Here is a 56,308-nt window from a genome sequence, read left to right as displayed (position 1 = left end):
CATGGACACAGTAACACAGGGGGGAAGATGGTGGGATGGGGGTTAGTAGGGGTCACTGTGTCTCAGTTCTCCGCAGGCTACAGAACAAGCAGAGCCTGGGAGAGAGAGAGAGATTCTGTAGCACTACAGCGTAACCCCAGTGGTCACACACAGACCCAGGGGCTCAATAATAGTGCACACGCACAATTTAATAACACCAGAAAACACACACTGAGGTATAACATTCAATAGTCAATGGACCATATTTAAACTTGTTCAATTTAGGTCTTAGGCTATGTATTGTTAGTGCTTGACTTGGACTGAAATAGGTGCTGGTAATCATTTTGGGTGCCGGTACTGTTTATATTTAGGTGCAAGAGCTCCACAATACTTTTAAGAATAATATTCTATAAGAGGTGCAGGAGCTCAAGCAGTAGAACATTTGAGGTGCCAGTACTCAGCTCCGGTGAGCTCCTGTCTAAGTCAAGCACTGTGTATTGTCTAACTGTTGATGTAAAAGGTATAACGTTCAATAGTCAATGTATAACATGCAATAGTCAATGGACCATATTTAAACTTGGTCCATTGACTATTGCATGTTGCCCTAGGCCTAGGCTATGTATTGTCTAACTCTTGATAGCTTACCATGCATACATATGCATAATGTATATGCATAGCATCACTTTAATCATGCATTTTCCAGGGGTATTTTTCCAGAGACCCTTATAAAAACGCATGACTGATACTCACTTGTCTTGTTTGTTTTTACTCTTTTACTGGCCTATTGAAAACTATCAGGTCGACTATAGGCTACCATTTTCTCTGACACTCATCCACCAATGCACATTGCCACCTAATTATACCACCCTCACATTCTTCACTGTCATGTTACATCAAACGTTGATATGTTAAATGTTACGCCATGATGGAACAATGTTGGCAAATGTAGCCAATTCTTGGTAGGCCTAGTTGTCATATTTTTCAGAGCTCGCCATAGTTGTTTTGCTGCCCGCTGCCATTTCGACTGATTAACATATTGAGTAATTAAAACATCGAAATGCCCGTCCTTGACATAACTGAGACACCGGCAGACGGCAGTCATTATTAACGCAAAAATGTAGCCAATCAAACGCAATCGTGATTAACTTGAAAACAAAAGATCGATCACGTGACCAGAGGTACAGCTAGTAGTCATATGACCTGTAGTGCTTCTATATACAGGCCATAGACACAGCAATTGTTACGCACACAGGACTTCGACACAAGCGTTTGAGGCGAACATCGTTGGTGCATTAGGCTGGTTTCGTCCTCGACATGACTAGCATGTATTTTGTTAGTTTGGTGGTGTGTTTCCTTGCTGTTTCGTGTCTTACATGGGCAGACTACGCCCCTGACGAGGTAACCGAACTACCGGGAATGTCGTTTAAACCAAACTACCGGCAATGGTCGGGCTATTTGAAAGCCAGCCCTGGAAAGTTTCTCCATTACTGGTGAGTATCAGTAATGCCATACTAACTAACAACTTATAGTGTTTGTTCTGGTTGGGGATGCTTTCAGAAACTCCAGCTCGTGCACAACATCAGTTTGCTACAATATGCATCAGTGGGAATCGGTTTATTCCAAATGGGTGAAATAATAAATTAATCAACGCATGGCATAAATAACCGTATTATCTTTTTAAAAAGTCATCAAATAAACTTACAAGAGTGACTATTGCTCAATAGTACAGTAGTTATTACAGAAACAACTGAAGATTGTTTAACAAAAGAAGACTTCAGATAGAAAGTCAGACAGGCAGAAGAGGAAACACTTCTGAAGCTGGACTAGATTATTGTTTATACTTCCTCTTTTACTACTTCCTCCAGCATCGGTAAAGCATCGTGTTGTAGCTTGTACTTTCATTGAGACGTTTAAGAGCTAGAACACCCTTTGCCATAAGCTATGAGAAGTTAATGAATGACAAAATAACACATGACAAACTTTTATTCTAGTGTTCTACAGGCCACACACATACTGTACACACACGTCCACTTAAGCACACATTAAAATAATCAGCAGACACTGTTGTACCTGGGGTCTAGAATTAAGTGCGGAGTGCACCAAGTGTGTCTTCGGGTGCTCCCTATCTCCCGTTAACCTGGCCCTCTACCTCCCTGCTCCCCCAGGTTTGTGACCTCACAGAGGGACCCACTGAAGGACCCTGTTGTGCTGTGGCTGAACGGAGGGCCAGGCTGCAGCTCGCTGGACGGCTTTCTGTCAGAGAATGGCCCCTTCCATGTGAGTTCTCCCACACCTTACCTTTTCAGCATGAGCTTAGCAGGACCTGTGATTTCAGTTTGTTCCTGTGTGTCCCAGTGTAATCTTATTGTATGCAGTAATTCTGAGTCACACAGAATAACAACATAATTTTGTCTCCCTCAGGTGAATGATGATGGGGCCACTCTGTATGAGAATAAGTTCAGCTGGAACAGGATCGCCAACGTTCTATACCTAGAGTCCCCTGCAGGTGTGGGATACTCCTACTCTGACAACCAAAAGTACAAAACTGACGACGACCAGGTGAGCTCATCAAGGTCTCATTCAGGAGAGTGAAATGCATTGAATAAATCGGACATGATTATATACCTCTTGTCATAGGCATATCTGTTATACACACTGTATTTCTATCTGAACTTTCCAGTGTTGTGCTCCACTGACAGTGGCTCAGAAATAAATAATGCAGTTCACGCTTCCTTATTGAATACTAAAGTAATAGTAACTGATTTATCTCCCCCTTACTATTAGGTGGCTGATGACAACTACCTAGCTCTGCAGAGTTTCTTTGCCAAGTTTCCAAACTTCACACAGAATGAGTTCTTCATCATCGGTGAGAGTTATGGTGGGATCTATGCCCCGACACTCAGCCAGCGTGTAGCCACAGGGACCGCAAAGATTAACTTCAAGGTGAGTTGATTCACACACCGACTTAATTGTTTTGAGTGGATTCCCCTCTTACACTCTAAAAAATAAATGCATTGTTGGTTAAGGGCTGTAAGTAAGCATTTCACGGTAATGTCTACACCTGTTGTATTCGGCACATGTGGCAAATCAAATTTGATTTGAAAATCAGAAGACTGAGCATAAAAGTTGAAAGCAATGCGATGGAATTCAATCCTATCCAATCACCTGTCAATGATTATGAAGAAAAGGAGGCAAGGAGAGGATGCCATGAATCTAAAATGTATCTGACAGTTATAAAGAACTCCTTTAATGTGTTTGTCAGGGCTTTGCAGTGGGTAATGGCCTCAGTAGCTTTGCCCTGAATGACCAGTCTCTGATCTACTTTGGTTACTACCATGGCCTCTTTGGAGAACAGTAAGAAACACACAACACATTCACTCATGTGGGACTGTGTTGCTATGTTTACATTACTAGAGATAATTCCTTTCAAAAGCCCCACAACATATGTATAGGCTTGTCTGATGCTTCTGTTACAAGACATTGTAAGTAAGTAAACTATCCTCTTGCAGACTGTGGACAGATCTGAACACAAACTGCTGCGATAAGGGAACCTGTAACTTCTTCAACAACAGCAAGGAGGCCTGCAAGACACTGGTACACATGGACACACTTTTACAAACAGATAAGAAGTATTATACATCATACAGAAATTGGGCTACTATTACATGCGCAGGTTTAACATAGAAATGTGTACTTGTCCTTTCTTGCTCTCTCAGTTGAGCCAGGCCTTTAGTATTGTGTATGATTCTGGGCTGAATGAGTATGCACTTTACCTGGACTGTGAGGGTGGAGTTAGGGCCAGAGCCTATGAGAGGAGCATGAGCCACCTCTTCAGGAACTACAGGAAGCACTGGGACACCTTCCAGGTAAGTGCCCCCCCCCCCCCCATGGAGGAATACAGTGTTCAAGTCCATCCTGGCATTAGATATTGATAGTCTTGTGTTCAGAAGGGTTGTTCCAGTTATTCTCTAATTATGTTTGAAGTGGTTATGATGGAAGATATTGGTGTGTTATGTAAGTACTTTGTGTCGCTGTAGCTGCTGAAGGTGCCGTCCATCGCTGGCCAAACTCCTTCGGTGGGTGAGGTCCCTCCTTGCATTAACAGCACAGCTCAGATGAACTGGCTCAACCGGGGTGATGTGAGGAAAGCCCTACACATCCCTGATACACTTCCGCCCTGGGACATCTGCAGGTATATTACACAAGTACCCACACATCCCTAACACTCAGGAAGTCTAAATTCAGCAAAGGAACACCTAAAACCTGACAACAGTAAACTACCTACAAAAGGACCTCTTTACCATAACTCTCTATGTAGTGACGTGGTGGGGGGACAGTACACCAACATCTACCCGACAGTGAAGGATGTGTATCTGAAGCTGCTGTCTCTGGGGGTGCGGGCGCTGGTCTATAACGGAGACACTGACATGGCCTGCAACTTCCTGGGAGACAAGTGGTTCGTGGAGCAGCTCAACCAGAAGGTAAGGCTCTTGAAGACTGGTATTTGGGTCATGTGGCATAGAGATTTGTATGCTGGGTTGCAGGGTATTTGACATGTTTGTAACTCACAGGGCATGCATTGTGAAGACTTTGTTTTCTTTCATTTCCAGACAACCACCAAGTACCAGAGCTGGATATCTGATGACCAGATTGCCGGCTTCTACGAGCAGTATGGAAACATCACCTTCCTGACTGTGAAGGTAAGCACTACTTAGTTAGCATTTTGGCATTGATTCACTGTCTTCAGACTCATTAACACACCACAGACACATTGTATATGTTCATAAAGATTAGTGGATGCAACAGGGGAGGCTGCTGCGTTCTAATCCCACCCTCTGTTTCAGGGCGCTGGTCACATGGTGCCGCAGTGGGCTCCAGGCCCCGCCTTAGACATGTTCCAGTCCTTCCTGTCCAACAAACCCTACTGAGCATTCTCCTGGGGCTGCTTCCAGTGTCAGTAATGGAACTTATTAGTTGGTCAGGATGATGGCCCATTTTTCTCAGGGAGGGTTGGGTGGAAAAGGGGATCTGTTCAATGTTTTTGTATTGTGATCAAATGACATGTTTCTGTTGCACTCCAAGTAAGCTCAGTAGATCAAAGCAAGTGCACACACTTATCAGTGTTGGGGACTAAGCCATTTCTTAATTTCAGTAAATGTATCATTTTACTTTTCTTGAAGCAAACTACATATTAATAGCCTTACAGAAATGTTTTGATGTGATCCACCTTAATCTTCCTTTAGTGATGCTGTGCAATCACTCTGGTTGGCTTTAACTGATTAGCAGCTTATTAGTCTCATCAGAACTGTCATTTGCCTTTTGTGAATTTCCTCATGCAGTTTTTTAATCAGGGGTTTTCAGTTGTCACCACTTGGGGGAGCTGAAATGCTGTGGAACTCAAATAGCCAAAAGGCCAATCAGCACTTTAAAATAATCTAACATTCTTTGTCTTTCAAATAAATGCTTTTTATGAAACCGTTTGTATCTCATTAATTTAAGAGCATTTTTTTAAACATGGTTAATTAACAGAACGTGTAAACATCCAAGTAATCTTAAGTGACTGTTCCATAGACATGTAAAGATAATGGTGGTGAATTCCAGGGATGGTGATTGAGCACCAAAAATCCCATTCTCAGCCACCATCCAGAAGATGCAGTACACAACAGGCCAGTCAGTCAGCAAATTTAATTGGACAGGCGTTTTCAAACGGGTACTGCAGGGGTCCGCAATTACTTTTTTTGGGAGGAAAAATATTGGTATTTTAAATAGATGTAATACTGTTTGAGAACTAACAAATCAAAGCTAGACAGGGTTTTAAAGGCATTCGGGGCACATACCCATTGATTTGTTTGAGCAGAGGAACAAAGCATTAGTCATGGCAAAATTGTCTCGACTCCATGTCACTGTGTAGAATTGCTGGAAATTGGCTAGAAAAACGGTTTCTCCCAGCTCAATGGATTTTTTTTTTTTTTGAATTGCAGATTTTTTTTCACACCAATATACCTTTCTAGCTAATAGACTGGTCAAACTGTCTACCAAATCTATTCATTTTTAAATTATTTTTACTTGCCATAATCATTCACCTGATAAGACTAGATAGTTTTGTCCTAAACCCTCATGTTAGTAAAAACATGACAATCTGAATTCAATAACAAAACCATCGTTTATTAAAATGTAGATTGATAACAGGAGAAGTCAGGATAATGACTGCTTATTGTTCAACCAGATGACTAAATTGGTTCAGTTCAGAAAAAAACGATTTCCCTTGGCTCCAATTATGGAATACAAATCATAAAACAAAGTAATTGCATTTCCAATCTCATTCAAGTAATTCTAAAACAGTAATTTCTGCCCTGAGGGAACAATCCCTTTGAACATGATAGCTTTTTGTCCCTTAAAGCTAGGCCCAATACAATCGTTTAACTTCAGGAATCAGCTTAAGACCCCAGACTTCTGAAATCTCAAAGGCATTCAAAATCGCTTAAAATTATAATACACTTGCCACATTACAGGTTTAAGAACTACAATTTCAGGATACGTCTTCAAACCACTTGATCATTGGAATTGTAAAAGTAATACAAAAATGGATGGAAATGTTTGGCCACATTCTTAAAACAGTATGTTCATTACTCATCAGTAACAACACCTATCAGAGGGAGAGGTACCCTCTCCCACTGCCCAGTTTCTTGAGGGATGGGATGCCACCTGTAGTGCAGTGGTGCATGCTGGGCCAGCAGGGAAAAGCATAGGGAGGGGCTGAGAATGTCAAGACGGATTTGGTACTGCTGCCCACAACGGGGCAAAACACAGGACTACTCCCACAATAGAATTAAATAAAAACAGCAACATAAAATTGGCATAATCTTTTTAAAAGACAAGATAGGTCCCTTGTCAGTGGTTGCTCTCAGGACTCTCATCCAATCAAAGAGCATCGCTCCATGGGTGACACGAGTGCTATGGAGCGGTTTCATCGTCAGGGAGACAACGAGACGTGCGGCATGCAGGAGAGGTCACAGGAGGGAGTGTGTTTGCATGTGTGTTCGATCCTCCACATCCTGATATAAGTCAATAAAGTTCAGAATAGCAGCATAGACCTGCGTCCTCCTCATCCAGCAAAGAGTCTTGCTGGTCAGAATTCTATTGGCTGTCCGGATAGTGGATGATGTCTTGATAGATGGCATTGGCGGTGGTCTGGCCAAAGATGAAAGCGCCGATGGTTACCATGATGACACCGTAGACCACCATCCCATGCCAGCTATGGAGAGAGGAGATCAGCGTTCACTAACAGTCACATCAGGAGATTTCTTCATTTACATTTCTTCAATTACGTACAGGTAGTGAGTCTCGTCTTACCTAGCAGATCGGACCTCTGTTTCTGAGAGCTTTGCCTGAATCAGACACAGACCTGCAGGGGAGAGCAGACATTATATACAGGCATTATGCTTATTGCTGATATAAACACATTGTAAAACACACACACACTGGTCATACCTGGGAAGACAAAGATGAAGCAGGCTGCCAGTCCGCCGATGAGGGAGATGACTCGGCCAATGTCGGGGATGAAGAGCGCAAGGACGAGTGTGATCGTGAACCACACAAGCGTCTGCAACACCCTGCGTCTCCGCTCACGCCTCACACACAACTCCACCTGCTCGCCGCGGAAACGGAGCCATAGCCCCTCAAGCACCGCCCTGAAGAAACAAGTTACACAACAATGTAGCATTGAAATGGCATGGGTGGCACACTTTGTGCTTTGTAGGGTAAGGTTAAAGTGTCTCACCGGCCACAGAAGTGTAGAATGGGATAGGAGGTGATAACACAGATTACGATGAAGGCTCTTGCGATTGCCATGGCGATGTCGTTAGGAGGATATGACATCAGCACATCCTGACTGACGTTAGACCCAAATGACAGAAAGCCACAGACACCTGAGACAGGGAGTATGCACCATTAACACATCAACAAATCACACAAGAAATGAGCCATGCCATACAACAAAACCCAATGCATTCAGAACTGACTGTAGACCCACACACTTGACGAACACACACACCTGTGCCAGTGTAGACGAAGAGGCAGATGATCATGCCGACGGTGACCACACCTCCCCAGGGCTTGATCTCACTCCTTCTCATGCTATTAAACACTGGCACACTGCTCACATGACACTGAGAGATAGAGAAAGTGAGAGAGATTGTGTGAGGATATTAGTAATTTCAAGCATTTTTCTATCAAGTAATAGAAATAGCCATATGCACACACTCACAAACACAGACAGATACCTGGAAGCCAAAGCAAATGGTGGGCATGGCGTTCAACACTGCACTCCAGGAGGACGGGCTGTAACAGACATACTGGCTGATCAACACAAACAAAGCATGATGGGAACTGTAGTTTGATGTAGACTGTGCTTTAATGAAAGGCGAGTGGGCTGAAATGCGGTTTCTGAACTCTATGTCCCGTCTGGCACCATGGGTGTAGGGAACGGGTCTGAATGAGTGGGAATTGTATATGTAGTTCAGTTAGCTTACCTGGTTGGAATGTAGCCGGGGGTCATCTCTTTATCAGGCCAGATGTATTTCAGGATTACCACAATGGTGACATACCAGGTGCCAACAACACTCAGGGCACTAAAAACAGGAGAACAGCACTATCACCTGTATTCATATAGCCTACTGATAATAAGCAGGCTTCAAATTCTAATTCAATCATCAGTTGTAGACTAAAGGGTGGTGTGGGAAAGTGTACTTGGTAAATTTGTAAACGTGTATTTGTTGGATGCAGCAAGGCATACCTGGCGTATTTCTGGAAGCCAATCTCTTTGGGGATGGAGAGAGGCAGAATGACCAGGATGGCAGTCACACAAATGGTGAACTTACGGTCAATGTACCAGTGACCACCGACCACACCATCTGGCAAATGAGCTATTGCAGCTATCACTACAGAAAGAGAGAGATAGTGAGTAGAGGAAGTGAGAGAGATAGAGGAAAGGCAGAAGAGCAAACAGAACATTCCATTGACTAACGTCTTATTTAAAGTAGAATTGTTGTAGTGCAGACTATCTGATAGCAGGGTCATAGTCCATCTGAGGCTGACCTAAGGTGGCTTTCCAACCGGTCAGCACTTAAAGCCTTAATGGCCATTTCATTATGACGGCACATCTAAACAGCTGAGCTAGAGAGGATCTCATTCCAAACTCCCTTGGCTCTTATCCACAGTGATAATAACCCTTTCTGATGACACTAATACAACACATCAACAAACACACAGATAGTGTGATGGTGCAACAGATGAAGTTAACCTTTTTTGAAGGTACAAAGGAAATGGAAAACAACTGGTGAAAAAGGCTAGCCAATGCTACAATCTGCAACTTTGAGTGAAATGACCTTCTGTTTCGTCAACTGTGTGTGTGATGGAGACTGTTGCACATGTTGTTAATGTTTGCCGTTCATACAAGGACTTATACATAGCTAGACATGACTGCCTCATTGACCTGATAGCTAGTGAGGTGAGACAGACAGTACCACCATCAGTGCATATTCACAAACATTCTCTTGTCAGAGGAGGCTGATTTGATGTTGAGTTTTCTTATATACCGAATATGCCAGATATTGTTGTTGTGGGGGACGAGCTCATTTTGGAAGTGGGTTACTCTTTTGACTCCTATATGGAGCAGACCATTGCTGAAATACCAGCCCCTGAACAGCCTTGGTTATCAGTGCAAACTTGTAGTGCTGATATATAGGAGCCTCGGTCATGTACATAGGCTGACAGTACGTGGGCTTCAGATTGCAGACCTGCATAGGACAAAGGCAAAGCAGCGGGCGAGGCACTGCTCTGTGTCAGCTGTCATGGGCAGCTTAGCTGTTTGGAGAAGAAGGTGGGCAATTCTACAGTAACACAGTGAAAACCATTGTGCCGTCATTCTGTTACCAAACTTTGCATCTGCACTGCTCTTCAAGTAAATGCATCCATAAGTGTCCAGATATGTGTCCTTTTGAATTGTTTGAATTCTTCTCGACTTTAATTCGATTTGTGGATTCAAATAAAGTACTTTAAAATGTGTGTGTGTGTACACATGTTCATGATCTATGTGTGAGAAACACTCACAGCGGTCCAGCTGGTCTCCAATGACAATAAAGAAGGCAATGCAGGTGCCAAAGGTGTAGACGGCGATGGCCACCTCACAGATGACCCCTGTGACCTTCCCACACGATGCCCGCACCACCTCCTGATAGGTGCCCTCATTACTGACCTAGGCAAAGAGCACAGGGTCACTAGGAAGAGTACTGCTGGATAATAATGTCTTAAATTGTCAATTGTGTGTTCGTAAGAGGGGGGGGGGGGGGGGGGTAACTTACTAACCTGGGAGCAGTATGCCAGGATCACCAGACCACTGATTATGAAAATCAGCATGGCCTACAACACACAAACAGGACGTTTTAACAAATACATCCCTGTATAATATATATATGCAGTATTTCTCACTTCTGCTCCTGGAGTGCCACAGTGTGCAGGCTTCGGTCTCAAAAGTGTGTGTGTGTCTGTAGCACTCACCATCTGTAGCACCACCCCTGCAATCACGCCTCCAGCCATGTTGAAGGCGGCGGGAAAGTTGAGTAGTCCTGCCCCCAGCGCAGCATTCACCACAATGAAGACAGCGGCTGTGGCCGACACCCCTCCACTCCTCTCCCTGTCTGACACAGGGGGCCGAACGGACTCCACACTGGGGCTCTGCAGTAACCACGCTCTCTCACCAGCATCTTCACTCCCAGCCTCGGCCCAGTCCCTCGCCTCACTGTTAATCGCCATGGGACACCACCCGGCTGGCACAACCCCCAAAATCCTACCTAAAACACCCCCAAATTCACCCTACTCTGTTGAACACAGACTTCAACACTAAAGAGCTGAGTTGAGGGTATTCATAGTTTGGGTTGAGGGGTCAGTCTGAAGGTTGAAGGTTTGTTGAGGCTCTTGTGACATTCAGGACACAGATGACTGCTTGTCAGTTTATCCTCAAAGTGGATGTAGTGTTACCCAGCAGTCAACCCTTTCTTCAATCTGCAACAAGACAAACACACATTACAGCTTTGGCCTTCTGGACACCTTATCTCAGCTCTCTCTAAGTGCTTACTACCTAGGTATGAAATTGTTATTTTCAAATACAATCTCTTTTTGGGCCTAGTTGTGGTCAATTTGCGGTGTTCAAAATTATTATAATTATGTTCCGGCCCCCCGAACATTCGCTCCGACAAAAATCGCCCCTCGGCTGAATCTAGTTGCCTAACCCTGCTTTACAGCATCCCTCTGAAACACATTCTAAAGAGACATGTGATCATTAGTTTTAGATAGGTCTGATCCCAAGAGATTTTCACTTCATATCCCTGAGAAGCATTAAAGAGTAGGATCACAGTACAGTGGACTTCAGTGATCAGGGTCACTGTTCTCATGATGACACGGTGTCTCACAGTAGATAACTGTTGTAAACCTCCCTGTCAGGCGTGTGACCTACACACTAAACAGGCTAATTATTGTGCTTGTCAGAGGCTATGCATTTTTGTAGGCATTCAGGTAGGTAAGCTATGTCATGAACATGTTGATTGTAAGTCATAAATGATAATAGGCTATATTGAAATACAAGGTGGATAACAACTTAATATCACTTAATTTAGTCAAAGGGAAATAGACTACATACTTCTCTTACCTCAATTATTTTGTCGTCATTTTAGTAGTGTTCACAAGCTGCTAGGCAGAGGTGGTAAGACCATAAACATCTTACCTACGTACTAAAAGAGGTGGTAAGACCATAAACATCTTACCTACGTACTAAAAGAGGTGGTAAGACCATAAACATCTTACCTACGTACTAAAAGAGGTGGTAAGACCATAAACATCTTACCTACGTACTAAAAGAGGTGGTAAGACCATAAACATCTTACCTACGTACTAAAAGAGGTGGTAAGACCATAAACATCTTACCTACGTACTAAAAGAGGTGGTAAGACCATAAACATCTTACCTACGTACTAAAAGAGGTGGTAAGACCATAAACATCTTACCTACGTACTAAAAGATGTGGTAAGACCATAAACATCTTACCTACGTACTAAAAGATGTGGTAAGACCATAAACATCTTACCTACGTACTAAAAGAGGTGGTAAGACCATAAACATCTTACCTACGTACTAAAAGAGGTGGTAAGACCATAAACATCTTACCTACGTACTAAAAGAGGTGGTAAGACCATAAACATCTTACCTACGTACTAAAAGAGGTGGTAAGACCATAAACATCTTACCTACGTACTAAAAGAGGTGGTAAGACCATAAACATCTTACCTACGTACTAAAAGAGGTGGTAAGACCATAAACATCTTACCTACGTACTAAAAGAGGTGGTAAGACCATAAACATCTTACCTACGTACTAAAAGAGGTGGTAAGACCATAAACATCTTACCTACGTACTAAAAGAGGTGGTAAGACCATAAACATCTTACCTACGTACTAAAAGAGGTGGTAAGACCATAAACATCTTACCTACGTACTAAAAGAGGTGGTAAGACCATAAACATCTTACCTACGTACTAAAAGAGGTGGTAAGACCATAAACATCTTACCTACGTACTAAAAGAGGTGGTAAGACCATAAACATCTTACCTACGTACTATAGACCATAAACATCTTACCTACGTACTAAAAGAGGTGGTAAGACCATAAACATCTTACCTACGTACTAAAAGAGGTGGTAAGACCATAAACATCTTACCTACGTACTATAGACCATAAACATCTTACCTACGTACTAAAAGAGGTGGTAAGACCATAAACATCTTACCTACGTACTAAAAGAGGTGGTAAGACCATAAACATCTTACCTACGTACTAAAAGAGGTGGTAAGACCATAAACATCTTACCTACGTACTAAAAGAGGTGGTAAGACCATAAACATCTTACCTACGTACTAAAAGATGACAAGTGTCTGCAACTAGTCAGCCTCAACCCGCTTTAGATTTTTCTGGAAGTTGAGGTGATTTGGAGAAATTAATTGTCATATCTTGAACATTTTCAAAGCCCCTTAACGGAAAATATACCCCCTGCAGGACTTTCTTTCAGCCCTATTTTAAAAAGGGATACTTTACCTACATTTATTATGATTTTTTACCAAATCCTTAAAGGTGCAATATGCAGAAATCGCACCACCATTTTCTGGTTGCAAAAATTCTAATTGTTCGCCTAATTTCAGTTTATATGACAAAACAAGCCCTCAGTGTAGAGAATCATTGTACCATCTAAACTGCTGTGAAATATGTTTTAGGTTGTTTGAAGCTGGTGTACAAAACTGAAAGTAAAAGACGCAAAAACTATACTTAAGAACGGGAAGCATAGAAATATCGCACATATAACATATCCCGCTTCTAAGACTTGCTTTCAATGAGAATGACCGATCTATGACTCACATTTCTATGTGAATTTGGTCAGGTCACCCAAAAAGTTACATGTTGCAGCTTTAATAATTTTAATCTCTCAATGTTAATCTCAAAGTTCACCCGATTGATGCATTTAGCCATTGAAATTACATTTCTTCTTCCAGGGGAGGATGCCCACGGACCCCCCTACTAGTGTTCCCCTTCTGGATTTGGGCTAAGCCCCCAATGTCCTCAAATCATAGAAACGCCACTGGAGCTACCTAAACAATAACAAAGCCAAGAAACATTCATAAAATACAAAAATTTGGTAGCTTTACTAATACTCAACTTTGCATATAAAGCAGCTGAATCTTAGATTCAGATCTAGCTACAGGCCTAGAAAATCACAAATCACGACAATGATCCTGATTGGTGATGTTATTATAACAAACTGGACACCGGCACCGCATCATCGTCAGCTGTTGCTAGCTGGCTGATAGTTTTCGAAAGCTGCTACCGACCTCCCTATCTACATATTATTTAACCAACTCAGTTAAAAATATGAAAATACATATAATATACTCAAATACTCGATAAATACCTCTCTATTGTCTCTCCGATGCTTGTGTTTTTCTGCAACAACCGCACGCGCAGTGAAATTCCTGCTGAACAAGCAAGGATGGCATGTGACTTGATTGGGATGTGATCATGTGACGATGTAAAATGACATCATTAAAAACGAAGTGCATGGTGGGAATTATAGTTTACTGCCACGAGAACAAAGCAAAATCATGCCAGAGGGTTTTCACAGGGTAGATACTGCAGCACAGGAGGCTGCTAAGGGGAGGATGGCTCATAATAATGGCCGGAACAGAGCGAATAGAATGGCATTAAACATATGGAAACCATGTGTTTGATACCATTCCACCTATTCCGTTCCAGCCATTATCACAAGCCCGTCCTCCCCAATTAATGTGCCACCAACCTCCTGTGTACTGCAGATACATCTTCATAAAATGAGAGTATTTTGTGTCTAAAAAAACAATGATTTAAGTAGTAAAATCATGTCCTACACTGTAGTCCAGTGGTTCCCAACCAGGGGTACTAGGACCCCTGGGGGTACTTGAGAAGATTCATGAGACCATAGGCCTACTGGTAAAATGCACGAGGGGGTACTTCAGGGGTACTCTGGCCAGAGCAAAATTCAGTTGGTGGTACAGTAACTGAAAAAGGTTGGGAACCACTGCCGTAGTCCAACGGTATCAGTTCGGTTTCTTACATTTGGCTTGACAATATTCATTTCAGAAAGAACTACAAAATAAGCCCAGTTCTCATTTCAATGACAGATATTTTATTAATTGTTCAGAGAAAGACATGACTGATGCTCCATATAGTTCTTTTTTATTTTGCGCTGACCCTAACATTGTGAGAGAGCAGCTTATCCTTTATGAGTAGACAGCAGAAAGGTGAATTTCCCTGCACAATCTGTCTAGTTACAATCAGAAAGACACACACAGAGAAAATGTTTGAAGGCTGATCCATGGAGCAAAACACTGTTTGTACAACTTTTTATATGTATTAATAGAAGTTCTATAACCTCTTGGTTCTGAAACGGATGGGATAGGAGTCGCCCAGTGATCTAAATAGCACACTTGTGAAATGCCTTCTCTTGTGGAAATACAAGAGCACCGTCATAGGAGTCTATCCTTTTAAATCTGCAATTTGTAACTTTTTGGACCAAATTCACATAGAAATGTGAGTTATAGATCAGTCATTGTCATTGAAAGTAAGTCTAAGAAGCAGTAGATCTGTTCTATGTGCGCTATGTCTATGCTTCTCATTTTAAAGTTTCATTTTTGCATTTTACTTTCGGTTCTGTACACCAGCTTTAAAACAGCTGAAAATACAACATTTTTGGTTATTTAAGATATATTTCACAGCGGTTTAGATGGTACAATGATTCTCTACACATTACTTGTTTTGTCACAAACTGAAATTAGGCGAACTATTAGAATTTTAGCAACCAGGAAATGGCGGAGCGATTTCTGTATATTGCACCTTTAAAACCTCATAAACCAAGTTATTGGGGGGTGAGAGAGACATTCAGTGGGCATTTAAGACTGGCTGGCTGACTGACTGCTCCCTCATCAACACTTAGCAGAAATGCAGTAGACCCTGCTCTTAGTGCAAAAAGCACAAAACATGTACAGCAATTTTTTTTTTTTTCTTTTACAAACAAATACTGAATATGGAAGACAAGATAATGCAAGTGGCAATGCAAGAGACAGAGGCTGAGTGAAAGGACTGATTGATCATACATTATTGTCCATTTCTAAAGCATATTAAAATATCAATGACCGTATCTCATCTAAAAGTAGTGCCAGACAATCTTATAACTAACTGCTATCTGGAAACGCTGAGTTTTCTGCTACTCTACTGGTGTTGAGGAAAAGTTGAACTTTCACATCCTACAGAAATATGCAATGACAGAGTTCACAATTCATACACACACACACATGCAAAGAGACACAGACAAACACACACTACAGCACCTAAGTGTTGGTAAACTCATCTGTAGCCTGACAGCAATTTGGACCACAGCAGGCAGAGCAGGTTTAAAAAGAGAATATACATCTATGCTAATATGACATTATTAAGCCATTTATTCAGTTAATTCATATTAAACTTTGACATACAATAAATAAGCGTAGAAGAGAGACATCCGACATCAGCTCATTAGTGAAATGTAGGGCAGATCATTGGGCCATCACTAAACAACCTTTGACATGGTGGCCTCGTTGGAGAGGTCACAGGGAACTAACCGTTAAACATCCCTACCCCGAGGAAGGTTGAGGTCAAAGTTGAACTTGACGATGAACAATTGACAGTCTTAAAGAATGTCCAGCTCCTCTGTAAGGGCTGCTCTTCATTTAGGTTGCGACGTAGTTTTTGATTCGTTGTGTCCAGCGCCACCGTGCCCCACCGTTTCTCCCAGCATGCTCCTTTTTACTTAGTGACGGCGTGGATTCCGTGCGCCAGGTATCCCACGTTGCCGGAGGTGACGCCTGCCATGGAGATTCTACCATCCTTGGTCATGTACACTGAAAACTCTTTAGTCAGACGCTCAACCTGGGGGAGACACACAAACACCTGGCATCAACACAATATATCATACTAGAACTGAATTCCAACTGATGAATATGATCAATAGGAATATAATAATGTTGTCTTATAAGGTTGTAAAGTACAGGTGTGGATATAACGAGTGGGTGTGGTCGTTTGTGTTTGTACCTGTTCAGGCTTGAGGCCTGTGAAGCAGAACATGCCGATTTGGTCGATGACGTGCTGCCAGTTGTGAGTGGAGCCCTCGCTCTTCAGGTTGGCCGCCAGCTGCTCCCTCATCTTGATGATGCGGTTGGCCATGCTGTGGACCTCCTCCAACCTGTGTAGAGAGAGAGGTTCATCAGGGGGGTTGATGAAGAAACAGAATGGAAGTTGTGTGTAGAGACAGGAGACCACTCCAAAGAGAACTCAGACACCTTCCTAGGCAGTCAGCTAGATTATGAAATCACAGCATCAGCGAAATGGGCAAACAATAAATGTTTTGGGGTGCTGTGTGTTTGTGTGTATGTACACTTACCATATTTTATAAAGGTCTGGTGTGTTGAGAATAGTGGCAGCGATTCTGGCTCCATTCATTGGAGGGTTGGAGTAGATTGGCCGGATCAGAATCTTCAGCTGAGACTCCACCCTCTTTGCTTCTTCTGCATCGTTACACACCACAGTGAATCCTCCCACTCGCTCACCTGTCAAAACACACACACACAGGTAAGATACCACACCGGTGGGAGAATCTTTTAACCATTCTCCTATTTCAATACCATAGTTTGTGAGTGAGATTTTGTCTGTATAATGAGACTGACCATAGAGGCCCATGTTCTTGGCGAAGGACTGAGACAGGACAATGTTGTGGCCCTGCTCGATGAAGTGACGAACAGCCCAGGCATCACGATCAATATCTCCACTGGCAAAGCCCTGGTAGGCCATGTCAAAGAACACCAACAGGTCCCTTTTCTGAAGGAGGAGGAGAGGCAGAACAGGGGAAGAGTTATTACTAGGACCATGTGTGTGTAAATAGTTATCTGGCACAGTAAAAAATGTCAGTCTTTACACAAAACACCAGTAGGCACTGGGCAGAAAAGTTCTTCAGCGATAGAGATCCCAATAGTGACAGAGACTTTAGCCAGTTGGGCCCTTTACAGATAAATCACCATTGAGGTATTTCATTTCTATGGTAAGCACACTCACCTTCACCAGGTCAGAGATCTCCTTCCACTGCGCAGGCTTGGGGTCCACACCGGTGGGGTTATGGGCACAGGCATGCAGCATGATCACACTCTTCTCTGGCATTTTCTGTATCAGAGGGAAGACAGTGTTACCCAACATTCAAATCAGATTCTCATGATGAAAATAAACCACCACACCTTAACCTTATTAAGTCAACATTCAACAATATAAAAACAGATCTCAGAAGACTTGTTAATGGTCCTCCATGTCAGTGTGGAATCATACAACCGCACCTCCCCTTTCTCATCCGTCTCTCACCGAGATGTCGTCGAGCGCCCCGTTGAAGTCGAAGCCGCAGGTGGAGGGGTCGTAGTAGCGGTAGGCTTTCAGCTGCATGCCAGCATCTCTGAAGATGGGTGTGTGGTTCCCCCAGGAGGGCTTGGGCAGGTACACGTCACGGGACGCACTGTGGAAACGAGACTAGAGAAAAAAGAGAATGAGTTAACTGACTGACACCTTACACACTCCGCAGCACTACCGGTACGAAGAAATTACTGTTTTATAGAACACAATCATTTGTAATGCACATATATTATAGAGTAGGCAGTCGTTTCAGGCATTTATAGGCTGGTGCACTGCTCGAGGGGGCTATGAGCCAAAACGGAACTGTGGTAGTGCAGCTGCATTCATTATCTTCCTACTGATCTGTTAAGACACGGGTCTTTACCAGGAAGTTGGCTCCGATGCACAGAGAGCCGGTTCCTGAGATGGTCTGGACAGTGATGTTCTAAAGACAGGAGAGAGATGTTAATAGAATTTTTATCATTCACTTAACACACCTACAGCAAATGTGCTTCCAAACTACCACCCACGCATCCACTCACCCTGCCACTCTTGAGGACCTCGCTGTCAGCCCCCAGGGCTAACTGAGCACAGGACTTGGTGAAGTCCCCCAGACCACCGATGGCCAGATACTCCTTATCCAACTGCTTGGAAGCAATCAGAGCCTCTGCCTAGAGAGAAAGAGAGTCGGGGAGGATAGTAGAGAAATAGTGAGTGTGAGGGGAAGTAGAAAGGTTTTTAATGATGACATTTTCTCGGCATCCACTTCTTGACTGATCCAAAGCCCTACAAAATAGCATAACACACCCAGCTGGGGTTTAGCAGGGCTGCATGAGCTGAGCTCAGAATGACTGTGCAGAAATACTGTAAATATCTAACACATGGGTCTGCTGGAGCCTGCCCCTCAAACGTACATACATAAAAGTATGCAAACACACATCCACACGGTAATAGAGGTTCCATTAGGGTATACATTATACGAGCTAAGCTCAGGATGACAGTGCAGAAATGCACCAATCAGAAACACACAGGCCTGTAACTCCACAAAAGCCTGTATAGTGAGAATCAGCTCAATAACACATGAAAACCACCTTCATGCTCCTACGTGTTTGTGAACTGATTCGGTTCTTATATAAAAGGGCTAATAGCAGTGTGACAGGATTGGCCTCTCACCAACGCTGAGCTTGGGATTACAAAACAATAAGAGCCGCTGTAGCTACTCACCTTTCCTCTGAGGAGTGAGCCTCAATACAATATGAATGGCAAGGTGAAACTGAGGATAGTTCTCTAGTCTGTGTCTATGTGTGTGAATTTCAAACTCTGGGCAGTTACACTGGTTGTCATGGTATTCCTACCTTGCGGACACAATCGAGCACAAAGGGTTTGCCCTGGTCGTCCCTGTAGGCCCCCACCCCCAGGTTCATCTTCTTCGGGCTGGTGTCCCTCTTGAAGGCCTCCGACACCCCCAGGATGGGGTCAGGAGGGCCCATCTGCACTCCACCCCACCATGAGCTGCAACACAGGGGAGGGGGAGAAACAAACAGAATCAGCTTCATTTAACATCATTTTGCACACTTGTGTTCTTATTTGCTTCACAGTGGACACCAATGGATTAGTTTATTTTTCTAATCACTCAGTGTAGGCTAGGCCTATATTTCTCCAAGAAACTGGACTAAAACTCAACTGTAAACAGAACCGTACTACATTCTGCTCTAGAACGGTTGCCCTCACCCAACCAGAGGAGAGTAGCACCACCCACCCACAGTAGACCAACACTCTGGACTATGACCTGGAGAATGCCTGGTCATCCCCCAGTCCCTACACAGCGACAGGCTACACACACACACACACACACACACATTACAAAATCACCACTACACACAGCTGAAGTCTGTTGAGGTGAAGGGCCCGGGTTGGATGGCGTTAGGGGGAGTGACTAAAAGGGAGGAGATGTGCTGCACTAAATACATGAACATCTCTCTCCATCGCCACTACACTACCAGAATGACAGTTCTAAAGGGCAGGGGGAGAGTGGTAGAAACAAAGGCAGCGATTGGTTCTTTGAAATTCAGAACAAACTCATTCATCATATCTTTGGATCTGGTCATTACAGCCTGGTCTTTCTTTCACACTGACCCCAACAAGCTGATTATCCACCCAATACTTTGCCCTTCCCTTTCAACACACACACACAGTAACGAAGACACAGATTAACAGCTCATGCGAAAGTCCGGCACTGCAAACATATGCTCTCACACACACACACACACAATGCAAAAAACTATTCCCTCCCCCTGTATGGAATGCGTCTTATGGGGAGGAAAGAACAGATAATTAGCAGGGGCCCAGTTCAGGAGCTAATTGCATTACACACACACACACCCCAAACACATACTGCTTCCACATGACCTTGCCCCTGACCTCTTACACATGCAGGGCCTCTAATCTTACATATTCCTCTCACTGCTGTACTGGGGGGTTATAGGCCTACTGAGGTTGAACTAGAGATAATTCAAAGGGCTGCAAAGTTTAGAACATAGCATGGAAAAGTTGACAACAACACTCCCAACAGAGAATCACATCTGTTTTAGACAGCCTACATTTCTATTGGAACCTTCTGTAACATTGCACGCTCTAAAACGGTTGTGTCTGATGCTACTCACCAGTGTGTACTGGTACAGTAGTCTGTCAAATGTAATGGTGACCCACTATGACTTGAGCAGTGATCCTCTGCAGCTCATTGAGATTCAGGTTGAACGGTTGTGTTCAAACACCCTGGAACTCACAGCTATACTTAGAGCCGAAGGCTTCGCAAAGGGCAGCAACGCCAAAACTGCAACACGAGACTATAGACAAGAATGATGACATGACAACCACCTCGAGCCTTAGGGAACACACTGAACAGTCACCTGTCATAGAGCCTGTTTACATAGCATTATAGAACCTCTTGAAAATGTGAACGCTTTCCTATGAGCGTCCATTGTCCAATAACAAAAAGATCTCAGGTGACTAAAATGTAACACTCAGCCAGCCAGAAACATTGGGACTGCACATTAAAATTAGATCCTCAATCAGTAACACTGATAACAAATATGAATACTTTTTATCTGATTCTGACAAATCTGTTATCAGAGTAAGAAGAACCTGGGTATATTATCGGCCTACCTACTGGTTCATACTGCTACTACTAACGGTAGCTAACTCCGTTCCGTACATATGTGGGCAACCGCGGCATTCAAACGAGGCTGCAATGAAAACTAATGGGACTGCAGCGACTGTGTTGGCATCAAAATCCGGGGTGTGAGCTAAATTTCGATTCAGAGTTCATTGACATGGTAATGTATCAGCAGTTTGTGCGAGCTACATACACTCAGAACCTTAGTACATTTTAACTTGTGAGATGTCGAGCAAACATAAATATGCTTGGTATACACTTCATAGGCCCAGGGAGTACACTGAGTTCTATTTATGCCAGCACCAATGCGGGCCATCCAATGTGGAGTCACAGACTTGGATTTAGCCTGCTAAAATAATAAAATGAACTTGAATACAGACCGAAATTATTTTTGCATGAGAATAATGTAACACTCGGCGCACGGTCTTCTAACAAAAACCAACAGTGATGCAGTGTATTTGCAGATGCTTTTCGAACACTGTCTGTTTTCCAGAGATGTGGAGCGGTCTCTTATAAGCGAACAGAGTTTGCCCTCCAAGAAAAAAGCGAAAGGACACCGGTTACTGTCGTCACATCTCCGTAGAAACCGGGGCATCTCTTGGCCAATCAGCGACCAGGGGCCTGTACACGATAACCAATGATCACGCTAGAATTTGGGAGCTACGGTATGCGAGGGAGATCAAACAGAAGAAATACGTCGAATCTCAAAGGCTAAATGCCACTGCGACCCTAAAATATAAAAATGCTTGAATCATTTACCTTTCATAGGAAGAACTGAATGATCACTATGATACGATGACAACATACTGATACACAGCCACTGAATACTGAATAATATTTTTACAGAGCCACCAAATAACAGTATCAGTACCCATGGCTGGAAAGTAACCTTGCCAAGTTCGATTGTAAGTGAACTGGTTGAGTCTTGAAGTCTACACGTATGACTTGACTAAAGCCAAAAATATGAACAGGCAGTTTCAGTCACGACAGGTGGCAGATGGATGAATGCGAGTTTCAGTCTGTTAGCTAACTAACTATCCAAATCAAATGTAATTTAAATATTAGGTAGATAGCTAGCTAAACTACAGTGAGAGAAGTAAGTGCATGACCACTTCTGACTCCCGTTCAGTAAACTTGATGTTAGACCACTTGAGTCAGAGAGGGCATGGCTAGCTAGCTTGCTAACTAAGTGCTGCTAGCTATTAATTCAATGTCAAACTACCAAAGTAGCTACGTGTCAAACATGACAGTGCAGAGATTGCATGTCTGGTATTACCTGTTACGGGTAGACAAAACTCCCAAGGATGGTGAGAAAGTCCCAATACTGGAGATCACTTTGCTGGACTTCAACAGAGCCATGGTTGAGCAGGGGCGCAGAGTGACGGAAAAAGCCAAGCGTGAGGATATGAATGGGAGGGGGGCAATGAAGCGCGCAAGTCTTCTTCTTCTATGGTATTATGGCGGTCCGCAAACAAACGTTAGAGGTGCATGCCGCCGCCAACTGGACGAGGGTGAATAAATTCAATCGCCACGGTAGAAGAGTAGTGTGTTTGAAGTGGAGGGCGTACATGGCTTAGCCTTTCTCTCAAAGAGGCAAAAAATAGATTTTGGTTTGAAAAAGTTGAATATTTTCAGAAGGAGTCGCAGAAGATGGGTTTGAATCTGTTCAAGCGAGCAATAACAAGGAAGAGGGTGTCGAGGAAGATTGGTGTCAAGTTCAAACAGAGTGAACCAGACACCAGTTTGATCTCTGGAGGTGAAATGGTAGGGGTAGAAGGTCTTGTGAGGAGCTCGGAGCCTGAGCTTTGCATTGATGGACATAGTGGGATATTTGATGGACTGGGAGTGGGATTTTTGAAGAGGGTGGAACCAGGCCTTTTGGCTGATTCATGGGTTTAAGGTTGGGTGGAAAAGATAGTGGTTGCTGATGAGTCGGTAAAGGTAACCCGAAGTTCACTTTTTATGTTTTTTTGTGTTTCTTCAGATCAGAGGGAGCAGGCACTCCGTGCGAGCCAACTTGGGTAAATATCTGTTTCTTGCTTTGCTCTTAGGAACAGAGCACCATTGAAAGGAGTGATTTCTGGGGTAGCGTTAAGTGTGGAGGTGGAGCAATTGAAGTTGAAGATTCCTGGTGTTTGTGACGCCCGCCGTTTGGTGCGACAAAGACCCGGTGGTAAGCGTGGTGAAACAGAGGAGTCACTGTCAACCTTTTGAGTCAGAGTCTTTACGCAAAAAGGTCAGGATATAACAGTTATCTTGTTAGAGCGTTTGTGCAGAAACCACTGCACTGTTTCAGGTGCACCGTTTACGGTCATGTTGCAGTGTGTAGAAGTGTGTAGAAGGGAGAGTCCAAGATGTGGGAAGTGTGCAGGAGGGCATGGGATAGAGGACTGTGTCGTTTCGGTAGATAAAGTTGTGTGTGTCAACTGTAGGGGTGCTGGGGATCAGAAGTGTCCAGTTCAAGAGAGGCAGGTTGAGGTGGCTAGAGTCAGAGTAGTGCAGAAGGTGTCTTATGATGAGGCAGTGAAGAAAATAGAGGAGGATGGGTCAAGACTGAGGGATTCTGAGAGGATCCCTGTGAATTGTAGATCTGTGCCAGCACAGAGGAATAGACCAGTGAGTGATACAGTGAGTGAACCGTAGCACTGACGTCTGTAGCCATTAAGTGCTTTGAAAGGCTGGTCATGGCTCACATCAACACCATTATCCCAGAAACCCTAGACCCACTCCAATTTCCATACCGCTCCAACAGATCCACAGATGATGCAATCTCTATTGCACTCCACACTGCCCTTTCCCACCTGGACAAGAGGAACACCTATGTGAGAATGCTATTCATTGACTACAGCTCAGCGTTCAACACCAAAGTACCCTCAAAGCTCATCACTAAGCTAAGGATCCTGGGACTAAACACCTCCCTCTGCAACTGGATCCTGGACTTCCTGACGGGCCGCCCCCAGGTGGTAAGGGTAGGTAACAACACATCTGCCACGCTGATCCTCAACACGGGGGCCCCTCAGGGGTGCATGCTCAGTCCCCTCCTGTACTCCCTGTTCACCCATGACTGCATGGCCAGGCACAACTCCAACACCATCATTCAGTTTGCCGACGACACAACAGTGGTAGGCCTGATCACCGACAACGATGAGACAGCCTATAGGGAGGAGGTCAGAGACCTGGCCGTGTGTTGCCAGGATAACAACCTCTCCCTCAACGTGACCAAGACAAAGGAGATGATTGTGGTCTACAGGAAAAAAAAGAGGACTGAGCACGCCCCCATTCTCATCGACGGGGCTGTAGTGGAACAGGTTGAGAGCTTCATGTTCACCAACAAACTATCATGGTCCAAACACACCAAGACAGTCGTGAAGAGGGCACGACAAAGCCTATTCCCCCTCAGGAGCCTGAAAAGATTTGGCATGGGTCCTCAGATCCTCAAAAAGTCCTACAGCTGCACCATCGAGAGCATCCTGACTGGTTGCATCACCGCCTGGTATGGCAACTGCTCGGCCTCCGACCGCAAGGCACTACAGAGGGTAGTGCGTACGGCCCAGTACATAACTGGGGCCAAGCTTCCTGCCATCCATGACCTCTATACCAGGCGGTGTCAGAGGAAGGCCCTCAAAATTGTCAAAGACTCCAGCCACCCTAGTCATAGACTCTTCTCTCTGCTACCACACGGCAAGTGGTACCGGAGCACCAAGTCTAGGTCCAAAAGGCTTCTCAACAGCTTCTACCCCCAAGCCATGAGACTCCTGAACAGCTAATCATGGCTACCCAGACTATTTGCACCCCCACCCCATCTTTTTACATTGCTGCTACTCTGTTAATTATTTATGCATAGTCACTTGAACTTTACCCACATGTACATGTTACCTCAACTAGCCGGTGCCCCCGCACATTGACTCTGCACCGGTACCCCCCTGTATATAGCCTCCCTACTGTTATTTTATTTTACTTATGCTCTTTTTTTCTCAACACTTTTTTGTTGTTGTTGTTTTATTTTACTTTTTTATCAAGAAATAAATGCATTGTTTGTTAAGGGTTGTAAGTAAGCATTTCACGGTAATGTCTACACCTGTTGTATTCGGCGCATGTGGCAAATAAAATTTGATTTGATTTGGAAAGTATTCAGACCCCTTGACTTTTTCCACATTTTGTCACCTCATAGACTTATTCTAAAATGGATTACATAGTTTTTTCCCCCCTCATCAATCTACACACAATACCCCATAATGACGAAGCAAAAACAAGTTTATAAATAAATTATAAATAAAAACTGAAATATTACATTTACATAAGTATTCAGACCCTTTACTCAGAACCTTGTTGAAGCACCATTGGCAGCAATTACAGCCTAGAGTCTTCTTGGGTATGACGCTACAAGCTTGGCACACCTGTATTTGGGGAGTTTCTCCCATTCTTCTCTACAGATCCTCTCAAGCTCTGTCAGGTTGGATGGGGAGCATAGCTGCACAGCTATTTTCAGGTCTTTCCAGAGATGTTAGATCGGGTTCAAGTCCGGGCCCTGGCTGGGCCACTTAAGGACATTCACAGAGATTGTCCCGAAGCCACTCCTGCATTGTCTGGGCTGTGTGCTTAGGGTCGTTGTCCTGTTGGAAGGTGAACCTTCGCCCGAGTCTGAGGTCCTGAGCGCTCTGGAGCAGGATTTCATCAAGGATCTCTCTGTACTCTGCTTTGTTCATCTTTCCCTCGATCCTGACTAGTCTCTCAGTCCCTGCCGCTGAAAAACATCCCCACAGCATGATGCTGCCACCACCATGCTTCACTGTAGGGATGATGCCAGGTTTCCTCCAGACGTGATGCTTGGCATTCAGGCCAAAGAGTTCAATCTTGGTTTCATCATACCAGAGAATCTTGTTTCTAATGGCCTGAGAGTCCTTTAGGTGCCTTTTGGCAAACTCCAAGCAGGGTGTCATGTGCCTTTTACTGAGGAGTGGCTTCCGTCTGGCCACTCTACCATAAAGGCCTGATTGGTGGAGTGCTGTAGAAATGGTTGTCCTTCTGGAAGGTTCTCCCATATCCGCAGAGGAACTCTGGAGCGCTGTTAGACTGACCATCGAGTTCTTGGTCACCTCCCTGACCAAGGCCCATCTACCCCGATTGCTCAGTTTGGCCGGGTGGCCAGCTCTAGGAAGAGTCTGGGTGGTTCCAAACTTCTTTCATTTAAGAATGATGGAGGCCACTGTGTTCTTGGGGACCTTCAATGCTGAAGACATTTTTTGCTACCCTTCCCCAGATCTGTGCCTCAACACAATCCTGTCTCGGAGCTCTACGGACAATTCCTTCAACCTCATGGCTTGGTTTTTCTCTGACATGCACTGTCAACTGTGGAACCTTATATAGACAGGTGTGTGCCTTTCCAAATCATGTCCAATCAATTTAATTTACCACAGGTGGACTCCAATCAAGTTGTAAAAACATCTCAAGGATGATCAATGGAAACAGGATGCACCTGAGCTCAATCGAGTCTCATAGCAAAGGGTCTGAATACTTTTGTTTTTTATTTTCAATTAATTTCATAAATTTTAGAATAAGGCTGTAACGTAACAAAATGTGGAAAAAGGGAAGGGGTCTGAATACTTTCCGAATGCTGTATATGCTTCAGTAAGGTTTGCTTCTAAGCATTCATAGCAATGTTATCAACTGTACTGCAGAAATGGTACGTAAATCACAGAAAGTAGATGTTGTGATGGCAGCTGCAGAGAAGTACTTGGGGGTACGAGATTTTACTTCAGAAGAGTTATAGCGTGTGTTGGGTGGTAGTGTCCCCTCCTCTCAGGCCATTGGCCTTGGGTAGGATCAGATAGGGTGAAAGTAGTGGAATAAGGGGATGGGTTTTAATGGGTATAGGGTTAGTTGGTAGGGTAATTAAAATATATGCATCTTTTTATTTTCTTTATTTTTTCTTTTTCCCGGTTCCCCTTTCCGACTTTGTATCACAAAGTGTAATGGATCTATACTATAGTTCAGTTTGGGGCGGTAATGCAACATATTGGATGCCAACCGCCGTTAAACCTCACCGAAGAAGAATTCACAAAAGAAAAGTAAATTCCATTACGGGAAGGGAAAAAATAACATGAATCCACAAGAACTACAGACAATATAATTATCAACAAAAATCTTCCTTCCAGTCAATTGCAGGCTCTGGGGCCCGAGAGGCTGGGACCGCTCGAGACAGTAGGCGTACACCATTTAGCTCTTCAGATGTGAAATCTTTTAATCCCAGATATCGTTCAGCTGAAGAAACAATAATGTAGATCTTTCTTGACTTCTTTTCAACTTGAGAAGTGCCGTTTATCACCATTGTTATAAAAGAGACAAAATCCACCTTCTTTACATTAATCATTTCTGGATCCTGTTGGATTTCAGGCTGCAGTGTAGGCCTACATGTATTCACTACCATGGGAAAGCGCTCATGTCAAATGAGATCTCGTGCTTTGAGTGTGTGCAGTAATGTATATCACCACGTGGGGGTGCAATTGTTCTACAATTGTTCTACAAGTTCAACAGTTGCTCGCACGACCCTGCAGGGTCTGTGCAATCCGGGATCCTTGGGACATCCCTACCCTAAACCCTAACCTTAACCCCTATCCCTACCCTAACCTTAACCCCTATCCTTACCCTAACCTTAACCCCTATCCTTACCCTAACCTTAACCCCTATCCTTACCCTAACCTTAACCCCTATCCTAAACCCTAACCTTAACCGCTATCCTTACCCTAACCTTAACCCCTATCCTTACCCTAACCTTAACCCCTATCCTTACCCTAACCATTTTACATTTTCAACTTCAGTGGGGTAGGAACATCCAAAGGATCTCGGTAGCACTGCCGTTCCTGCGGTGTATTTCATCTGCGCATTTGCTATCTCGAAAAGCGCAGACTCCCTCTTTGGCGTAAGTGAGAGAGAGAACACTAAACCACAGAGAGAGTTTTCAAATGTATATTCTCTTTGGCTAGAGTAGACTAAACATATTGGCTAAACCTCCAACTTCAAGTAACTTTTTTACATCTTTGACAAAATGTTATGTGCTTTTAGGTAAAAAGATATAGGAGGAGTATACAAAATGTAATAATACATGCGTTTATTATGGTCTCTTAGCCCAGGCTTCCAGCCTGTGGCAGAGGCAAGCTCTCTCCATATAGACCCTATTCCTCTTTCTTCCTCTTTGGCATTTATTTAATCTAGCTATTTAGCCCTATTCCCCTTTCCTCTTCCGTGCTTGTAGACTGCAAAGGGAGAGAGGGAGTAGGGCATGGATATTTCTCCATTGAATTATTTGCTTAGTCCCAGTTGCTTCTTTACCCTAAAGTAGCACCAATGGGATCTTGTGGTTGTGTTGTTGTGTTGTTTTGTCAGTTGTGGAGAGAATGATCCTGTATCAATTCCTGAAAGAGAGTATGCCTAACTGGAGCAGCCCTCACAGGGAGTAACCTCTGATCCATTCACTGTCCGATGTAAATGTCATTCATGTCATTGCTTCTTAGTAGATAGACTCTAGCCTATTTACTCAGTGTGTCTTCTGTAAGTCTCTGTGTACACAGTGACGGGTTCTGCATTTATTTTCTGCATGTTCTGATTCTACTTTCATCCTATTCCCCAAGGACCAGCTGAGGAACCTCCACAGACAGAACTTGGAAGTCCATGAAACATCCTCCTGCTGGCATATGACAACAGCTTCCACTGGCACAAGAATAGAGTGTGTGTGTGTGTGTACATGCATGTGGTCATGTGTACGTGCATGATTCATATTTAGGCACATTTGTACTATCCTGTTTACATTACATACGTCTCGGCTCAGACATGAGACGTATGTGTCAGGGACTCCAGACAATCATGGATTATAAAGGGAAAACCAGCCACATCGCCGACACCTTGCTCCCAGACAAGCTAAACACCTTCTTCGCCCACTTTGAGGAAAACACAGTGCTACACCCAACGCGGGTAACTGCCGCTCACAAGGACTGTGACCTCTTTTTCTCCGTGGCCGACGTGAGTAAGACATTAAAGCGTGTTAACCCTCATAAGGCTGCCGGCCCAGACGGCATCCCTAGCCGCGTCCTCAGAGCATGTGCAGACCAGCTGGCTGGAGTGTTTACGGACATATTCAATCTCTCCCTATACCAGTCTATTGTCCCCACTTGCTTCAATATGTCCACCATTGTTTCTGTGCCCAGGAAAGCAAAAGTAACTGAACTAAATGCCTATCACCCCGTAGCATTCACTTCTATCATCATGAAGTGCTTTGAGAGGCTAGTTAAGGATCATATCACCTCTACTTTACCCGACATCCTAGACCCACTACAATTTGCATACCGTCCCAACAGATCCACGGATGACGCAATCGCCATCACACTGCACACTGCCTTATCCCATCTGGACAAGAGGAATACCTATGTAAGAATGCTGGTCATTGACTACAGCCTTCAACACCATAGTACCCTCCAAGCTCATCACTAAGCTCGGGGCCCTGGGTCTGAACCCCGCCCTGTGCAGCTGGGTCCTGAACTTCCTGACGGGCCCACCCCAGGTGGTGAAGGTGCGCAACAGCACCTCCACTGATCCTCAACACAGGGGCCCCACAACGGTGGGTGCTCAGCCCCCTCCTGTACTCCCTGTTCACCCAGGAGGCTGAAGAAATTTTGATTGGCCCCTAAGACACTCACAAACTTCTACAGATGCACCATTGAGAGCATACTGACGGGCTGTATCACCACCTGGTACGGCAACTGCACTGTCCGCAACCCCAGGGCTCTCCAGAGGGTGGTGTGGTCAGCCCAATGCATCACCGGGGGCACACTGCCTGCCCTCCAGGACATCTGAAGCACCCGGTGTCACAGGAAGGCCAAGAAGATCATCAAGGACCTCAGCAACCCAAGCAACTGCCTGTTCACCCCGCTACCATCTAGAAGGTGGAGAAAGTACAGGTACGTCAAAGCTGGGACCGAGAGACAGAAAAACAGCTTCTATATCCAGGCCATCAGACTGTTAAATAGTAACCACTAGCCGGCCTCTGCCCAGTACCCTGCCTTGAACTTTAGTCACTGTTACTAGCCGGCTACCACCGGGTACTCAACCCTGCATCTTACAGACTGCTGCCCTATGTACATAGACATGGAACACTGGTCACTTTAATAATGTTTACATACTGTTTTGCCCACTTCATATGTACAGTACATATTGTATTCTAGTCAAGCCTCATCCTATATAACTACTGCTGTACACACCTTTTCTATTCATATACTGTCCAAAATGTATACTGTATACACACCATCATATACATATATATTTATATTCCGGACTCTGGCATTGCTCGTTCTAATATTATTATTATTATATGTTTCTTAATTCCTTTATTTATTTTTTATTTGCGTGTATTGTTAGGTATTACTGTACTGTTGGAGCTAGGAACATAAGCAATTCAATACACCCCCCAAAACATCTGCAAAATATTTATACACAACCAATACAATTTGATTTGATTTGATTTAAGCTAATTTTTGCGTACTGTATTTATGCATGTAACATCAAAGACTTAGAAGCATGTTGTGGCTGTGTATATTTGCTCTGGGATGAAAGACACAGTAGTTACAGGAATGGAGGTCTGCTGTAGCAGTTCCTCGGGGGGGGGGGGGTGTAAAGAGAAGGAGAGATGAAGATGGAGAGATTGTGTATGTCACTGTCTCTCCCTCTATCTGTGTCTTCATTCCTCTCTCTCTCTCTCTCTCTCTCTCTCTCACAGTGCAGAATTAACTCTAGAGCTCTATAATAGAATGTGATACTCACTTATGGGGAGTTAAACATGTATTTTATACTTAAAACATCTTTGAACTCCGTTGTAAACACCAATGCAAAGCCAATTGATTGCAGGGAATGCAGCTGTCAAAAAGGGGAAAGGGAATGATAACAGATAACGTTTTGTCTATTAGGATCCCGAGCCAACACACACACACACACACACACACACACACACACACACACACACACACACACACACACAGCCAGACAGACAGACAGACAGACAGACAGACAGACAAACAGTTCCCCATAGTTCCTCCACACCCACAGGTTAAGTGTTTCCCAGGAAGAGACTCAGACCAGTTTAATTGCACTGTAATAAGTGGAAAACTGTGGAAATATGTTTCCGCGGAAATAAGAAGTTGTGGCATCGCAATTAACGCTCAAAGGACAGCCATATGCCATATTACTACTACTGGTACTGACAGTAGTGAAAAAGTATGCATCCGTCTGTGTGTTTGTGTGTGTACGTGTTAGTATCTTTGTCTCTCTTAGTCTCACTAATTTTCGGAAATTATGGCGCTTAATTTCTCTGCCGAATAAATGGATTAGAGACAGAAACAATGGAGAGAAAATCCAACGAGTGTTTCTTCTTTTGCCACCATTTCAGAAATCAGGGATTAGTGGCGCATTGGGACTGTGCTGAGCAGGAGAGGCCAGTGTTCCAAAATCCATCAGGGATTTGCCTGCATCTGTTCCCTTCTCTGCTCCGGCCATGTCCATGACTCACCGAGAAAATTCCTGAAAAGCTTTACGACTGTTTGCCTTATCCAGTCACCGCAGAGCTGTCCAACAACACTTAGTGGTGTGTGTGTGTGTGTGTGTGTGTGTGCATGCATGCGTGGCTGTGTCTGTATCTGTACTGGACCAAAAACTCAGTATCAAAGACAGCAGACTTTATAAGCCCAAACTCATTTCTAAATAGACCCAAAACTTTTCTACTTCATGTGCCTATAACTCTTAAATGTGTTTGTGCGCCGAGGCTGCAACCTTGCCTCATCCTCTGACTCAGCAGAAGCTGATTTGGTGTGTCTTAGAGAGAGGAGCATCTGATGTTTTCTGTTATTAACATATGTTTGTTCCTAATATTTTTTCTAGGTGCATGCACCTCTCCATGTGTGTGTGTGTGTGCACCTATCCCTTTTGTTTGAAGCAATAGCAAATCTACTCAGCGGAGAATAGCTAAATATGGACCCCAATCTTAGCAGCCTGTCTTTCTCCCCATCTCTCGCTTCCCTCTCTTCTCTTTTTGTTTCTGAGTGAGGGACCAGTGTGGAGGAGGGAATCAGAGCGGACTTAACTCTATTTCTCCTGTACTGTTGTCAGCAGTTGGCTGCTTGGGGATCAAAGTTGTGTGTGTGTGTGTGTGTGTGTACGTGCGTGTGTGGTTTGGTGTTTTTTTGTGCTTAAAAAAACCTGAGTGAGTTTAATTAAAGATGAAAGTGCTGATGATTAATTGATGGAAGTCAGACTGTTCCATTTGGTACTGAACCAGGGGTGTCCAGACTTCTCCATATAGTGAAAAATGTGGACAGCTCCAAAAGCTTACACACAAAATGAGATGTATTACCACAGGTAATCACATAAAGTTTTTTGAACAATTGTGTAACAACGTAATGATTACAGAGTTGTGTGTTCTTTTAAACCTTTAAAGACCAAAAACAAGCCTGGTACATATTTGTCATTCTCTTTCAGGACTCTGAACATTCCCATCTATATATTACACAGGGAAATGTGTCCGCCAACTGGAGTGCCCTAAACTGCTCTGTCTGCTAATTTGGGATGACGGTGTGAGTAGTGAGGCTCAAAGGCTCAGATGGAGCTGCTGAGGCAGAAAAACATCAGGAGTTTTTCTTGTAGTGATACAGTAAGTAAACAAACATATTGAGAATTTCAATTCATTTGTGATCTCAAAAGTTTGTTAGGCTGTTATGGTAGGACTAGTCTACTAGCAGGAGATGGTGGAGAACGGCTGGTTTTTAACTCCACTCATATCCCTCCCCTCGGCCACTCACTCAGTGTGCCTAGTGTGCCATAGAGACATATGAGTCTCTATGCGCAGGCTCCCTCTCCATCACACTGCCTTTCAGTGGGAGATTAGAACAGCGAGAGTGGAGTGCTCAGGGAGATAACGTGCCTGCTCCTAACATCGGTATTGGAACTGTTATCTTCACAGGAAACACATTATGCTGGCGAAGAAAAATAGCTCTCCCTTGCCTGGCCAAGGCAAAGTCTTAATAGAAACAGATTTAGCTAGGCGTTTATAGAGATTTATAGGCTGATATAGAAGTTTAGCAGACTGAGATCCCATTGTTTGGATAGAGACAGTTTGGCCCTGTGGTTGTGAGTAAAGACATAAGTGATCATCAGCTATATTTATTGATGCTCTCAATAATTTCTCCATTAAAACAGTATGAGCCTAAACCCAATTCAAAAACAAGGCAACAGACTGAACCGAAGAGTGAGGGAGGGGCATTGAGATTGGAGGTAAAGAGAAAAAGAGAGAGATAGCGAGATTGACAGACGAACTGTGAAAAAAACAGAGAGTAGGCTACGGGAGTACAGTACAAAGGACATTCAGGCAAAATGTATATGCATTCAAATAAATAGTTGTATCATATATTCCTGCTATTATTTCCATCATTAATGGTTAACTCACTATAGAATTGCATGTAAAGTAAAATAAATCATCATCAGGCAGCACCACGCTGTGATAAGGGGGGAGGGGAGGTGGGGCAATGTAAGGGGCAGGTAGTTAAACAGAGTGGGACAGTTGGGCTGAGGGTCTTGCTTGTGCCTTCAAGTGGACTTTCACTCTTCAGAGATGGGAGTGGAGCTGGGGGCATACATGCACCTGGTTATGCCAGGATGGGGGCAGTGGGGGGTTGCCAGGTGTCAGAGGTGAAAGATCACAGTGTGGAGTCGCGGCAGAGGACGATCTCCAACTCGGTGCGGTAGAGCTTCCCCGCGTCGGACAGAGCCATTATGCTCTTCTTGTAGCCCACCAGACCGGTCGAGTCCAACTCCTACAGCAAACAGGGGGAGAAACAGACGTGAGTGCTAGAGCCTCAACCAATGATGTCATTAACTATGGTGTCTACCCTGTAAACAATAATGAGTCGTTAGGACGTCCCCAGGACTTCACGAAACGGTCGCCTGAAGTCGTCAGGACATTGTGTCATGGTCCCCTGGAGGTTTTGTCTAGTTCCCGGTTGGTCCCGGGGATGTCCCTGAGGACTTTTTTTAGGACTTTCTTGGGATGTTGGGTCATGGTCCCCTGAAGACCCCCTGAACGTTCTTGGGATGTTGTGTCATGGTCCCCTGGAGGTTTTTGTCTAGTTCCCGGTCGCAAAGAAACATTCCCCCCCCCCCAAAAAAAAAAAAAATCTACCCAGGGCATGCTTACCCTAGTTTCATTACACATCACCCGTTGTTACTGTTGCCAAGCCTATCAAGGCCCTGGTTGGTGAACCACTGATCCAGTCACAGCTGTTTGTATTTTGGCAATGCTAGGGGCACCCAAACACACATAGTGCTTTTAACATACAGTGTTTTCAACTTACATATTTGACACCCTTTGACATAGATGATTACATTGTGTATGTTTATTCATACAGTAATTATTATTTAACATGTCCTCATCTGGGATTTGAACTCACAGCCTCTTGGGTCACAGCATTCCAATCTTCCTGCTACGCCACCATGTCTGTATCAATGACTGATTTCCCCTGTAGCAGGCCTGTTCCTACACTTAGCAATTCAAAGTAAATCTCAGCTCTGTTAAAAATACACTGAAGAAAAACTATTATATTTATCGTAGTGATTCAGGAATAACATTAAAACAGAATAATATTCCCCACCAACATTACTGCAAACCCAAACTCAAATTGCTGAAATATGTAAACGAAATCAATGAGAGAATAGTGAGATTAACTGATAACTACAATAGCAGTGCAGATGGCACTATTTTGCTAAGTGCAGGGATGTATTATAGGTAATGAATGTGTAGGGGACTTTGTGGCACAGCAGAAAGATCAGCATAACCAAATCTAGAGGTTGTGAGTTCAAATCTCAGGTGGGGTCATATTGAAAAGTCAGTAGTGATCATGTCAAATGTAATAATATTTTCATTGATTAAAGATTTTTACACTATTTTAGCTGAACAGGGTACCACTTACCTTAAAACCCCCATACCATTTAATTACTTTACTTAAAATGGTTTGGGACACCTGGGACCATCCCATGACAAAAACCTCTAGGGGACCATGACACAAAGTCCCAAGATTGTTCAGGGGACCTCCAGGGGACCATGACACAACGTCCCAAGAACGTGCTAAAAACGTCCTTGGGGACATCCTCAGGACAAACGTGGAACTAGACAAAACCTCCAGGGAACCATGACACAATGTCCAAAAAAGGTTCAGGTGACCTTCAGGGGACCATGACACAACGTCCCAAGAACATCCTAAAAACATCCCAGGTCAAACCGGGAACTATAAAAAGGTCCCCCAGAGAATGTTGCCTTGGGACCATCATTCGACGTCCTAAGGACTAGTAAAATGAAAGTCCTGAGAACGTACTAAAAAGGTCCTGACATGGTCCTCAGTGACATCCTGGGAACTTACAGGGAACTAGACAAAGATTCCCCAGAGAACGTTCCATTGGGACCATCACGCAACGTCCTAAGGACTAGTAAAAGGAAAGTCCTGAGAACGTCCTAAAAAGGTCCTGAAATGGTCCTTAGTGGCATCCTGGGAACGTTCAGGGAACTAGATAAAGGTCCCACAGAGAACGTTCCCTTGGGACCATCACGCAACATTCTTAGAACATTCTCAGAACGTCAGTGGGATAACTTTGTGCCGAAAAGCTTTAAGGGGCCTAATGGGAAAGTCACCAAATATTCTCAGGACGTCCCCTGTTTGCTAGGTGTGGCCCTAACGGTCAATGCAACACCACATCCTGATCCAACAACAACTCAGAAGACAATAACCTGTACAAGACCACAACGTTCTGCCAATCATTCTGATCTTGTAAACACTCCAGGTGCAGTATGAGATAATCAATCAATCAACTAATCAAAAGATGAGTCAGTAAATAAGTGAAGTCTCTTGTTCTTTACCATTTTGTTCTTGTCATGGAGGTCCTTTAGCAGTGCGTCCAGCTCCTGCTCATCGATGTAACCGTTCCCATCCTAATTAAACAGTGAAAAACAGTGAAACAGCAGAAAGGGGCGGGGCATCTCATATCAAATTCTCATTAAAAGAACATTCAAACACTCAGATATCCTCCCACTCAGAGTATACACAGGTTAGATCAATCATTCACAGACCAACTGCCAATTCAGATCAATACAAAAGCATTAGCATGAGACTCCTGTACTGTACACCTGTCTTTCCTACTGTACTGTTTTCTTTGTGGAAAGTTCAGTGGCGTGTATTCATGGTTACCAAGGGAAGCCAGGCTTCCCCAAAAAGTTGACCAAAAAGTTGTTTTATGAATTTCGTTCAATTCGCAAGAGGCTGAAATGAATGTATCTCACCGGAGAAAGCATCCGAGCAAACCAAACAGCTCCCCTCTGTCTCAGTATGTGTAGTGTATCTATCTGATGCTGTCTGGTCAGAAAGAGTATGACATTGTTGCCGCCAGTAGTATTGAATGCAAGGGAAGCCAGCGAGCATTTGGCCTCCCTTGATAAAACATTTATAAAATAATAGCCAATCATCTTTGAGCTAAACTGAGTGAGCTCATCTGTGAATGATCTTGGCGCACCAAAGAAAAGTGTCAAGGGAAGCCAGTTTGGATTTTGCTTCAGACCAATCACATCCCAAGCCAAACGTCAACAAAAAAACTTGAATTGTTGCATCTCGTTGTGTTCGGCCCTTTCCTAAATTAGGGCTTTGGACTTGTGGTTTTACTTAATTCTCCGTACTGGCCAATGATTATAACGGCGATTCTGATCCAACCATAAATTCATGCATTGTGCCCCTGACCTGAGAGGATGGAAGTTCAACATGTAGCTAGATGTATACTATTAGAAAAAAGGGTTCCAGAAGGGTTTTTCGGCTGTCTCCATAGGATAATCCTTTTTGGTTCCAGGTAGAACCCTTTTGGGTTCCATGTAGAACCCTCTGTGGAAAGGGTTCTACATGGAACCCAAAAGGGTTCTACCTGGAACCAAATAGGCTCTACCTGGAACCAAAAATGGTTCTTCAAAGGGTTATCCTATGGGGACAGCTGAAAAACCCTTTTAGGTTCTAGATGGCACTTTGTATGCTAATGTTAACTAGCTGGTCTGGCGTATCGTTGCCTATAAAAGGAAGCTAGCGAGCAAGTATTTTAGCAAGGTAGCCTAGGACAACAAAAACTAAAAGCGTGTACTGTATGACAGAGTCATAGACCGTTTAGGCAACATGAAAAAATAGGATGGCATTGGCATTTCTTCTACAAGTAGGGTGAGTCAACATGTTTTTTCTACTTGCACACACACACACATAAATCAGTACCATGGTTAGCCACATCATATTTAGCTTATGTTGATTGGACTAAATCGTTTTTGGTATCTTTTAGTTGTCACTGTATTTGACTAAGCATAGGTGATTAGATGATGTTGAAATGTTGAAGTTGAAATGGTGTCGGAATAGTGGAGGCAGTTTCAGTTTTCTTTGTGACTTGCAGTAACTCTCTGTGGTTCTAAATCTATAGTTGTTTAGTAGTCTGAAAATGTCGGAAACATTACCTTGCTCGACCATGCTGCAGGTCATGTAACTGTTACATGCAATAGGTTTCTGGACTTCACTGGACAGATGTTGCTCTCAGATTTTGTGACAAAAACAAAGGTGTGGTTGAATTTATTCTGCCACTGTGTCTTCTTATTGTCTCGGCCTTAGGCCTATATATCACAGTGTCAAGGTATATGAACTAGCAGGTTATAGAGCAAACAGCGCAATTATCACAAAACATAAGTTGTAATATGGCTTTTTTTTCTGGATTGGCTTCCCCAGTGATTTTACCCAAGCACCGCTACTGGGAAGGTTACCAAGGTAACACTAACAAAATAATTGATACAGACGCAGGTGTATCTTTGGAGTATTTACTTGTGCAAGTGAGCATTTGCATGGAGCTAGTAGCTTGTGTGACAGGGAAACAAGCAATCTCTCTCACACACCCTCCCTACAAACATGTGTACTATGCTCATTTACCTTGTCATAGAAGGTGAAGATTACATTGAACTGCTCTGCTGAAAGCTTGCATCCCTGGAGAGATGGGAAAGACAGGGAAGGGAAAGTATAATACAAATATAATATATACTGTACATGATATATATATATATATATATATATATATACACTGAGTATACCAAACATTAGGAACACCTTCCTAATATTGAGTTGCAGCACCATGGGAATGCCTGCATCTGTTCCTCACAAACTGGAGTCTAACTGGTTTCATTAACGAGCCTGCAGGACTGACAGACAGGTGTGTGTGTGTGTGTGTGTGTGTGTATGTGTGTGTGTGAACGTGCATGCTTGAGTGCGTGTGAAAGAGTGTTGCAATGACTTTTAAGGGTGTCGATAGTCTAGCCAGGTGCAGACTCAGTAAACGTCTCCCATGATAAACAGTATTATCCTCTTAAAGTGAATGCAATAAAGCTGAATTGTACCATCGGTTGGATCTGCCGACATACACATTGTATGACCTTTACCTTAGGGTTATAGTCAAGACTGCTTTAATTCACATAGTGAACGACTCTTTCGCAAATGAATACGTTGCCCCAATTCCTAAAGGAATTTGTGTGTGGGGTGGGGAGGGTGTGTGGGTGTGGTCTCACCTCGAACTTGAGCAAGAAATTTTCCTGAACCGGCAGCAGCCTTAAATGAGATAAAATAAAATCGTTCACATTCAGATTCTTTACTTCAAAATGGATTCAAGTGTAACACAGAGAGTCTCTCAGTGAACAAGACACACACTCACCTGGCCATTTCAGACAGGCCCAGTTTCCCATCACCGTTCAGATCAAACATCCTCAGCTGGAGAGAGCGATACAACAGTGAGTGGCATAATGTTATTACACTGTGTTAAACCTGTGTGTTTGTGTAAACGTGTACAGTACGTGTGTCACACTCACGATTGTCTGTGTGTACTCGTTGAGCTTCTTGTCATCGTAGTGTCTGTTGGCCTTCTTCAGAAGATCTGACAGGAAACCCTGAGGAAGACAGATCCTCGTTACCCCACTGGTACTGGCTCAATTAGCAACAATGACCCAAAAAATAGTTTAATGATGAGTGCTCAGGGGTCCTCCTCTGACAACAACCACAAGTCCTTGGAAACTGACTAATGAAGGTTATGAATGTTTAAAAGTTTGGCACATTTGTTTACCTTCAGTTCATTGGCTTCGATGTATCCACTGCGATCAGTGTCATACCTTCGCCAAGCCTGTAGACAGAACATTTTTAACAATTCATCACAACACAGCACACACGCATTTAAACACAGTTTCGCCACTGTCTTTCTTTCACAAGCTCTCCATTTTCCAAACGACTCTACCCAACAGATATAAAGAACTCTAAAACCTTAAAACCCTCTTTACTTTAACAACAAGCGGAAAAGTTATAATGCTATAATCGGTAGAGAGAATGTAGCCAGACGGAGATAGAAGAGGATGAGAGTGAGAAAAGTATATCATTTGTGTTTTAATCTACCAGCTGTCCCGTGTCTAGAGCGGAGCCTTATCAAAGATGGATGCCCAAACCACATCATCCCCCCCACAGTCTCCTGCAGTAAAGCTGCAACCCATCCATAATGAATGGCAGTCTGAGAATAGCTCCTGTGTTCCCCTCCTCCCCCCTCCACTTTTAACATGGGGTAGCCAGCACACCGGACCACTGCAAAACTCCCTCCTTCTATCTATCCTCCCTTCTCCTTACTTTGTGTGTCTTCACCAGCAGAAAACAGTTAAAAAGAGCCCCCCTCCCTCTCTCTCTTTCTCTCTCTAGTTATTTCTAGATATAAAACGCTTTAGACAAGGAGATACCTGTTTCCCTGATATTTCTAAGCTCTCTTGGGATTGATTCTGTGTGTGTGGGTGGATGTGTTTTTGTCTTGGTTTTTGTGTATGGGACGAAGTGATCAGTCTTAGCAATAAACCAAAAAGTTATCCTTATCGGAGAGCAATGATCGCAGGAGTCATCTTTAGTGATCGATATACTGTACAGTGCAGTGGGCTTATACACACACACACACACACATACAGACACAACTTACCGCCATGAATTCTGCACTGGATCCCACAAATGTTCTGAAACAAAGCAGGAAATTCTCCTCTGTGGGCAGAATCTGAGCTAACTGGAGAGAAAGAGGGAGAGAGAGAGAAAATATATATAGAGAGGATTAGTACACTTGGCTTCTAACTCAATATTAAAGTGTATTTCAACAACAACACTGTGTACAGAACAAAAAACATACAGTATATGCAGATATAGCATCAGAGGAAAACATCAAAAGTAACCAGACATTTCAATAGAGGAGTTTGAATGTGCTTGTGTACAGTATGAGTCGTACTTCTGACATCTCGATTCTTCCGTCTGCATTCTTGTCGAATTTAGCCATGAACTCCTTCATCTTTTCTCTAAACGCAGCATGTGTGGGATCCTGGAATAGACACACACACAGAATAAATCAAAAACTGATAAAACAGAGAATTCCTACCTAACAATTCCCTATGATAATATGTTGTAACAGCATATTATATCAAACTGTCATTCTCCAGTCTATCAGCCTATCTAGAAGCTTGAATACACTGTGGATGATGATAGTCAAGTAAAGTGGACCATTTGCTCATTTAAATACAATGTTTAATGTTGCCTCGACTAAGATGGAGTCAGTCACTCACTTTAAGGCAGGAAGGAATTATGTATTTTCAAAGTATTCAAACCCACTCACCACGCCCGCTCCTCTCCGCGCGGTCTCTAGCTCCCGGAAGAAGTTCTCCAGCTCCTTTCCCTCGATGTAGCCATTTCCTGTAGAACATACCCAAGGGTTAAAGGTCATTCCTGGGATCCGTGAGATGGGGATTACATTGACCTTTGAACCTGTGGAAACCATAATGGAATCCTCTTAGTTACAGTGGGGAAAAAAAGTATTTAGTCAGCCACCAATTGTGCAAGTTCTCCCACTTAAAAAGATGAGAGAGGCCTGTAATTTTCATCATAGGTACACGTCAACTATGACAGACAAAATGAGGAAAAAAATTCAAGAAAATCACATTGTAGGATTTTTAATGAATTTATTTGCAAATTATGGTGGAAAATAAGTATTTGGTCAATAACAAAAGTTTCTCAATAATTTGTTATATAGCCTTTGTTGGCAATGACACAGGTCAAACGTTTTCTGTAAGTCTTCACAAGGTTTTCACACACTGTTGCTGGTATTTTGGCCCATTCCTCCATGTCTATCTCCTCTAGAGCAGTGATGTTTTGGGGCTGTCGCTGGGCAACACGGACTTTCAACTCCCTCCAAAGATTTTCTATGGGGTTGAGATCTGGAGACTGGCTAGGCCACTCCAGGACCTTGAAATGCTTCTTACGAAGCCACTCCTTCATTGCCCGGGCGGTGTGTTTGGGATCATTGTCATGCTGAAAGACCCAGCCACGTTTCATCTTCAATGCCCTTGCTGATGGAAGGAGGTTTTCACTCAAAATCTCACGATACATGGCCCCATTCATTCTTTCCTTTACACGGATCAGTCGTCCTGGTCCCTTTGCAGAAAAACAGCCCCAAAGCATGATGTTTCCACCCCCATGCTTCACAGTAGGTATGGTGTTCTTTGGATGCAACTCAGCATTCTTTGTCCTCCAAACACGACGAGTTGAGTTTTTACCAAAAAGTTATATTTTGGTTTCATTTGACCGTATGACATTCTCCCAATCCTCTTCTGGATCATCCAAATGCACTCTAGCAAACTTCAGACGGGCCTGGACATGTACTGGCTTAAGCAGGGGGACACGTCTGGCACTGCAGGATTTGAGTCCCTGGCGGCGTAGTGTGTTACTGATGGTAGGCTTTGTTACTTTGGTCCCAGCTCTCTGCAGGTCATTCACTAGGTCCCCCCGTGTCGTTCTGGGATTTTTGCTCACCGTTCTTGTGATCATTTTGCCCCACGGGGTGAGATCTTGCGTCGAGCCCCAGATCGAGGGAGATTATCAGTGGCCTTGTATGTCTTCCATTTCCTAATAATTGCTCCCACAGTTGATTTCTTCAAACCAAGCTGCTTACCTATTGCAGATTCAGTCTTCCCAGCCTGGTGCAGGTCTACAATTTTGTTTCTGGTGTCCTTTGACAGCTCTTTGGTCTTGGCCATAGTGGAGTTTGGAGTGTGACTGTTTGAGGTTGTGGACAGGTGTCTTTTATACTGATAACAAGTTCATACAGGTGCCATTAATACAGGTAACGAGTGGAGGACAGAGGAGCCTCTTAAAGAAGAAGTTACAGGTCTGTGAGAGCCAGAAATCTTGCTTGTTTGTAGGTGACCAAATACTTATTTTCCACCATAATTTGCAAATAAATTCATTAAAAATCCTACAATGTGATTTTCTGGATTTTATTTTCTGAATTTGTCTGTCATAGTTGACGTGTACCTATGATGAAAATTACAGGCCTCTCTCATCTTTTTAAGTGGGAGAACTTGCACAATTGGTGGCTGACTAAATACTTTTTTTCCCCACTGTATATGGCTCTTTCTCAATTCATCTTTCCTTAATTCCTTGCATTCTCTCTCCTCACCTCCTTCGCAAATCCCATTGGAGAAGAAAGTCAGGGGAAGGGGGTGAGGGGATAAGATACACGGTATCACCAAATGTGAATTGAGATAGAACCCTGGTATGTAGTGTGTTTCATTACTGTAAAAAAAAAACTGGGTTCAATATGGCTGCGTTTATTTAAGCCCTTTGCTCGACAAGGAGCTGAAAGAAAGTCCAGAACAACGAGTCCACAAGGAGTCCAGAGAGTCAAGTGTTGTATTGCACCACCATGACTGTTTGCATACTCTAAATTCTATGGAAACATGTTCACAAAAACACTCTCATTATCTACCCTAATGCTACAGTGACACGATATTGTCCATCTGGCCAACACGACTCCCACAGGAGTACAGTAGCATAACATTGAGTCACATATGTATATCCAACACACACACACTGCTGAGCTCCCTGGTCCTTACTAGGATTAGTCTGATATCCCAGCAAAACCATCAGGCCCAGTATCTGATGGGGGGATGAGATAGAGGGAGGAGGAGAGAAAGGGAGGGTAGGTCGGAGGGAGGGATTTGAAAGGGCTTAATGTGACTTATTGTGTCACAGCACCATAGGAATAAAATGATAGCTGACCCCACAGGGAGGAAAATCATGGAGAAGGGAAGGAGATAACTTGATAAGTGTGTGTGTGTATTGTGTGTGTGTGTGTGTGTGTGTGTGTGTGTGTGTGTGTGTGTGTGTGTGTGTGTGTGTGTGCGTGCGTGCGTGTGTGCGTGCGCAGTATGGGCAACCCACAGGCTGTAGATATTTAAGGCTGATTGAGAATATAACAAACTCCTAATTGTCTTGGCTGATCAGCATTAGTCACATGATCGAAGCACTGCCCGAATCTGGAGTCCTCAGACGGATCAGGATGGCATTTACGAATGGGAAGTGTGGAGATTCTCTGGTAATGCTGCCGGAGAATGATATTTAAAAACATGAATCGCCTGCAGCTCAGAGAGCATTAGCAACATAATCACAGTGGAATGGCTTTGTGCCTGGGGGGTTGACAGTGGGGGGACAGGTAGATGCTTATTGGGGCATTAGATCTTCTGTAGCGACATTCACAAACATGACAGGCATGGGACTGGCTACGCATGATGTACAGCAAGTTTGCTGAGGACACCACAGTTGTAGGCCTGATAACCAACAATGACGAGTCTACCTATAGGGAAGAGGTAAGTGAACAACCTCTCCCTCAACGTCAGCAAAACAAAGGAGATGACTGTTGACTTCAGGAAGCAGAGGAGGGAACATGCCCCGATCCACATCAATGGGACTGTATTACAGAGAGTCACGAGTTTTAAATTCCTCGGCGTCCACATCACCGAGTACTCATCATGGAACAACAACACCACCACTCTTGTCAAGAGGGCGCAACAGCATCGCTACTTCCTTAGGCGGCTGAAGAAATGTGGCATGTTGCCCCGGGTCCTCTCCAAATACTACCGCTGCACCATTGAGAGCTTCCTGACCGGTTGCATCACGGCCTGGTTTGAGAATTGCTCCGTCCACGACAGCAAGGCCCTCCAGCAGGTGGTGAAGACGGCCCAGTACAATCACTGGGACCATGCATCCACCCATCCAGGACATCTACTTGAAACGGTGCCTGAGGAAGGCACACAGCATCATCATGGACCCCACACAACCCAGCCACGAGCTGTTCTCTTCCTTATCGTCGGGCAGACGGTATCAAAACATGAGGTCTAATACCAACAGGCTCACTTTATGTTCTTATTCTTATTGTTGTTGCATTGTTGAGAAGGAACCTGCAAGTAAGCATTTCATTGGACCATGTGTATCCCGTGTGACTAATACAACATTAAACTTTAAACTTCATTTGCGTGTTGTGTTTGATAGGTAAATCACCATCTCTGCATCGGCTCGCTGGTGTTTGAGATGCAAGCAAATCACTGCAGAAACACAAAGCTTTGTGTATGTAAACAAATCAGCCCATCAGATGGAGGGACTGAGGGCTGTCTCCTCTCTATATCAACATGTCATCACTCCACTGAAGCACAACTAAACATATTCCTGTACTGTGTGGGAGGGAAGTGGGGGAGTGGGCTGGTTAAATGTGTAAAGAAGTTTCCCCAAAGACATGGATATTATGCTAGATATGTGCAGACCATCACAGATAATCCTAATTGCTCTTCCCAATGTGAGGATTTAGTGGGAATTATGCCCATGTCCTTACACAGGGCCGGCCTTGGGCTTAAGTGACATAGGTGGTCATCTATTTCCCCGTGCTAGGGGGCTCCCGACCCAAAAAGTAACTCAGTCTTACTGTTGAGAGTTAGAATAGTAGAATACACAAAGTGCAATTTCGAAATTTGGTTGTGCATCAGCAGTTTTCCTCTTGCTATGTCAGTCACTGACAGCACTCAATTAATCTATGACAGCTAACATTAGATTGGTAAATTAGTCTACCCAGCTATCTAAACGTGTAGTAATCATGGCCGAATTACCGAAAGGGAACAAGGGGGCCCCATTGATTTTGTTAGCTACTCACACTCACGAGTAGAATTGCATGAAATTAGTTAGACATTTGCAAAAGTTTCTTTTTCGCCCCATGGCAAAATGTTCAATTGCAGAAAACTTGCTTTAAAACTGCAACATTTTCTCTATGCCCCATGGCAAAATGTGTAGAATTGCAGGAAATTAACTTAAAAAGCGAGGTGATGGGCCTCCCAACAAAATCTTGCCTAGGGCCCCCAAAAGGCTAGGCCCTGTTCATACATTTTCCAGTTATATTAGACATAGATCTTGTTTCCTTGCATGAAATATTATCTGGTGTGAAGAGTGGAATAATGCATGCGTTTCCCAAATACAGTGGCTTGCGAAAGTATTCACCCCCCTTGGCATTTTTCCTATTTTGTTGCCTTACAACCTGGAATTAAAATTGATTTTTGAGGGGTTTGTATCATTTGATTTACACAACATGCCTACCACTTTGAAGATGAAAAATATGTTTTCTTGTGAAACAAACAAGAAATAAGACAAAACAACAGAAAACTTGAGCGTGCATAACTATTCACCCCTCCCAATGTCAATACTTTGTAGAGCCACCTTTTGCAGCAATTACAGCTGCAAGTCTTTTGGGGTATGTCTCTATCAGCTTGGCACATCTAGCCACTGGGATTTTTGCCCATTCTTCAAGGCAAAACTGCTCCAGCTCCTTCAAGTTGGATGGGTTCCGCTGGTGTACAGCAATCTTTAAGTCATACCACAGATTCTCAATTGGATTGAGGTCTGGGCTTTGACTAGGCCATTCCAAGACATTTAAATGTTTCCCCTTAAACCACTCGAGTGTTGCTTTAGCAGTATGCTTAGGGTCATTGTGCTGCTGGAAGGTAAACCTCCATCCCAGTCTCAAATCTCTGGAAGACTGAAACAGGTTTCCCTCAAGAATTTCCATGTATTTAGCGCCATCCATCATTCCTTCAATTCTGACCAGTTTCTCAGTCCCTGCCAATGAAAAACATCCCCACAGCATGATGCTGCCACCACCATGCTTCACTGTGAGGATGGTGTTCTCGGGGTGATGAGAGGTGTTGGGTTTGCGCCAGACATAGCGTTTTCCTTGATGGCCAAAAAGCGCAATATTAGTCTTATCTGACCAGAGTACCTTCTTCCATATGTTTGGGGAGTCCCCCACATGCCTTTTGGCGAACACCAAACGTGTTTGCTTATTTTTTTCTTTAAGCAATGGCTTTTTTCTGGCCACTCTTCCGTAAAGCCCAGCTCTGTGGAGTGTACGGCTTAAAGTGGTACAGACAGACCACCTCTGCCTCCCACAGATGGATCACTGGCCGCACGCGACATCCCTGAAAAGCCTTAAATGCATTCATTTATTGACAGCGCACGGTGAGACCTATTTTTACATTCCACAAACTATACTTTTTTGGTGGGATTAACACTCTGCTATTTCATGTATTAACAAAGAACAATCTCTCATGTATTAATAAACAGCTCCCCAAAACAGACAGAGAGAAAGAGAGTGTGTGTGTGTGTGTGTGTGTGTGTGTGTGTGTGTGTGTGTGTGTGTGTGTGTAATTGGACTCATTCCTCATCCCTCTACTACTTCTAGGTCCATTCCAGCCCAGTGCACGCCAGGGACTTAAATTTTTTTGTGCCAATTATATTACTGGACTGGTAGCCAGCTATAACTCTCACCAGCGCGTGTATGCATGGCCGTAGAGGCCAGGGTTTAACGCATATGGCCGTTAGTAGACCCGGTGGGGGGATTTAACCTTGGCTGGGGCAGTGGAGTGCTTAAACGTTCGGAGAATCCCTGCGCTTGCTCAGGTGTGACTGTTTACACGCTCTAGGTGACAGGCTGCAGAGCTAAGAGTGAGCGCTATGGGGCGGAAACATGTCAAGCCTGCGCAATGTCACATACTTTTTTTACACATCTTTACACACTTCAACAGGCGCGTGTTTAGTAGAGCCCTTGGTAAGCTTTTTGCTGCCAAGCATAACGTCTCCAACGGCCCTGAGGGACCACCATGGGATGGGGGGAGAAGGATTCAATATGCTTTGCGCAGTGCAAAAATGTATACATGGATGGATGGATTAAAGAAAGAAAACGCAGTGCTATACCATGCAATATATTTCGCTCTCATCCTTCTACCCCCAATGACTGTAAAGGCTATATGGCTATTCCCCATATTCATTCCGTCGCTCTCCTTTTCCCCATCACTACTACTCCCTCCTCTCTCCTCTCCCCCCACTTCCACTTTTCCCTCCTATTTGTCCTCTCTCCCCATCTTCTTCACACACTGCTCCCCCTTCTCCTATTCCCCTTTTCCCCCTTCTCTCTCTCCATCTCCACTCCTCCCCATTCCCCGACCGGACACGGCAAGCTGCCTGTCAATACACTAGCGCCTGGCAGAAGCCCCGCTGATGACATAGGCTACTGTAGATTCATTCATAGGAGACGGGCGGATCCGGTTGCCTCGTGGGGGTCGCTACAAGTCAGGCACATATATAATTCACAGCGATCAAACAGCGTTAAAAACAGCCACTCCGTAATGCACACACGTCACCACTCTATATAATAAATAATCTAGAAAGAACGCATGTTTAATCTCAAAGAATGTAGTGCTGTATTACACTTTCATGTTTTACGCACAGAAAATAGTGCCACAAATGTGGTCCAAAGCAGCGCTCTTATATTCTACATCTTGGCGCGGTTCTTACTGGTGCGTAATTGAGGAACTAAAATAAAATAATGATTAAAAAGCATGTTTATATGGGATTATATGTAGCCTACGTGTCGACTGAAATCTCATCTAATGTTCTTGTGGGGAAAATGCACTAACTGAACTATTTGAAAATGCTTTTCCACTTTGCTACTTCAAAATATACAACTTCAATATGCTAATTGTTATGTTAAAGTTCATAATCAAGTGTAAAGTTAAACATCTTTCCAGAGGTGCATGATCAAGGAACAGGGCACAGGGCACTCTCTGACTGACAATCACAGCCAAGATTCCCAAGACGCAGTCCAAATAACAACCCCAGATGCTCCTCTGTCCCGCAGTACAACACCCAGGACTTTCTGCCCTCGTCTATCACATCTGCTCACTTGCTCTGTCCCACCAAGCACTAGGCAATCAATTTAACAACTATTCAACCATTCTAAATTTACAAAGAGCCTACTCCTGTGATATGCCCATAGTCCAGTCCTGCCCAAATGTAACCCCCTGGCCTCAGTACTGACCGTCTGCGTCGAAATGTTTCCAGATGTCGAGAAACTGCGCCGCGGTGAGCTCTGCCAGGTGGAGATGAGGGGGCTGCTGTGCTTGAGTCGCCATCGTTCAGTCGCTGCTGCTTTTTTCCCTTTCCTTCTGGAGCGCGTGGAAATCCCGAGTTAACTTTGTCCCAGTCGTATCTAAGAGCCTCTCTAAACTGTCAGCCGCTGCTTTCAGCCGGGGCTTTTAAACCCCCCCGCGGCGCATGCACTTCTCACGCTGACAGAACGGGGGCGCAGCGGCCCTGAGCCTGCATGAACTCTGAGCCAAGGAGTGTGAGAGCCTGCAGGAGAAGTACGGGTCTCAGTCACTCATCTCAGAGGGATGAGAGATGCTCAATGGCACTGTTCATGCAGGCTCCTCGCTCTGGAGGCAGGACAACACGGGCAGTTCTCTGTGTTGATTGGAATTATGGAAATAGAATCATATAGAGAAAGGCTCCATATACTTGCTCTCATGAGCCGAAAGTGACATCAAAGCATTCCATCACATAGTCTGTTCCATCAAACAGGCCAACACCTCAGGAAGACAGGAGGAATCAACTAGGTGTGCGTGTGTGTGCGTGTATGTGCCAGTGCACATGCTCCTGTAACGAGTATGTTGGATATCAGAGTCACTCCAGCGTCTATCTCTCTGCTCTACCATATGCCTCACCATTGATCTTACTGTAGGTGTCAGGTATCACTTTGAACAAGAGACTGAACTATACCCTCTCTCACGCTCCTAATTGACTCCCGTCTTCTCCCCCCACCCATCCATGCACCCCTCTCTCACTGCCTCATCTCCCTCACAGTAAGCCCTTCTATAGGTTCTGTTTAGATGTACCTTTCTCCTCAGTCTCCTTGGCCATTCGACCCCATAGCTGGCACAAATCCTATCACCCAGTAGGACGACTATATTGTACTGCCACTAAAGTATGATAAAGCGTCTTTAGGCTCTGGTATGGGGGATATCCCACTCTTCCTTTATCTCTTTTCTTCTCACTTTTCTCCCATTCTTTCTATTTGGGGCTCCAGCAGCTTTGATAAAGCCAGAAGGCATGTGTGTGTGTGTGTGTGTGTGTGTGAGAGAGAGAGAGAGAGAGAGAGAGAGAGAGAGTGAGTGAGTGAGTGAGTGAGTGAGTGAGAGAGAGAGAGAGAGAGAGAGAGAGAGAGAGAGAGAGAGTGAGTGAGTGACTGAGTGAGTGAGTGAGTGAGTGAGTGAGTGAGTGAGTGAGTGAGTGAGTGAGTGAGTGAGTGAGTGAGTGAGTGAGTGAGTGAGTGAGTGAGTGAGTGAGTGAGTGAGTGAGTGAGTGAGTGAGTGAGTGAGTGAGTGAATGAGTGAGAGAGAGAGAGAGAGAGAGTGACTGAGTGACTGAGTGAGTGAGTGAGTGAGTGAATGAGTGAGAGAGAGAGAGAGAGAGAGAGAGAGAGAGAGAGAGAGAGAGAGAGAGAGAGAGAGAGAGAGAGAGAGAGAGAGAGAGAGAGAGAGAGAGAGAGAGAGAATGTGAAGGTGAAAGGGAAAGGGAGCGAGAGGAAGAGGGAGAGAGAAAATCATTTTATCTCTACCTAGCAGTGTTGTGTGTTGATTAGAGAGAAATGAAGTGAGCGATGGGGGTGGGGAATGAGTGTGTGTGTGTGTGTGTGCATGTACGTGTGTGTGTGTATGTTTAAGAACGATGGGGGTAGGCAGTGCTCTCCCTGGTGTAAAAATATAGTTTTTCCAAGCCAGGAGGATGAAGGGGATAAAGAAAGAGAGAGAGTGTGTGTGTGTGTGTGTGTGTGTGTGTGTGTGTGTGTGTGTGTGAGGACCCCTGTTGTGAAATCTATACTGTATGAATAATAATTACAGACAGTGCATTTATAGGAGTGTTTCCCTCTGCTCTGAGATGGGGAGAGAGGAGAGAGAGAGAGGTAGGGAGAGGAGAGAGAGAGGTAGGGAGAGGAGAGAGAGAGGTAGGGAGAGGAGAGAGAGAGGGGGGAGAGGAGAGAGTGAGGGGGGAGAGTAGAGAGAGGGGGGGAGAGGGAGCGATAGAGAGATTGGAAGACAGAGTAGGGTGTAGTAGAGTAACCACTGATCAGCTCTCACATGAATATGTCCATTAAATCCTTGCGCAAGGCTTACCTGAACACAAAAATTTCCCCACACATGCATGCATGCACGCACCCACTCACACACAAACAAAAATGTCCGCATGTATGCACCCACCCACACACACAGTGTCCCAAACACACATACTGTACAGTGACCCTCAGACCTACTCCCTTTAGTTAACCATCAATAACATGTTCAGGTAAGCCTTGCGCGAGGATTTAATGGACACATTCATGTGAGAGCTGATCATCAGAAAGGCCATTACATTTAAAAGAGGACATCTGCTGATTAGAAGGTGAGGGTATTATTTTAGCATGCCACTCGCACTGCACACCCCATGGATCATTTGAAAGTACTTGTTCAATCTGGGTAATGTCATAAAAAAAAAACGTAATCTGTATATGTAGCATTTAAATGTAAACTAGAGTGAGGATGAAATGGCTAGAATGTGATAGATATTAATAAAAGATAATGTGCACATTTTAACACAATAGGGGACATGGGGGGAGGGAGGGGGCATAAAGGAGATGGGCAGGTGTTTAAGAGGCTTTTCAGAACTTTTTTATTTAATTTCTAAAATTGATTTAAAAAACAACTCCATAGCTGGGGTAGAGCTATGTGGGATGAGAGTATGCATGACGTGTGTGTGTGTGTGTTTCCATTAGGCATTTGTGTGTTCAGGGAGTTCATCCTAAACCAAGAGGGTCATTTTGCTTACTGTAGACCCCAGTCATCCCCTCTATGCAACTGCAATACTCTCCTTTTCTCCCTTCATCATTTCTCTCTAGTCCCTCTCTCCATTTAGTTATTGATCCATGTTATTGATGATTATTTGATTAGTTTCACCACAACATCTCCTGCTTGGATCAATGAGACTTACTCTAACATCTCCCCTTTCCCGCTCTTCCTCTCTTCCCTCTCTTTCGATGTAGCATGATCAGAGAAGCAATATTGGTTTAACTTGCCAAAGCATTTGATGAATAGATTGATGAATGTAAAGGCAGTTGAACATAGAGGCAGACACGCATGATCGGAATGGTGCCTTTTATTTCACAAGAGTGTTTCAGAAGAGATGCAGGGCTATAAGCAAGCCAACAACAGCAAGTAAGCAGAAAGAGACACTGTTTGTTCCTAGAATAATACAAACTTTTATTAAAAAAAAAAAATCAATAGATTAAAACTGTCCATACTGTCAGCACTATAACAGATATTAGAATATATTCATTTATTTTTACAAAGATAGTTACAAAAATGACTTTGGACTGAATGGAATATCAGTGTTAGCTTTTTCAAGAAAATAAGATGTTACTTAAGAAAGAATAATCAGTTGTGGACAACAACAAGGTGGAGTTGAGATTTCCTAGTCCTCTCTCTCGCAGGCACATATGAATAACTCAGTCACATCTGCACATACCAACATGCCTCTCTGGAGAAGTAAACCCTGAGTTTCTCACATAGAGTGATGTGTGTAAAGTAGTGCTGTAAACATCTAAACTCACAAATACTGATTCCAATACAGTGTGTGGAATCAGATACACTCGTACCTCTGATTCAAGCTGCCCTTAGTTTTTATTGAACATCACTATCAGATAGTGTGTGTCTCTATATTCGGGCCAGGAGGTTGATGATGAGTTTCTGCAGGTCCTGTGTGCGTCGCTGGGTGATTTCCAGCACCTCCTCATGGTTGACGCGGTCCTGGCTGCCATACTCTGACACCACGCGGTTGGTGATGAGAGACAGGCCGAACACACGCAGACCACTGTGACGAGCCACTATCACTTCTGGCACTGTACTCATACCTGAGTGAGAGGGAGCGAGAGACAGGGAGCAAGACAGAGATAAAAGGGAGAGGTCAGAGGGAGGCAGAGGGAGGGAGAGAAAGTGATACAGGAGGGTGTGGGTGTGTGACAACAGGGGATAAAGAGGGGAAAGGAAAGATAGGGGGAGGGGTAGACCTAGAAAATGAGTAATGTCAAAGGATCAAATGTACAGCTTCCTCCCTGTCAACCTGTTACCCTCTAACGGACACCACTCAGGGTTCAGATCAATTGAACTGTGACCCCTGAAGCTGACCCCATTGGCATAGATATCCCACTGGGCACAGACGTCAATTCAACATCTATTCCACGTTGGAAAACAACCTTGATTCAACCAGTGTGTGCCCAGTGGGATGGCACCTGATGTTGTGTGTTTGAGAGAGAGGAGCACCTGAGGTTTTCTGTTATTAACATCTGCTTGTTTGTTCCTAATTTTGTTTCTAGCTGCATGCACCTCTCCCCGTGTGTGTGTGTATGTGTGCGTCTGTGTTTTATTGATGGTGTCATTGGTTAGATAGTATTACAAATTCCCTGTCAGTGACTGGTATTAGCACCTCACAACCCAGAGCTGCACAATCCACTCCCCATCCCCCACGACCGGAGCCTGAGAGTATAGGGGGCACCATAAACCTGCCTCTCAAACTCTCCCTGACGTGTGAGATGTGCCCTGATAGGTTGCTAGGGAGGTTAGTAGGGGGCCGGACATCTGCCCATCCTCTTGACTATACAGGTCACACAATACTGTGAGTCTGAATGACGTAAAATGACGTAAAAGTCTCCCTCAAAAGTGACAGACATCTCTGTCTCTGCCCATCAACAATTGGACTCAATAATATCTCTGAACTTGTGGGATGGTGTGCGTGCCCAAAATCCACTACCATTCCGCTACCTCTCCCACATTTCATCCCAATGTACATTCCCATGTGCATCCCCATATGTATCTTCCTCAGTGTGTTTAAATAAAGTTTGTGTGTGTTAATTCTTGGGATGCTTTATTCCCCTCTAACCGGGGGGCGGTTAGTGAGTCACAAACCATTAAAATACGTAGAGCCAGGTCGCTCTCTTTCAGATAGAGTGTTCTTGGGGAGAGCCTTCTCCATTTCCTCAGTCAGAAGACAGTATACACATCCAAGGCCTGATGTGCTCCCTCAAGGGACAAGTTGCCCTTTGGCACAGATCTGAAACCTGACCATAAATCAGTGTCTTGTACTCACCCACAGCGTCTGCCCCCAGACTCAGCAGTATCTTGCTCTCTGCCACTGTCTCGAAGGCGGGGCCGCCCACATTGCAGTACACCCCCTGTTGGAGGAAAGAGGAACAGCCCTGCTCCTCCGCTACCTCTCGAGCCAAACGGCCCAGGTCTGCATCATACGCATCCGACATGCAGGGGAACCGCACACCAAACCTACACACACGCACACACACAGAACAGTAGAGTTAACACACACACTGAACCCTCTCAAACATACACCCCAAAACCTCACATGCCAAAGTGTACTTTTTTAGTCGGAAGTTTACATACACTTAGGTTGGAGTCATTAAAACTAGTTTTTCAACCACTCCACAAATTTCTTTTTAACAAACTATAGTTTTGGCAAGTCAGTTAGGACATCTACTTTGTGCATGACACAAGTAATTTTTTCAACAATTGTTTACAGACAGATTATTTCACTTATAATTCACTGTATCACAATTCCAGTGGGTCAGAGGTTTACATACACTAAGTTGACTGTGCCTTTAAACAGTTTGGAAAATTCCAGAAATGATGTCATGGCTTTAGAAGCTTCTGATAGGCTAATTGACATCATTTGAGTCAATTGGAGGTGTACCTGTGGATGTATTTCAAGGCCTACAGTCAAACTCAGTGCCTCTTTGCTTGATATCATGGGAAAATCAAAAGAAATCAGCCAAGACCTCAGAAAAAAATGTGTAGACCTCCACAAGTCTGGTTCATCCTTGGGAGCAATTTCCAAACGCCTGAAAGTACCACGTTCATCTGTACAAACAATAGTACGCAAGTATAAACACTATGGGACCACGCAGCTGTCATTCCGCTCAGGAAGGAGACGCGTTCTGTTTCCTAGAGATTAACGTACTTTGGTGCGAAAAGTGCAAATCAATCCCAGAACAACAGCAAAGGACCTTGTGAAGATGCTGGAGGAAACAGGTACAAAAGTATCTATATCCACAGTAAAATGAGTCCTATATTGACATAACCTGAAAGGCCGCTCAGCAAGGAAGAAGCCACTGCTCCAAAACCGCAATAAAAAAGCCAGACTACGGTTTGCAACTGCACATGGGAACAAAGATCGTACATTTTGGAGAAATGTCATCTGGTCTGATGTAACAAAAATAGAACTGTTTGGCCATAATGACCATCTTAATGTTTTGAGGAAAAAGGGGGACTTGCAAGTCGAAGAACACCATCCCAACTGTGAAGCACGGGGTGGCAGCATCATGCTGTGGGGGTGCTTTGCTGCAGGAGGGACTGGTGCACTTCACAAAATAGATGGCATCATGAGGAAGGAAAATTATGTGGATATATTGAAGCAACATCTCAAGACATCAGTCAGGAAGTTAAAGCTTGGTCGCAAATGGGTCTTCCAAATGGACAATGACCCCAAGCATACTTACAAAGTTGTGGCAAAATGGCTTAAGGACAACAAAGTCAAGGTATTGGAATGGCCATCACAAAGCCCTGAACTCAATCCTATAGAAAATGTGTGGGCAGAACTGAAAAAGCATGTGCGAGCAAGGAGGCCTACAAACCTGACTCAGTTACACCAACTCTGTCAGGAGGAATGGGCCAAAATTCACCCAACTTATTGTGGGAAGCTTGTGGAAGGCTACCTGAAAGGTTTGACCCAAGTTAAACAATTTAAAGGCAATGCTAACAAATTCTAATTGAGTGTTTGTAAACTTCTGACCCACTGGGAATGTGATTCAAGAAATAAAAGCTGAAATAAATCATTCTCTCTACTATTATTCAGACATTTCACATTCTTAAAATAAAGTGGTGATCCTAACTAAGACAGGGAATTTTTACTAGGATTAGATGTCAGGAATTGTGAAAAACTGAGTTTAAATGTATTTAGCTAAGGTGTATGTAAACTTCCGACTTCAACTGTACCTTCAACAATCAAAGCATCTAATGATTGTAATAAGAGCTCATCACAGCTAAATGACTCATTACCGTAATAACTCCACTTAGGTTACCAACATCTCATTATCAGTGGCTTAGCGATGACTGCTTAGAGGCAATTGAATTTCTAGTTCAGATTCAAACATGACAAATCTCCAATGACACTCTATTCCCAATACAGTACAAAGTGCATAGGACAGAACCCCATAGAATAGGGTGTCATTTATGGTCATTTGGCCTCAGTGTTTGGGAGGCTCACTGATGATCAGAGGCACCTGTTTGGCTGTCACATAGTTTAGGTGTCTCACCTGTCATCGTTGTGTCCCCTCAGAGGGTTGATGCCAGCCAGGCCAGGCATATTGATGTGGTCTCCGATCAACATGATGTCACCAACATTGAACTTAGGGTTCAGTCCTCCTGCAGCGTTGGTCACTATCAACGTCTCCACCCCCAGCAGAGTAAACACACGCACCGGGTACGTCACCTGCACAACACACACGGAATATACAGTATATATAAACACACACAACCTCAGCAGTCAGAGTGGGCCTAAACCATTACAGTGTCTTAGAGTGACAGAGAGCATCATCACATTAATCAGCTGTCTTTACTTAGGACTCCGCAGCCCACTGCTGTCTCAACTATAATGTCATCTGCCAGCCCTGTGGTCAGAGTAGTCTAGGAGCTTCATGTTGGACAATGACACAGCAGAATCCA

General features: G+C 44.0%; 5 protein-coding genes across 6 annotated transcripts in view; 1 reads left to right on the top strand and 4 right to left on the bottom strand.

Annotated features, from left to right (window-relative positions):
* The first annotated feature begins 1,153 nt into the window (after positions 1–1,153).
* On the top strand, positions 1,154–5,454 carry LOC311127693 (lysosomal protective protein-like). The gene is made up of 11 exons (XM_084159563.1): positions 1,154–1,469; positions 2,145–2,256; positions 2,401–2,538; positions 2,764–2,922; positions 3,242–3,333; positions 3,489–3,573; positions 3,696–3,845; positions 4,017–4,171; positions 4,298–4,460; positions 4,590–4,679; positions 4,824–5,454. Exons 1-11 carry the CDS (start codon positions 1,294–1,296, stop codon positions 4,905–4,907), a joined length of 1,404 nt encoding a protein of 467 aa, XP_084015689.1. The 5' UTR covers positions 1,154–1,293; the 3' UTR covers positions 4,908–5,454.
* Positions 5,455–6,123: 669 nt separating this feature from the next.
* LOC311127602 (sodium-coupled neutral amino acid transporter 7-like) lies at positions 6,124–14,073 on the bottom strand. The gene is made up of 12 exons (XM_084159420.1): positions 13,990–14,073; positions 10,537–11,040; positions 10,345–10,398; positions 10,090–10,234; positions 8,774–8,918; positions 8,511–8,609; positions 8,262–8,319; positions 8,033–8,147; positions 7,760–7,907; positions 7,471–7,670; positions 7,333–7,384; positions 6,124–7,234 (listed from the first exon to the last, which is right to left on the bottom strand). The coding sequence occupies exons 2-12, from the start codon at positions 10,789–10,791 to the stop codon at positions 7,117–7,119; spliced, it is 1,389 nt and encodes a 462-aa protein (XP_084015546.1). The 5' UTR covers positions 10,792–11,040; positions 13,990–14,073; the 3' UTR covers positions 6,124–7,116.
* Positions 14,074–16,033: 1,960 nt separating this feature from the next.
* On the bottom strand, positions 16,034–22,618 carry LOC311128056 (aspartate aminotransferase, mitochondrial-like). The gene is made up of 10 exons (XM_084160007.1): positions 22,469–22,618; positions 19,373–19,529; positions 18,560–18,688; positions 18,403–18,462; positions 17,994–18,155; positions 17,697–17,801; positions 17,312–17,462; positions 17,029–17,194; positions 16,680–16,830; positions 16,034–16,517 (listed from the first exon to the last, which is right to left on the bottom strand). The coding sequence occupies exons 1-10, from the start codon at positions 22,549–22,551 to the stop codon at positions 16,395–16,397; spliced, it is 1,287 nt and encodes a 428-aa protein (XP_084016133.1). The 5' UTR covers positions 22,552–22,618; the 3' UTR covers positions 16,034–16,394.
* Positions 22,619–33,923: 11,305 nt separating this feature from the next.
* Positions 33,924–48,622, bottom strand: LOC311128625 (calretinin-like; the record flags this gene model as incomplete). Of its 2 annotated transcripts, none has more annotated exons than XM_084160810.1 (11): positions 33,924–34,040; positions 36,134–36,205; positions 38,214–38,267; positions 38,843–38,882; positions 38,986–39,041; positions 39,140–39,217; positions 39,391–39,447; positions 40,276–40,356; positions 40,573–40,662; positions 40,954–41,030; positions 48,529–48,622. In XM_084160810.1, 11 exons carry the CDS (start codon positions 48,620–48,622, stop codon positions 33,924–33,926), a joined length of 816 nt encoding a protein of 271 aa, XP_084016936.1. The 2 variants fall into 2 exon arrangements, with proteins under 2 accessions (XP_084016936.1, XP_084016937.1); XM_084160811.1 differs by having other exon boundaries at positions 36,137–36,205.
* Positions 48,623–52,234: 3,612 nt separating this feature from the next.
* Positions 52,235–56,308, bottom strand: part of LOC311128563 (purine nucleoside phosphorylase-like) — a gene marked incomplete at both ends in the record, with an annotated part of 12,326 nt that continues 8,252 nt past the window's right edge. The window contains 3 exons of the mRNA XM_084160750.1: positions 52,235–52,431; positions 53,664–53,854; positions 55,900–56,075. Of these exons, the coding sequence (XP_084016876.1) occupies positions 52,235–52,431; positions 53,664–53,854; positions 55,900–56,075 (564 nt within the window). The remainder of the gene's footprint in view (positions 52,432–53,663; positions 53,855–55,899; positions 56,076–56,308) is intronic.

This window comes from Coregonus lavaretus (assembly GCF_964263955.1).
Source record: "Coregonus lavaretus genome assembly, chromosome: 4".
In the NCBI taxonomy this organism is placed as follows: domain Eukaryota; kingdom Metazoa; phylum Chordata; class Actinopteri; order Salmoniformes; family Salmonidae; genus Coregonus; species Coregonus lavaretus.
This window is presented reverse-complemented; position numbering and strand designations above follow the sequence as displayed.

Excerpts from the sequence above, each read along its gene's own strand:
- LOC311127693 (XM_084159563.1), top strand. The coding sequence starts at position 1,294 with ATGACTAGCATGTATTTTGTTAGTTTGGTGGTGTGTTTCCTTGCTGTT. Across the intron at positions 1,470-2,144 it reads GGAAAGTTTCTCCATTACTG|GTTTGTGACCTCACAGAGGG; the intron begins GTGAGTATCAGT and ends CTGCTCCCCCAG. Across the intron at positions 2,257-2,400 it reads CAGAGAATGGCCCCTTCCAT|GTGAATGATGATGGGGCCAC; the intron begins GTGAGTTCTCCC and ends TGTCTCCCTCAG.
- LOC311127602 (XM_084159420.1), bottom strand. The coding sequence starts at position 10,791 with ATGGCGATTAACAGTGAGGCGAGGGACTGGGCCGAGGCTGGGAGTGAA. Across the intron at positions 10,399-10,536 it reads CAGGGGTGGTGCTACAGATG|GCCATGCTGATTTTCATAAT; the intron begins GTGAGTGCTACA and ends TGTGTGTTGTAG. Across the intron at positions 7,671-7,759 it reads ATTCTACACTTCTGTGGCCG|GGCGGTGCTTGAGGGGCTAT; the intron begins GTGAGACACTTT and ends TTGTTTCTTCAG.
- LOC311128056 (XM_084160007.1), bottom strand. The coding sequence starts at position 22,551 with ATGGCTCTGTTGAAGTCCAGCAAAGTGATCTCCAGTATTGGGACTTTC. Across the intron at positions 17,802-17,993 it reads GGGCGCTCGACGACATCTCG|AAAATGCCAGAGAAGAGTGT; the intron begins GTGAGAGACGGA and ends CCTCTGATACAG. Across the intron at positions 16,518-16,679 it reads CAGGCCTCAAGCCTGAACAG|GTTGAGCGTCTGACTAAAGA; the intron begins GTACAAACACAA and ends TGTCTCCCCCAG.